This window comes from Hordeum vulgare, chromosome 2H, assembly GCF_904849725.1.
Source record: "Hordeum vulgare subsp. vulgare chromosome 2H, MorexV3_pseudomolecules_assembly, whole genome shotgun sequence".
Lineage (NCBI taxonomy): Eukaryota > Viridiplantae > Streptophyta > Magnoliopsida > Poales > Poaceae > Hordeum > Hordeum vulgare.
The window spans coordinates 514,876,820-514,948,908 of record NC_058519.1 but is presented as its reverse complement, the minus strand read 5'-3'; the positions used below and the strand labels follow the sequence as shown (position 1 = coordinate 514,948,908).

The 72,089-nt window shown below is 43.6% G+C and overlaps 2 protein-coding genes across 4 annotated transcripts; both read left to right on the top strand.

The window, feature by feature from the left end:
- Positions 1-57,271: 57,271 nt before the first annotated feature.
- LOC123426936 (pentatricopeptide repeat-containing protein At4g39952, mitochondrial-like) lies at positions 57,272-60,072 on the top strand. The gene has a single exon (XM_045110856.1). The coding sequence runs from the start codon at positions 57,302-57,304 to the stop codon at positions 59,627-59,629; it is 2,328 nt and encodes a 775-aa protein (XP_044966791.1). The 5' UTR covers positions 57,272-57,301; the 3' UTR covers positions 59,630-60,072.
- On the top strand, positions 59,813-64,454 carry LOC123426937 (F-box protein At5g39250). 3 transcript variants are annotated; one of them, XM_045110859.1, is made up of 3 exons: positions 59,813-59,904; positions 60,181-60,267; positions 63,497-64,454. In XM_045110859.1, exon 3 carries the CDS (start codon positions 63,557-63,559, stop codon positions 64,307-64,309), a length of 753 nt encoding a protein of 250 aa, XP_044966794.1. In that variant the 5' UTR covers positions 59,813-59,904; positions 60,181-60,267; positions 63,497-63,556; the 3' UTR covers positions 64,310-64,454. The 3 variants fall into 3 exon arrangements, with proteins under 3 accessions (XP_044966794.1, XP_044966793.1, XP_044966792.1); XM_045110858.1 differs by lacking the exons at positions 59,813-59,904; positions 60,181-60,267 and adding an exon at positions 61,942-62,194 and having other exon boundaries at positions 63,503-64,454; XM_045110857.1 differs by lacking the exons at positions 59,813-59,904; positions 60,181-60,267 and adding an exon at positions 61,942-62,194.
- Positions 64,455-72,089: the final 7,635 nt, after the last annotated feature.

Genomic DNA, 72,089 nt, shown 5'->3' with positions numbered 1-72,089 from the left:
ATTTTCTGTCTTAGAACTTTGAGATGAAGGACCTTGGGGTGGCTGATGTTATCTTGAACATCAAGCTTTTGAGAGATGATAAGGGTGGGATTACACTTCTGCAATCCCACTATGTTGAGAAGATTTTGAGTCGCTTTGGATATTCAGACTACAAATTTTCTCAAACACAATCTGATCCTAGTGTGTTGATTCGAAAGTTCAGAGGCATAGCTATAGATCAATTGAGATTCTCCCAAATTATTGATTCGCTTCTGTATCTAGCTAGCGCAATGAGGCCTGACATCGCGTTTGATGTGAGCAAACTGAGCCGGTTTGTTGCCACTCCACGCGATATTCATTGGCGTGTTGTTGAAAGAATTATGCGCTACCTGAAAGGTACTATCAACCATGGACTCCACTATACGGGATACCCGTCGGTACTTGAATGGTATAATGATGCGAATTGGATCTTTGATGCTGATGAGATGAATGCCACTACTGGGTATATGTTTTCTCTTGGAGGTGGTGCTATTTCCTGGAAGTCTTGCAAGCAAACAATCTTAATTAGATCGACAATGGAAGCAGAATTAACAACATTAGACACATCTGGTGTTGAAGCATAATTTCTTTGAGACCTTCTGATGGATTTGTGTGTGGTTGAGAAGCCGGTTTCGGCTATCCTTATGAAGTGCAATAATCAGACAGTTCTTGTCAAAGTGAAGAGTTCAAAGGACAACATGAAGTCCAACAAACATATAAGAATGAGATTGAAGTGTGTCAGACATTTGAGAAACTCCGAAGTGATAGCATTGGATTACATCCAAACGGCTAAGAATCTGGCAGATCCCTTTACTAAAGTGCTCTCACATGTTGTGATAGATAGTGCATCGAGGGAGATGGGTATGAGACCCACATGAGTTGCCATGGTAGTAACCCAACCTATATGATCGGAGATCCCGTGAAGTAGGACCTCGAGAAACAAGCCACTGGTGAACTGAGCAGAGTAACTTTTCTAACCCACTCAGTTGGACATGCAATACTCTCGGATACTGTATGGTAGGATGACTATTGTATTAATGTTTTATAAAGCTTATGTGTAAGCAAGATGTTATCCTACGGAGAGATCTTTGGAGGAACGCGTCTATATGAGCCCGCCTACTGGTCACAGTCTATGAGATTGGAGTGATCTCTACTAAACTCATGAATAGTCCAGGAGTGTGACTAATATGCTCCACCCGGGGGGTTAGCCTTCGGCAGCTTAGTACTAGTAAGACTTGTGGTGAAGCTTCTTTACGCCAAACTGACAATTCAAGGCATAGTCCATTGTTCAGTTGTAAAGGAGTGTAGCTGCTTGCTCTAGGTGAAGCTCAACCTTAACAGTTCTTCACTGAAATGTTGGTATATCAAAATAGTGATTGGAACGAAAGAATACAATGTGCCCCTGAGATATGGTGGGGGGTTGTTGAAACCTATGATGGGCCTAAGGCCCATGATACAATTTCAGAAATCTCCAAGGGCCCATGTAGGTGGTGGCATGACAAGGGGTGGTGGGAAGTTTAGTCCAACCTTGCTAGTGGAGAGGGACTTGGACCCCTTTATAAGGGTCTCTCACCTACATGCTATTGGAGCAAGAGAAGAGAAGAGGCCCTCGCGCACTCCTCCGTCGCCACCCGCCTTGCCACGCCACGCCACGCCTTGTCATGACGCACCGCAGGTTGCGGGAATGAGCCGAGCCGAGCTTATTTTTGCCAGTCGGGAACGAAGAATACATAATGGATGCGCCACGATTTGAGACATTGGATCGTGGGCCGTTACTGACTCGGGCGTGGGTTCAACCCACGTCTCTCCACCCGGCTGCCTATATAAGCAGGGCTAACGCCAACCCTAGCCGACACGAAATCAGATCGTTTCTGCCTCACGTGCTCATTCCTCTTGTTGTTGCTGCCACCGGCGACACCGTGTCATTCACCGCGTACACGGTCAACGACAGAGCAGGCCTCTGAAACCCCGCCTCTCCGGATCCTGTAAGGGAAAGGGGCGATTATGTTTTCAGGGAGCGATCACGCGACTGCTCGCCTCCGTTTGTGTGCTTCGTCTACATTCGTGTCACTTTCGTCATCGCCATGGCTTCGCCAACCAAAGCCGACCGCGTGGCCCGTGAGAAGGCCGAAGCCAAGAAGAAGGTGGCAGAGGATGTTGTCGCCGCCACTGTTGTTGCTACGGCCAACTGGCCGATCGGAGGGTATGTTGGGGAGCGTTGCATGGGAAACAAAAAATTTCCGATGCACACATAAGATCTATCAATGGTGATGACCATCTACGAGAGGAGAGATCGTATCCACATACCCTTGTAGATCGCTAAGCGTGAACTGTTAAGAAACGCGGTTGATGTAGTCGAATATCTTCGCAATCCAAATCGCAATCCATCCCACGAACTCCGTCCCGATCTAGCGCCAAACGGATGACACCTCTGCGTTCAGCACATGTACAGCTCGATGACGATCTCCACCTTCTTGATCCAGCAAGAGGGGTGAATAGGTAGATGAATTCTCCAGCAGCATGAGGGCATGACGGTGATGATGGTGGAGCTACTGCAGCTAGGCTTCTTCATACCGTATCGAACTAGCTACGAGGTGTCACGAGGTGGTGGAGGGAGAGAGGGCTGCGTTGTGGCTTGAGGTGCAAAAAGCCTCTCTACCCTCCACTATATATAGGAGGGAGGGGAGGGGTGGCGCCCTAGGGACTTGCCCTAGGGTTCGGCCGACACAAGGAGGAGGGAGGAGTCCTCCTCCAATACGGTTTGGCCCCACCTCTCTTTTTCCTTCTCCACTTTGGCCGAATAGGCCTTCTTGGCTTGGCCAGCAGCCCACCACGGGCTGGTGCGCCACCCTTGGGCCTGTTTGGTCCCCTCTTGGGAGGGTGGCCCCTCCCGATGGAACTCCAGAACCCATTCGTCACTCCCGGTACTTTACCGGTAATGACCGAAATCCTTTCGGAAGCCAAATGGATACTTCCTATATATCAATCTCCATCTCCGGACCATTTTGGAAACCCACATGACGTCCGGGATCTCACCCGGGACTCCGAACACCATTCAGTTACCAACATCAATAATTCAAATATACTGAAACGTCACCGAACCTTAACTGTGCAGATCCTGTGGGTTCGAGAACTATGTAGACATGACCGAGACACTCTCCGGTCAATATCCAATAGCGGTACCAAGATGTCCATAATGGATCCTACATATTCTACGAAGATCTTTAATCGGTTGAACCTCCCGTATAACATTTCATTTGTCCTTGGGTATGTTACTTGCCCGAGATTCGATCGTATGTATCTCTATACCTATTTGAATCTCGTTACTCGCAAGTCTCTTTACTCGTCCGTAATTTAAAATCACCTGGCTAACTCTTTAGTCACAATGCTTGCAAGGCTTGATGTGATGTTGTATTACTGAGTGGGCCCCGAGATACCTCTCTGTCATACAAAGTGACAAATCCCAGTCTTAATCCATGCTAACTCAACGGACACCTTCGGAGATACCTATAGAGAACATTTATAGTCACCCAGTTATGTTGCAACATTTGATATACACAAGGTATTCCTCCGACGTCAGGGAGTTACATGAACTCATGGTCACAGGAATATATACTTGACATGCAGAAAACAGTAACAATAAAATGACACGATCACATGCTATGTTTATAGTTTGGGTCTTGTCCATCACATCATTCTCCTAATGATGTGATCCCGTTATCAAGTTACAACACTTGTCTATGGCCAGGAAACCTTGATCATCTTTGATCAACGAGCTAGTCAACTAGAGGCTTACTAGGGACAGTGTGTTGTCTATGTATCCACACATGTATCTGAGTTTCCATTCAATACAATTCTAGCATCGATAATAAACATTATCTTGAACAAGGAAATATAATAATAACTATTTATTGTTGCCTTTAGGGCATATTTCCAACACGGTGTAACTCGATTATCCCGCTTCTACTTACTAGTGTCTTAGGCGTACTGATGATCTGCATAGATATATCTACTATCTGTCAAGTACGCGATGCCATGATGAAATATCAGTAATGCATGGATCTAGTCAATGCCATGTTAGTGATTATTTAAAGGATTAATTTATTTTGAAAATTTCCTATGTTCTCAACAATCCAAAAATCTAATTTATGTAGGAATTTTTTGAGTAGTGGTTTTGTTGTTGCACAGAAACTGGATAAGTTTATCGGTACTTATTTCAAGCGTTAGCAGACAAGAACCACCTTATGGCTCATGTCTATGAACGTGTTCTGGGTAGCCGGTGTGACTCCTACGGGAACGCTCAATCCTGAACAGGAGAAGACATTCAAGGAGGCCACTGATACGTCTCAAACGTATCTATAATTTTTGATAGTTTCACGCTGTTATCTTGTCATCTTTGGATGTTTTATGTAACTTTTATATCTTTTTGGGGACTAACTTATTAATTCAGTGCCAAGTGCCAGTTCCTGTTTTTTCTATGTTTCTGGCTCTTTTCAGATCTGATTTTGGAACGGAGTCCAAACGGAATAAAATCCCCGAAATGATTTTTTCCCGAACGGAAGAAGATCAGGGGGCCTGTGGGCCAAGCCAGGGGGGCTACAGGGAGCTCACAAGCCCCCACTCTGCCACCAGGCGGAGGCGGCGATGGGCAGGCTTGTGGCCTCCCTGGTGCTCCCCTGACCTAGATCTTGCGCCTATATATTCCCTAAAAATCAGTAAAAAATCAAGGGAGCCTCGAAAATACTTTTCCGTCGCCGCAAGCTTCCGTTTCCGCGAGATCTCATCTGGAGACCCTTCCCGGCGCCCTGCCGGAGGGGACTTTGGAGTTGGAGGGCTTCTTCATCATCATCATCGCCCCTCCAATGACTCATGAGTAATTCACGGGTCCGTAGTTAGTAGCTAGATGTCTTCTTCTCTCTCTTGAATCTTCAATACAAAGTTCTCCATGATCTTCATGGAGATCTATCCGATGTAATCCTATTTGGCGGTGTGTTTGTCGAGATCCGATGAATTGTGGATTTGTGATCAGATTATCTATAATATATATTTGAGTCTTTGATGATTTCTTATATGCAAGATTTGATATCCTTGTAAGTCTCTCCGAGTCTTGGGTTTTGTTTGGCCAACTAGATCTATGATTCTTGCAATGGGAGAAGTGCTTGGTTTTGGGATCTTACCGTGTGATGACCTTTCCCAGTGATAGTAGGGGCACCAAGGCACACATCATGTGGTTGCCATCAAGGGTAACAAGGTGGGCTCTGTCGTAGATATGAGATTGTCCATCTACATCATGTCATCTTTCTTAAGGCGTTACTCTGTTCTTTTGGACTTAATACACTAGATGCATGCTGGATAGCGGTCGACGTGTGGAGTAATAGTAGTAGATGCAGAAAGTATCGGTCTACTTGTTTTGGACGTGATGCCTATAGATATAATCATTGCCATAGATATCATCATGACTTTGCGCGGTTCTATCAATTGCTCGACAGTAATTTGTTCACCCACCGTCTACTTGCTTCCATGAGAGAAGCCACTAGTAAACACTACGGCCCCCGGGTCAATTCACATCTATCGTTTCCACTTTCGTTTTTACTTTGCTTTGTTACTTTGTTGCTTTCATATCTCACTTGGTAAACAATCTATAAGGGATTGACAACCCCTTCATAGCGTTGGGAGCAAGCTTTCTGTGTTTGTGCAAGCTCTTGTGATACTCCTTCACTGGATCGATACCTTGGTTCTCAAACTAAGGGAAATACTTACCACCGCTGTGCTACATCACCCTTTCCGCTTCGAGGGAACACCAACGTAAGGCTCCAAGGCCACGGGGGAAATCCTTTGCATATTTGCCTAGGAAGTCCCTTAAGGCGTAGCCGTAGCAGAAGGATTCCTGGTGTCGTTGCTGAGGAGTATCAAGCAACACTCCTATTTCTGGCGTCGTTGGAAGGTCTTTTGTTGCAGTAGCAGAAGTATTTCTAGCGCCGTTGCTGGGGAAGGAGAGATCTATCCAAGTAGGTCTCACAAACTCATCTCTCGCATTTACTTTTTTGCTAGTTGCCTCTCGTTTTCCTCCCCCCCCCCCCCCACTTCACATTTTCCGTTTTCATTTGCCTTTCTCCTTTGCCTTTTTTCATTTGCCTTTTTCGTTCGCCATTTTCTCTCGTTTGCCTTTCCGTTGCTTGTGTGCTATGTGCCTTCAATATGCTTGCATCTTCGCTTGCTAAAATCTAGTGATATGGATCCTCATCCACTTGCTAATCTCTTTAAGAGACCCACTTATGTGGAACGAATTGCTAGTGAGTTGAGGGCACTTGACTATCTTATGGAGTTTTGCTTGAGATGCGTGAATCTCAAAATTGTGAGGAAGAAATTTATGAAGTGATTCACGAGGTCTCCTTGGATGAAAAGCATGATTGCAATGGTTTCACTATAAATTCTATTAGTGATAATCATGCTAAAATTATGCAAAACCCTAAGCTTGGGGATGCTAGTTTTGCTACTTGTTGCAATAATCGTGATTGGGGTGATGATCTTTCTTATGAAAATTTGTTCAAGCCTCATGATGAATATGATATTTGCAATATTATTGAAAGTGGGTTTGGAGAAGTCATGACTTTAGATCATAATCCCACTATTTTTGAAGAGCGTCAACTTTGCATGCATGTGGATCATGAAAAGAATATCCTATGTGATAGTTACATTGTCGAATTCATTCATGATGCTACTGAAAATTACTATGAGAGAGGATCATATGCTTCTACTTATTGCAATAGTATCAAGCTTCCTCTCCATGTGTTGAAATTTTTGAAGCTATGCTCGTTTTGCCTTCCTATGCTAGTTGATTATTGCTCCAACAAGTTGTTTGTTCACAAAATCCCTATGCATAGGAAGTGGGTTAGACATAAATGTGCTAGCTATATGCTCCATGATGCTCTCGTTGTGTTTCAATCCTTACCTTTTATGTGAGCATCATTGAAATCAATGCCTAGCTAAGGGCGTTCAACAATAGCGCTTGTTGGGAGGCAACCCAAAGAATCAATCATTTTTATTTCTGTTTTGTGTTTTCCACACTTTCATAATTCTGTTATGATTGTGTTTTTTTGTGTGTTTCTTTTTGCATTTGTGCCAGGCAAAACTGTTATGATTAGTTTTGGGGATGATCGTTTGGTCATGCTGGAAAAGACAGAAACTTTCTGCTCACGAAAAGAATTTTCATTTTTTTCTGTAAGAGCTTTTGAGTTCATTCTTTTTATTCTGATTGCTAAGAAAATGCTTCAGACGGTCGTAATTTTTCAGAATTTTTGAAGTACCAGAAGTATGCGAAATATACAGATTGCTACAGACTGGTCTGCTGTTAACAGATTCTGTTTTTGTTGTGTTGGTTGCTTATTTTGATGAAACTATGGATAGTATCGGAGGGTATTAGCCATGCAAGATTGAAAATACAGTAACCCAACATCAGCACAAGTAGAATTTAAGTTAGCTACAGTACCTAAGAAAGTGGTGGTTTTCTTTCTCATACTAATGTTATCACGAGTTTCTGTTTAAGTTTCGTGTTGTGAAGTTTTCAAGTTTTGGGTGAAGTTCTTATGTACAAAGAGATAAAGAGTGGCAAGAGCTCAAGCTTGGGGATGCCCAAGGCACCCCAATAGATTCAAGGATGCCGTAAAATCCTAAGCTTGGGGATGCCCCGGGAAGACATCCCATCTCTCGTCTTCAATCCATCGGTAACGTTACTTGGGGCTATATTTGTATTCACCACATCTTATATGTTTTTGCTTGGAGCGTCTTGTATCGTAGGAGTCTTTTATTTTTGTTGTGTCACAATCATCCTTGATGCACACCTAGAGAGAGAGACATGTACTCACCGTGATTTTGTCGAGCTTCACTTATATCTTTTGGTAGACAATTCAGCTCACATGTGCTTCACTTATATATTTTTAGCTAGATACTTTTGCTCTATGTGTTTCACTTATATCTTTTAGAGCACAGAGGTACATGGCTTGGTAGTTGATCTATGCTTTGAAAGTAGTCTCAAAAGGGGTAGTTATCCAAAGGGATACGAAAACTTCCACCTTCATGTGCATTGAATAGTTAGAGAAGTTTGATTCATCTCAATTAGTTTTGAGTTGTGGTTATGATAATATTGAAGTCATGCTAGTAAGGTGTTGTGGATCTAGAAATACTTGTGTTGAAGTTAGTGATTCTCGTAGCATGCACGTATGGTGAACCTCTATGTGATCAAATCTGAGCATGATTAGTCTATTGATTGTCATCCTTTGCGTGGCGGTCGGGATCGCGCGATGGTTTATACCTACCAACCCTTCCCGTGGGAGTATGCGTTGAATGCTTTGTTCCGATTACTAATAAAACTTTTGCAACAAGTATATTAGTTATTCATGACTAATGTTGAGTCCATGGTTTAGATGCACTTTCACCTTCCACCATCACTATCTTCTTAGTGCCGTGCAACTTTCACCGGTGCACAAAACCCACCATTAGCCTCCCTCAAAACAGCCACCATACCTACCTACTATGGCTTTGTCAAAGTCATTCCGAGATATATTGCCATGCAACTACCACCATGACATGTGCCACCACGTCTACATTGCCATTGCATGATCGTAAGATAGCTAGCATGATGTTTCCATTAATGTCTATGCCATGCTAGATCATTGTCACGGTACACTACCGAAGGCATTCCATATAGAGTCATCGTTGCTCTAAGTTTTGAGTTGAAAGTGTGATGATCATCATTGATGGAGCATTGTCCCATGTGAGGAAATAAAAGAGGCCAAAGATGCCCACCAAAAAAAAAGAGGCCAAAGAGCCCACCAAAACAAATATTAAAAAATGAGAGAAAAAGAGAGAAGGGACAATGCTACCACTTTTTTCCACACTTGTGCATATTAAGCACCATGATCTTCATGATTGAGAGTCTTTCGTTTTGTCACCACCATATAGCTAGCGGGAAATTTTCATTATATAACTTGGCTTGTATATTCCAATGATAGGCTTCCTCAAAATTGCCTTAGGTCTTCGTGAGCAAGCAAGTTGGATGCACACCCACTAGTTTTCTTTAAGAGCTTTCACATACTCTTAGCTCTAGTGCATCATTTGTATGGCAATCCCTACTCATTCACATTGATATCTATTGATGAGCATCTCCACAGCTCATTGATATGCCTAGTTAATGTGACCATCTTCTCCTTGTTTTGTCTTGCAACCTCCCCCACACTCCACACCATCTATAGTGCTATAACCATGGCTCACCCTCATGTATTGCGTGAGAGTTGAAAAGGTTTGAGAAAGTAAAGGTGTGAAACAATTACTTGGCCAATACCGGGGTTGTGCATGATTTAAATTCGTTGTCCAATTATAATAGAGCATAGCCAGACTATATGCTTTTGTAGGGATAACTTTCTTTTGGCCTTGTTATTTTGAAAGTTCATGATTACCTTGCTAGTTTGCTTGAATTATTATTGTTTCCACGTCAATAGCAAACTATTGTTTTGAATCTAATGGATCTGAACATTCACATCACATAAGAGGAATTACAAAGGACGCCTATACTAGGTAGAATTAAAGCATCAAAAATTCATTCTTTATCACTTCCCTACTCGAGGACGAGCAGGAGTTAAGCTTGGGGATGCTTGATACGTCTCAAACGTATCTATAATTTTTGATGGTTTCACGCAGTTATCTTGTCATCTTTGGATGTTTTATGTACCTTTTATATCTTTTATGGGACTAACTTATTAATTCAGTGCCAAGTGCCAGTTCCTGTTTTTTCTGTGTTTTTGGCTCTTTTCAGATCTAATTTTGGAACGGAGTCCAAACGGAATAAAATCCCCGAAATAATTTTTTCCCGAACGAAAGAAGATCAGGGGGCCTGTGGGCCAAGCCACGAGGGCTACAGGGAGCCCACAAGCCCCCACTCCGCCACCAGGCGGAGGCGGCGGTGGGCAGGCTTGTGGCCTCCCTAGCGCCCCCCTGACCTAGATCTTGCGCCTATATATTCCCTAAAAATCAGTAAAAAAATCAAGGGAGCCTCAAAAATACTTTCCGCCGCCGCAAGCTTCCGTTTTCGCGAGATCTCATCTGGAGACCCTTCCCGACGCCCTGCCGGAGGGGACTTTGGAGTTGGAGGGCTTCTTCTTCATCATCATCGCCCCTCCAATGACTCGTGAGTAGTTCACTTCAGACCTACGGGTCCGTAGTTAGTAGCTAGATGGCTTCTTCTCTCTCTTGGATCTTCAATAGAAAGTTCTCCATGATCTTCATGGAGATCTATCCGATGTAATCTTCTTTGGCGGTGTGTTTGTCGAGATCCGATGAATTGTGGATTTGTGATCAGATTATCTGTGATATATATTTGAGTCTTTGATGATTTCTTATATGCATGATTTGATATCATTGTAAGTCTCTCCGAGTCTTTGGTTTTGTTTGGCCAACTAGATCTATGATTCTTACAATGGAAGAAGTGCTTGGTTTTGGGTTCTTACCGTGTGGTGACCTTTCCCAGTGACAGTAGGGGCAGCAAGGCACACATCGTGTGGTTGCCATCAAGGGTAACAAGGTGGGCTATGTCGTAGATATGAGATTGTCCATCTACATCATGTCATCTTGCTTAAGGCGTTACTCTGTTGTTTTGGACTTAATACACTAGATGCATGCTGGATAGCGGTCGACGTGTGGAGTAATAGTAGTAGATGCAGAAAGTATCGGTCTACTTGTTTTGGACGTGATGCCTATAGATATAATCATTGCCACAGATATCGTCACGACTTTGCGTGGTTCTATCAATTGCTCGACGGTAATTTGTTCACCCACTGTCTACTTGCTTTCATGAGAGAAGCCACTAGTAAACACTACGGCCCCCGGGTCTATTCACATCTATCGTTTCCACTTTCGTTTTTTACTTTGCTTTGTTACTTTGTTGCTTTCAGATCTCACTTGGCAAACAATCTATAAGGGATTGTGAAGAGAAGAGTATATGGAATTGGCTTACACTCGCCACAAGCTACATCGGAGTCACATCAGCACAATACATAAATATCACGAAGAAGAGCAGGGTCCGATGATGACCCACAAGTATAGGGGATCCATCGTAGTCCTTTCGATAAGTAAGAGTGTCGAACCCAACGAGGAGGAGAAGGCTCTGATAAACGGTTTTCAGCAAGGTAATAACTGCAAGCACTGAAAGTAGTGGTAACAAGTGATGGTGTAGTGAGGTGAAACGTAGCAAGCGAAAAGTAACAAGTAACAAGTAGTAGAAACAGTGCAGCAAGTGGCCCAATCCCTTTTGTAGCAAGGGACAAGCCTGAACAAAGTCTTATAAGAGGAAAAAAGCTCCCGAGGACACACGGGAATTTCTGTCTTGCTAGTTTCATCATGTTCATATGATTCGCGTTCGTTACTTTGATAGTTTGATATGTGGGTGGACCGGCGCTTGGGTACTGCCCTTACTTGGACAAGCATCCCACTTATGATTAACCCCTCTCGCAAGCATCCGCAACTACGAAAGAAGAATTAAGACAACGTCTAACCATAGCATTAAACTAGTGAATCCAAATCAGCCCCTTACGAAGCAACGCATAGACTATGGTTTAAGCTTCTGTCACTCCAGCAACCCATCATCTACTTACTACTCCCCAACGCCTTCCTCTAGGCCCAGATATGGTGAAGTGTTATGTAGTCGACGTTCACATAACACCACTAGAGGAAAAACAACATACAGCATATCAAAATACCAAACGAATACCAAATGCACATGACTATTATCAGCATGACTTATCTCATGTCCTCAGGAACAAAAGTAACTACTCACAAAGCATAATCATAATCATGATCAGAGGTGTAATGAATAGCTTCAAGGATCTGAACATAAACTCTTCCACCAAGTAATCCAACTAGCATCAACTACAAAGAATAATTAACACTACTAGCAACTTTACAAGTACCAACCGGAGTCGCGAGACGGAGATTGGTTACAAGAGACGAACTAGAGTTTGGAGAGGAGATGGTGCTGATGAAGATGTTGATGGAGATGCCTCCCCTCCGACGAGAGGAGTGTTGGTGATGACGATGGCGACGATTTCCCCCTCCGGGAGGGAAATTTCCCCCACAGGATCGTCATGCCGGAGCTCTAGATTGGATCTGCTCAAGTTCCTCCTCGTGGCGGCGGAGAATCCACGAAAAAGCTCCACCCTGATTTTTTTCTCGATGAAACCCTTCATATAGCAAAAGAGGGGTCCAGTGGGCCGCCAGGGTGCCCACAATCCCTGTTGCCGCGGCCAGGGGGGTAGGCCACGGCAACCAGGCTTGTGGGGCCCTGGTTGCTTTCCTCTCGCACTTCTTTCGCCTAGTATTTTTTATAAAATCCAAAAAAATCCATGTTGATTTTTAGGGCATTTGGAGTTGCGTTGAATAGAGCACTCAAACTTGCTCCTTTTCCAGTCCAGAATTCAAGCTGCCGGTATTCTCCCTCTTCAAATAAACCTTGCAAAATAAGAGAGAAAAGGCATAAGTATGGTTCCAGAAAGTATAATAACAGTCCATAAAGCGATAAATATCAACATGAAAGCATGATGCAAAATGGACGTATCAACTCCCCCAAGCTTAGACCTCGCTTGTCCTCAAACGAAAACCAAGACCCAAAACATGTCCACATGTTTAGGGATGAAGGTGTCGATAAAACAAAATACGGACATGAAGGCATCATGATCACACATAGAACAGCAATACATCATCATATAGATTCTTATGGGAAGGTAACAATTCCTTCACAAAGCAAAGTATGAAACAAAAACCTTACCGAGAAGTGGCCAACAACAGTCCATAGTCATTGAAGCAATTGCAATTTGTCATATTATCAGAAAGAGTCAAATAAGAGCTTGTAAAGCAAATCCACATACTCAATCATCTCTTTTGTTTTCCACAATTGCTACAACTCACGTGGTACTCATGGTACCGAAGTTTCAGTTGGACACACAGAAAGATAGGGGCTTATAGTTTGCCTCCCAACCATTTACCTCAAGGGTAAAGTTAACAATAATAAAGCATAAGTACTCAGCTCCAAGTTGATATATGAATATAGATCTTTCCCAAGCATATGACGTTCACCAAGAAAAAGGCTAAATAAGGAATCGGTGAAGATCACCATGACTCTTACAAGGTCAAAAAGTAAAGGTACAAGATAGGCCCTTCGCAGAGGCAAGCAGAGGTTTTCATTTGCTTTTGAGGTTTGGATGCGCGTCCTCTTAGTGCGGAGGAACGTCACTTTATATTGCCTCCTGTGATAAAGAACTTTATTATGCAGTCTGTCTCTTTTATGTCTTCCTCATCACATGTCCGTACAAAGCTTATTTTCCACACTAATAGATCATACATATTAGAGAGCAATTTTTATTGCTTGCACCGATGACAACTTACTTGAGGGATCTTATTCAATCCATAGGTAGGTATGGTGGACACTCATGGCAAAACTGGGTTTGAAGGTTTATGGATGCACAAGTAGTATCTCTACTTGGTGCGGGGAGTTTTGGCTAATATGAGGTGGAAGCAATCGTCACATGCTAAGGGATCTCTAAACATATAACATTGTTTGGAACCAAGCAAACACAATTCATTATGTTGTCTTCCTTGTACAACATCTACTTCTAGGCATGTAATAGTTTGGTGAGTGCTTACAATTATAAAAAGTGTCTAAGATGATATATTTATATGTGAACCTCTCTTTCCTTATTACTTCTTATTAATTGCAACAATGACTGGGGTCTATGTTGGTCTATTCTCAACAAGTTTCAATCATCATACTTGTTACATGTGAAGCTATCACTTTCCATAAGATCATCTCATGATCTTTCATGCTATCGTTCTTTTCATACTTTTGATCACGGCACAAAGAAAAGCCCTTGACTAAGATACTCTTTATTATATAGCTCGCAAGCTCGAATACATCGGGAGAGACACAAGTCAAAAGACTCAAACTAAAACACTAAAGACTTATTCCACTAAGAGAAGAAATAAAAACTGAAAAGGAAAGAACTAAAACAAAGGTAAAAGCAAAAGATATAAAGGTGATACGATACCAGGGCAACTCCCCCAAGCTTGGCAAAAGCCAAGGGATTGCCCATACCAATGCTTAGTCGTCTTCCTTTGGTGGGGATGGTGGTGGTGTTGTTGAAGTAGTCTTGAGCTTGTCTAATTTCCACTTGAGCAAAAAATTATGCTCCCTCAGATCGTCATTTTCCTCCTCGAGCTTCAACATTATATGGCAAAGTTCCTGCTTACTCTCCTGCAAGAAATGAGAAGGGATAAACAAGGTCTTAGGCTTCTTCCTTTGGTCAGGGAGGCTTGACTTCTTGAACTCCACATGAGTGCGCCCAGGTTGACGTAGAGGAGCCTCCTCTTCATCGGAACTCGTTTGTTCCTTCCCCTTGGGCTCCTAGTCCTCTTCCTCGTCAGTGGTCAGGTAGTCAGCCACATAGCTCTCCCCCTCTGAATCCTGAGAAGACATCTTGACCTAGATCTGCGGCAGAAACGGGCTCGAAACGAAAACAGAGGAAAACTGCGCGATACGGAAATCAAAACCCTCGGGCGAATATATAATGATTTTTTCTGGACCAGAAGGAGTGCTCCGCAAGAAAACGGAGTCCGGGAGGCACACGAGCTGCCCACAAGCCCTGTTGCCGCGGCCAGGGGGAGGCCGCGGCAACCAAGCTTGTGGCTGCCTCGTGCGCTCTCCGGACTGCCTTTTATTTTTCTAATTTTCCATAAATTCCAAAACGGAGAAAATTTCCTATTGGAAAAGTTTCGGAGTCCAATTACTTACCGAAACAGATACCTCTTGGTTTTCAGGGTTTGAATCAGGCTGATAAACATCCCTTATGTACTCCTCTAGAGTTATGATATTGATGATATTGGTCTCAACATTTATGGGAGTACCAGAGATGTAATGCTTGATTCTTTGCCCGTTTACCACTCTAGGAAAATTGCCTTCCGTGTTATTGATTTTGATGGCACCGGAACGATATACTTTCTCGACAACGTAGGGACCTTCCCATTTAGAGAGAAGCTTGCCTGCGAAGAATCTTAAACGAGAATTGTATAGTAGGACATAATCACCTACATTGAACTCTCGCTTTTGTATTCTTTTGTCGTGCCATCTCTTAACCTTATCCTTGAACAACTTGGCATTCTCATATGCATGGGCCCTCCATTCATCTAATGAGCTGATATCAAACAACCGCTTCTCACCGACAAGTTTGAAATCAAAGTTGAGCTCTTTGATTGCCCAATAAGCCTTGTGTTCCAACTCAAGAGGTAAATGGCAGGCCTTACCGTAAACCATTTTCTACGGTGACATGCCCATGGGATTCTTATAAGTAGTCCTATAAGCCCATAGTGCATCGTCAAGTTTGCTAGACCAATTCTTTCGAGATCTATTGACGGTCTTTTCTAAGATCAATTTGATCTCCCTATTACTCAACTCCACTTGACCACTAGACTGAGGATGATAAGGAGATGCAACTCCATGGTTGACATCGTACTTAGCGAGCATCTTGCGGAAAATACCATGAATGAAGTGTGAACCGCCATCAGTCATCAGATATCTAGGGACTCCAAATCTTGGGAAAATGACTTCTTTAAGCATCTTAATAGAGGTGTGGTGATCAGCATTTCTAGTGGGGATAGCCTCTACCCACTTAGTGACATAATCCACAGCAACTAAGATGTGAGTATACCCATTGGAACTCGGGAAAGGTCCCATATAATCAAAGCCCCAGACATCAAATGGTTCAATGACCGGTGAATAGTTCATAGGCATTTCCTGACGTTTGCTAATGTTCCCTATTCTTTGACATTCGTCACAAGACAAGACAAACTTACGGGCATCCTTGAAAAGAGTGGGCCAATAGAAACCTGATTGCAATACCTTATGAGCAGTTCTGTCTCCAACATGGTGTCCTCCATAGGCCTCGAAACGACACTTCTGCAGGATCTGTCCCTATTCATGTTCAGGCACACAGCGTCTAATAAAACCATCTACTCCTTCCTTATAAAGGTGAGGATCATCCCAAAAATAGTGTCTCAAATCAAAGAAGAATTTCTTCTTTTGCTGGTAGGTGAAACTGGGTGGTATGTATTTGGCTACGATATAGTTTGCGTAGTCAGCATACCACGGTGCACTATGTGAAGTGCGGATGACATTCAATTGCTCATCGGGAAAGCTGTCATCAATAGGTCGTGGGTCATCAAGGACATTCTCTAGCCTAGACAAGTTATCTGCTACAGGGTTATCAGCACCCTTTCGGTCAACAACATGCAAATCAAATTCCTGTAGCAGGAGAACCCATCTGATTAGCCTAGGCTTAGCGTCCTTCTTCTCCATGAGGTACTTAATAGCAGCATGATTAGAGTGAATAGTGACTTTGGAGTCAACTATATAAGATCTGAACTTTTCACATGCAAACACGACTGCTAAAAACTCCTTCTCCGTAGTGGCATAGTTTCTTTGGGCACTGTCTAGAATTTTACTAGCGTAGTGAATGACATTCAACTTCTTGTCAACTCTTTGTCCTAGAACAGCACCAACAGCATAATCACTAGCGTCGCACATGATTTCAAAGGGCAAGTTCCAATCAGGTGGTTGAACAATAGGTGCGGTTAGTAAGGCATTTTTAAGTATTTTGAAAGCTTCCTCACAATCCTCATCAAAAACAACAGGAACATCCTTCTGCAGGAGGTTGGTAAGAGGCCTAGAAATCTTAGAGAAGTCTTTAATGAACCTTCTATAGAAACAAGCATGACCTAGGAAACTTCGTGTACCTCTGATATCTGTGGGGCAAGGCATTTTCTCAATTGCATCAACCTTAGCCTTATCAACTTCAATGCCTCTCTCAGAGATTTTGTGTCCTAAGACGATGCCTTCAATAACCATGAAGTGGCACTTCTCCCAACTCAAGACGAGGTTGGTATCTTTGCATCTCTGCGAGACTCGATCAAGGTTGCTGAGGCAATCGTCAAAGGAAGAACCGTAGACGGAGAAATCATCCATGAAAACCTCAAAAATCTTTTCATAAAATTCAGAGAATATAGCCATCATACATCTTTGGAAGGTGGCAGGTGCATTGGACAAGCCAAAAGGCATGCGTCTATAAGCAAATGTACCGAAGGGGCATGTGAAGGTGGTCTTCTCTTGATCAGATTGTGCAACAGGTATTTGCGAGAAACCTGAATAACCGTATAGAAAACAGAAGTGTGTGTGTTTAGATAGCCTTTCTAGCATCTGGTCGATAAACGACAAAGGATAATGGTCCTTCCTGGTTGGCTTGTTCAGTTTCCGGAAGTCTATCACCATCCTATAGCCAGTAATAATCCTGTGCGGGATTAGTTCATCCTTATCATTAGGGACGACGGTGATATCTCCCTTCTTAGGTACGCAATGTACTGGACATACCCAATCACTATGAGCAACAGGATAAATGATTCATGCTTCCAGAAGCTTCAATATTTCTTTTCTCACGACCTCTTTCATCCTCGGATTTAGTCTCCGTTGATGATCAGCAACTGGTTTAGAATCAGGATCGGTTTTAATCTTGTGCTGACATAGAGTGGGGCTAATACCCTTAAGATCATCAAGAGTATATGCAATAGCAGCACGGTGCTTCCTCAAAGTTTTTAATAACTTCTTCTCTTCGTGACTCGAGAGGTGAGAACTAATAATAACAGGATATATGTCCTTCTCATCAAGATAGGCATACTTAAGAGTATCTAGTAGCTGTTTTAGCTCGAACACAGGATCACCCTTTGGTAGTGGAGGATCCCCAAGCAGTTCAACAGGCAGATTATTCTTGAGAATAGGATATTGTTCTAAGAAAATTTTATCTATCTCATCTCTTTCCTCCATATGCATATCATTTTCATGCTCAAGCAGATATTGCTCTAAAGGATCCGTAGGAGGTACGACAATAGAGGCAAGAGCAATGATTTCATCCCTACCAGACGACTCTTTTTCATGGGGTTCTCTTCCAAACTTGGAGAAGTTAAATTCATGAGACACACCCTCGAAACTAACTGTGAGAGTCTGTTTAATGCAATCAATGTGAGCATTGACAGTGTTGAGAAAGGGTCTACCAAATATGATGGGACAAAAGCTATCTTGTGCAGTAGCAAGGACGAGGAAATCAGTAGGATACTTCATCTTACCACACAGGACTTCTACGTCTCTCACAATTCCCAGAGGGCAGATAGCGTCTCTATTAGCTAGCGTAATAGTGACATCAATGGGTTCTAACTCAGCACGTGCAATCTCATCTTTGATTTCATCATATAGGGAATGGGGCATTGCACTAACACTAGCACCCATATCACATAAACCATGGTAACAGTGATCTCCTATCTTGACAGAGACAACGGGCAAGCCAACTACTTGTCCGTATTTGTCTTTCGCGTGAGGTTTAGCTATTCTAGCGGAGTCCTCACAGAATTTGATAACATGCCCATCTATGTCTTCGGCTAAGAGATCTTTGATAATAGCAACACTAGGTTCAACTCTAATTTTCTCAGGGGGTGCAAGTGGTCTAATGTAACCCCTACGTATCACAGTTGGAGCTTTAGAATAATCCTTTTTCCTAGCAGGGTATGGTGGTTTCTCAGCGTAAGCACAAGGAACAATAGGATCACTAAAGGCAATGACTTTCTCCTCAACTAGATTGGGTTTAACTATGTTGATTTCTACAGGAGGATGATACTTAAACCACTTCTCTTTGGGAAGATCAACATGAGCAGCAAAAGATTCACATAGAGAAGCTACTATCTCACAGTCAAGTCCATACTTAGCGCTAAAATCTCTAGAAGTGCTTGTTTCAACAAAAGATTTAACGCAATCAAACTGGAAATTCATACCTAACTCCTTACCTTCTTCCAGCTCCCAATCTTCAGAGTTACGTTTGATTCTTTCCAATAAATTCCACTTGTGATCAATATCCTTCTTCATAAAAGAACCGGTACAAGAAGTATCAAGCATGGTACGATCTTCATGGGAAAGCCGAGCATAAAAGTTTTGAGTGATAATTTCTCTTGAGAGCTCATGATCGGGGCATGAATATGGCATTGATTTAAGCCTCCCCCAAGCTTGAGCTATGCTTTCCCTGTCGCGAGGCCAAAAGTTATAAATATAATTCCGATCACGATGTATTAAATGCATAGGATAAAACTTTTGATGAAATTCTAATTTCAACCGATTATAGTCCCGTGATCCAGTATCATCACATAGCCTATACCATGTCAACGCCTTATCCTTCAAAGATAAAGGAAAGACTTTCTTCTTTACCACATCCTCGGGCAAACCTGCAAGCTTAAATAAACCACAAACTTCATCTATATAGATTAGATGCAAGTCTGGATGTGACGATCCATCTCCTGTAAAAGGATTAGCCACCAGTTTCTCAAGCATACCTGAAGTAATTTCATAAAAGATATTTTCAGTAGGTACCTCAGGTTGAGGAACAACTCCACGTGCTTCCGTTCATGGTGAAGATACCCCGAACAAACTCCTCAAAGGAACAGTTTCCATAGTGACAAGTGACAATAAATTTCAGCACAGTATATAAATGTTTCCTTACCAAATTCCACTTACCAAAGGCGCTTCCTCCCCGGCAACGGCGCCAGAAAAGAGTGTTGATGACCCACAAGTATAGGGGATCAATCGTAGTCCTTTCGATAAGTAAGAGTGTCGAACCCAACGAGGAGGAGAAGGCTCTGATAAACGGTTTTCAGCAAGGTAATAACTGCAAGCACTGAAAGTAGTGGTAACAAGTGATGGTGTAGTGAGGTGAAACATAGCAAGCGAAAAGTAACAAGTAACAAGTAGTAGCAACGATGCAGCAAGTGGCCCAATCCCTTCTGTAGCAAGGGACAAGCCTGAACAAAGTCTTATAAGAGGAAAAACGCTCCCGAGGACACACGGGAATTTCTGTCATGCTAGTTTCATCATGTTCATATGATTCGCGTTCGTTACTTTGATAGTTTGATATGTGGGTGGACCGGCACTTGGGTACTGCCCTTACTTGGACAAGCATCCCACTTATGGTTAACCCCTCTCGCAAGCATCCGCAACTACGAAAGAAGAATTAATACAACGTCTAACCATAGCATTAAACTAGTGGATCCAAATCAACCCCTTACTAAGCAACGCATAGACTGGGGTTTAAGCTTCTGTCACTCCAGCAACCCATCATCTAATTACTACTCCCCATTGTCTTCCTCTAGGCCCAAATATGGTGAAGTGTTATGTAGTCGACATTCACAGAACACCACTAGAGGAAAAACAACATACAACATATCAAAATACCGAACGAACACCAAATTCACATGACTATTATCAGCATGACTTATCCCAGGTCCTCAGGAACAAAAGTAACTACTCACAAATCATAATCATAATCATGATCAGAGGTGTAATGAATAGCATCAAGGATATGAACATAAACTCTTCCACCAAGTAATCCAACTAGCATCAACTACAAAGAGTAATCAACACTACTAGCAACCTTACAAGTACCAATCGGAGTCGCGAGACGGAGATTGGTTACAAGAGATGAACTAGGGTTTGGAGAGGACAGGGTGCTGATGAAGATGTTGATGGAGATGCCTCCTCTCCGACGAGAGGAGTATTGGTGATGACGATGGCGATGATTTACCCCTCCTGGAGGGAAGTTTCCCTCGGAGGATCGTCCTGCTGGAGCTCTAGATTGGATCTGCTCAAGTTCCGCCTCGTGGCGGCGGAGAATCCACAAAAATCTCCACCCTGATTTTTTTTGGACGAAACCCTTCATATAGAAAAAGAGGCGGGCCAGTGGGCCTCCAGGGTGCCCACAAGCCCTGTTGCCGCGGCCAGGGGGGTAGGCCACGGCAACCAGGCTTGTGGGCCCCTGGTTGCTCCCCTCTGGCACTTCTTTCGCCCAGTATTTTTTATAAAATCCAAAAACAATCCACGTTAATTTTCGGGGCATTTGGAGTTGCGCAGAATAGAGCACTTAGACTTACTCCTTTTCCAGTCCAGAATTCCAGCTACCGGTATTCTCCCTCTTCAAATAAACCTTGCAAAATAAGAGAGAAAAGGCATAAGTATGGTTCCACAAAGTATAAGTAGAGTCCATAGAGCGATAAATATCAACATGAAAGCATGATGCAAAATGGACGTATCATCCGACTACGGACGAAAACAAACGAGAAAAGAACGACAGCCATCCTTGCTATCCCAGGCTGCCGGCCTGGAACCCATACTAGATCGATGATATAGAAGAAGAAACTCCAAATGAACAATCAACGCGCTCGGTCAAGTAACCCTTTACATGTAGATGCAAGTGGTGTTGTAGTAATCTGTGAGCCATAGGGGACTCAGCAATCCCATTTCCAAAGGTATCAAGACTAGCAAAGCTTAATAGGTGAGGTATAGTTAAGTGGTGAGGCTGCAACAAGCAACTAAGCATTTATTTGAGGTGGTTAACTTACGAGTACAAGAATAAGTGAAGGGGATGATCTACGCCTAGCGGACGTGAACTACTGATGATCAAATGAATGATCCTGAACATCTACTTACGTCAAACATAACCCCACCGTGTCCTCGACCGGAGAAGGAGCTCACGAAAGAGACAGACATGGTTACGCACTCAGTTGGCATATTTTAATTAAGCTTACTTCAAGTTATCTAGAACCGGATGTTAAACAAAGTTTCCACGTTGCCACATAACCGCGGGCACGGCTTTCCCAAAGATTTAACCCTGGAGGGGTGCTCCAACTAGTCCATCACAAATTACCACAAGCCGCATAGAAATCCTCGATCATGAAACTTGCGATCTCATCGGACTCCTTAGTGGAAAACCTCAACTCTGAGATTACCCAAAGCATCACCGGAATCCCAATGCACAAGGCATTCGTCAAAGGTAAAACTAATCCAGCAAGGGCGCCCGATGTGTCGACGATCCCGATAGGAGCCGCGTATCTCGTTCTCAGGACATGGTGGATGGGCAGGATGTCGGGTTGGCTAAACCCTGGGTGACCAGGGGGCGCCGGACATCGCCCGATTTGGACCAACGCTCATGCAGAGCACTCGCCCGGGGGTTGATTAATTACTCGGCGGGTGCAGGCGGGTCCCTATGCATTTTTATTAGGTTATTAGGCAAATGTAGTACCAAAGTTGGACCTTGCCAGACCAGTTTTAATCTAAGACGAATTATCAAGGGGGTCCCCATAACAACCCCGATCATGTTAGGAGCGCTCAGTTATGGAACATAACACCGGTAGCCGAAACTAAGGGGGCAAAGGTGGAACAAAACATCGGGCTAGAAAGCCAAGCCTTCGACCTTTTACCAAGTATATAGGTGCATTAAATTAATTAGCAATTAATAAAGTGATATGACAAGGAACCCATGTTATCACATGGAAGCAACTGCACGTACAACTAGCAACGCTCACCATGGTTAAGCAAGCGGTAACATAGCCAATCAGTGGTTTGCTAGGTTGAGAACAGGTTGAAGGCTTTCATGGCAATGTTGAGAGGCTTATATTTAACAGGTGGTAGGCAGCGAGACATGGCGATAGAAACGATACAACTAGCATGGCAATGATAGTGATGGTATCTAGGGAAATGGTCATCTTGCCTGAGATCCCGCTGAGAAGAAGAACGACCCCGTGAAGCAGACGAACCGATGTAGTCGAACGGGTCCTTACTCTTCGACACGCTTGCGGAACTCTATCGGCATGAAGCAAACAGGAAACAAGAATCAACACACGATATTCACCGCATGATGCACAACACATATGATGCATGAGCGGTTTCATTTATGCACGATATGACATGGCAATTCACACAATCAAACACTACACATTAAGTGAAGTTCAATATGCAACGAGTTGCATATTGACGAAACTCAACATACGAATTATTTAGTTCTATCCCGATTAGGTACACCGCAGTATTAAATGTGGTTAATAATGACAAGAGGTGAAGCGTAATTAAGCTACCTATCTAGGTATTTTAAATGAGGTCGAAAATGACATATAGCATCTCCGGACTAACCTCATACATTAATTTATAATTCTGTCCAGATCTGAACTAACACGTTTTAATATTTGTTAAACAACAAAATAAATAGGTTCACGTGAAACTACACGTCGTTATAGTCCATTTACATATATGGAACATCTCCAACGGAGCTACGGTTCAAAAGATATGATCACCGCAAGATATGATGCCATGAATGCAATATGTATGCAATGACAATTACAAGCATCCCAAACCAAGAAGGCAGCAACAATATATGAAACTACATAAGATTCTAAGCAAGTTTCATATAGGACACGATCAAAACGGAGCAACGGTTCAACAAATACAAGCTACACAAGAAATAGACATAATCTGCCAAAAACAGCAACATGGCATTTTCTACACCCTAAAACAACAAGCTACATAAATCTAAAATGCTCAAACAAGACATGAGGCAATAGTAGTCAAGATGCACTACAACATCCTACTAATAACATCTAGCATGGCAGCATGGATCACTAGAAAAAAGAACTCACAAAATGGCATCTCACACACAATTTCAGACTTAGAGAGAATAACAGTTTTGACAGTGCAGTTTTCGATCCGAAGGCATATTGACAGTATCAAAACTATATGCTACAGGGCACCAAATGACTTGAAAACTCATATCATGCTAGAGAATCTGAAGGACTACAACTAACTCCATTGCACCAACCCGAAAGGAGTTGTACATCACTAGCAAAACTCATGGCAAGACATCAACAAAATATAACAGATTGCAGACTTAGAAATATTTCAGCATCTCCAAATCAACACTATTTTATAGCATGTTGACAACAAGCAAACAACACCTAAACATGGATTTCTATAGCAACCAAAATTACCAGGGGCTAGCATACATATCCAAGGGCATATCTCTAGTTGACAACTCATTCATATCATGCACGGAATAATTCACACAAAATAAACAAAAGGGCAACATGGCAAAATATCACACGCCCTAACTTACTCGAAAGACAAAACTAAATGCACAGTTAAATTCTATGGATTTTCTACCCCAAAAACATATATAATATGTGGGGTTCGAAAAATAAAACTAGTGCCACACATATATGCGAGATTATGTCCTAAACACGTCATAGCAAACAAGCAACGGAACCTACATGCAAAAATGCAAACAACTACTCTAAAATACATCGCAAAGGGTGCCGAACAACATGAACATTTTATCTATGGGATTTTAACTATCCAGACACGCACAAAAATATTTACGGAATATCTAACATATTAGGACAGCATGCAAAACTAAGTACACGGCGGGTCAAACCACTCCAAACATGCATGCAAATTGTAAAATATTGTTCTACGCGAAAAACTACACGAGTTACATATATAATACATCGCGATCCAACACACGGTTTGAAATCTACGGGCATTTGAAAATATAGCATTTTTGTGAAATATAATAAATCTGAAAATCCTAGAAAATACTACCGGCCCTAAACTGGTAGCTGGGCCAAAACAGGGCAACTTCACAAGATTCTAAAACGCCACGGGCGCTAGGCAGAGCGGGGCGGGGCTTCACCTTGGTGGGCTTCGGCCCATGGAGCACAGGAGGAAACAGGGTGGGGAGGCAGTCGGCCTGGGCGGTGTGGTCGTGCTGGCGGCGGCCCACCCAAGCACTGGCGATGCAGGAGCTGCAGGGCCTCCCTGCTCGATCCCAAGAGGGAGGAAGGAGCGGCACGGGCAGGTCACGGCGAGCTCCGGCCGGCTCTCGGCGGATCCGTCACGGACGGGGCAATGGCGAGGCAGATCCGACCATGGCGGATCCGTTCCAGATGGAGCTGGCTCGAGGCGACACTGACGCAAGGAGATCAAGCGACGGCGGGGCATGGTGACCTGCAGCCACAGGAGAGAAGGCAAGGGCATGGGGGAGGAAGAAGAACAGCGAGGGGAAGAGAGGAGCGGCACGGGGCTGTTGGAATTTTGACCTAGAGGCAATGATAAATAAGTTATTATTATAATTCATGTATCAAGATAATCGTTTATTATCCATGCTATAATTGTATTGAATGAAGACTTAGATACATGTCTGGATACATAGACAAAACAATGTCCCTAGCAAGCCTCTAGTTGCCTAGCCAGTTGATCAAGGATAGTCAGGGTCTTCTGACTATGTACAAGGTGTTGTTGCTTGATAACTGGATCACATCATTGGGAGAATCATGTGATGGACTAGACCCAAACTAATAGACGTAGCATGTTAATCGTGTCATTTTGTTGCTACTGTTTTCTGCGTGTCAAGTATTTATTCCTATGACCATGAGATCATATAACTCACTGACACCGGAGGAATACTTTGTGTGTATCAAACGTCACAACGTAACTGGGTGGCTATAAAGATGCTCTACAGGTATCTCCGAAGGTGTCCGTTGAGTTAGTATGGATCAAGACTGGGATTTGTCACTCCGTGTCACGGAGAGGTATCTCGGGGCCCACTCGGTAATACAATATCACACACAAGCCTTGCAAGAAATGTGACTTAGTGTAAGTTGCGGGATCTTGTATTACGGAACGAGTAAAGAGACTTGCCGCTAAACGAGATTGAAATAGGTATGCGGATACTGACGGTCGAATCTCGGGCAAGTAACATACCGAAGGACAAAGGGAATGACATACGGGATTATATGAACCATTGACACTGAGGTTCAAACGATAAGATCTTCGTAGAATATGTAGGATCCAATATGGGCATCCAGGTCCCGCTATTGGATATTGACCGAGGAGTCCCTCGGGTCATGTCTACATAGTTCTCAAACCCGCAGGGTGTGCACACTTAAGGTTCGACGTTGTTTTATGCGTATTTGAGTTATATGGTTGGTTACCGAATGTTGTTCAGAGTCCCGGATGAGATCACGGACGTCACGAGGTTTTCCGGAATGGTCCGGAGACGAAGATTGATATATAGGATGACCTCATTTGATTACTGGAAGGTTTTCAGAATTACCGGGAATGACGAATGGGTTCTGGATGTTCACCGGGGGGGCAGCCCACCCCGGGGAAGCCCATAGGCCTTAGGGGTGCCACACCATCCCTTAGTGGGCTGGTGGGAAAGCCCAAAGAGGCCCCTGCGGAGGAGATAAGAAAATCAAAGAGAAAAAAAAGGGGAAGTGGGAAGGAAGGGAAGGACTCCACCTTCCAATCCTAGTTGGACTAGGATTGGAGGAGGAATCCTCCTCCCCCCCTTCGGCCGAACCCCTTGGGGCTCCTTGAGCCCCAAGGCAAGGCCCCTCCCCTCCCACCTATATATACAGAGGTTTTAGGGCTGATTTGAGACAACTTTTCCACGGCAGCCCGACCACATTCCTCCACGGTTTTTCCTCTAGATCGCGTTTCTGCGGAGCTCGGGCGGAGCCCTGCTGAGATTAGATCACCACCAACCTCCGGAGTGCCGTCATGCTGTCGGAGAACTCATCTACCTCTTCGTCTCTCTTGCTGGATCAAGAAGGCCAAGATCATCGTCGAGATGTACGTGTGCTGAACGCGAAGGTGCCGTCCGTTCGGCACTAGATCGGAGCGGATCGTGGGACGGATCGCGGGACGGTTCGTGGGACGGTTCGCGGGGCGGATCGAGGGACGTGAGGACGTTCCACTACATCAACCGCATTTATTAACACTTCTGGTGTGCGATCTACAAGGGTACGTAGATCATAAATCCCCCTCGTAGATGGACATCGCCATGATAGGTCTTCGTGCGCGTAGGAAATTTTTTGTTTCCCATGCGACGTTTCCCAACAGTGGCATAATGAGCTAGGTTCATGCGTAGATGTCATCTCGAGTAGAACACAAAAGTTTTTGTGGGCGGTGATGTGCGATTTCCTGCCCTCCTTAGTCTTTTCTTGATTCCGTGGTATTGTTGGACCGAAGCGGCTCGGACCGACATTACTCGTACACTTACGAGAGACTGGTTTCATCGCTACGAGCAACTCCGTTGCTCAAAGATGACTGGTGAGTGTCGGTTTATCCAACTTTAGTTGAATCGGATTTGACCGAGGAGGTCCTTGGATGAGGTTAAATAGCAATTCATATATCTCCGTTGTGGTGTTTGCGTAAGTAAGATGCGATCCTACTAGATACCCATGGTCACCACGTAAAACATGCAACAACAATTAGAGGACGTCTAACTTGTTTTTGCAGGGTATGCTTGTGATGTGATATGGCCAACTTGATGTGATATATTGGATATATGAGATGATCGTGTTGTAATAGTTAATATCGACTTGCACGTCGATGGTACGGCAACCGGCAGGAGCCATAGGGTTGTCTTTAAACTAACGTTTGTGCTTGCAGATGCGTTTACTATATTGCTAGGATGTAGCTTTAGTAGTAATAGCATGAGTAGCACGAAAACCTCGATGACGACACGTTGATGGATATCATGGTGTGGCGCAGGTGACAGAAGATCGTGCCACTGCTTCGGTGATGGAGATCAAGAAGCACGTGATGATGGCCATATCATGTCACTTATGAATTGCATGTGATGTTAATCCTTTTATGCACCTTATTTTGCTTAGAACGACGGTAGCATTATGAGGTGATCTCTCACTAAAATTTCAAGACGAAATTGTGTTCTCCCTGACTGTGCACCATTGCTACAGTTCGTCATTTCGAGACACCACGGGAACATCGGGTGTGATAGACTCAACATTCACATACAACGGGTACAAAACGGTTGCACACGCGGAACACTAGGGTTAAGCTTGACGAGCCTAGCATGTGCAGACATGGCCTCGGAACACATGAGACCGAAAGGTTGATCATGAATCATATAGATGATATGATTAGCATAGGGATGCTTACCACTGAAACTATACTCAACTCCCGTGATGATCGGACTTGAGCTAGTGTAAGTGGGTCATGAACCACTCAAATGCCTAGAGAGATGTACTTTTTGAGTGGGAGTTTAGCAAGTAATTTGATTAAGTTAAACTCTAATTATCTTGAACATAGCCTAAGTCCACTTTGAATATATTTGTGTTGTAGATCATGGCTCACGCGATAGTCACCCTGAATTCTAATACGTTCCTAGAGAAAGCTAAGTTGAAAGATGATGGAAGCAACTTTGTAGACTGGGCTCATAATCTTAAGTTGCTCCTGCAAGCTGGGAAGAAGGATTATTTCCTTAATGCTGCGCTAGGAGATGAACCACCCGCTACGGCTGACCAAGATGTTAAGAACGCTTGGTTAACACGTAAGGAGGACTACTCAGTAGTTCAATATGCAGTCTTGTATGGCTTAGAGCCGGGACTTCAACGTCGCTTTGAGCGTCATGGAGCATATGAGATGTTCCAGGAGTTGAAGTTTATCTTTCAGAAGAACGCACGGGTCGAGAGGTATGAGACCTCCGATAAATTCTATGCTTGCAAGATGGAGGAGAATTTGTCTGTTAGTGAACATGTGCTCAAAATGTCTGGGTACTCAAACCGTCTAGCTGAGCTGGGGATAGAACTCCCGCAAGAGGCTATCACTGACATAATTCTTCAATCACTGTCGCCAAGCTATAAGGGCTTTGTGTTGAACTACAACATGCAAAGGATGAACAAGTCACCCAGCGAGTTGTTCGCGATGTTGAAAGTCGCAGAGTCAGAACTCCGTAGAGAGCATCAAGTGTTGATGGTGAATAAGACCACTAGTTTCAAGAGAAACAGCAAAGGAAAGAAGGGTAATTCAAAGAAGAGCGGCAAGCCTGTTGCCAATCCGACGAAGAAACCCAAAGTTGGACCTAAGCCTGAAACGGAGTGCTATTATTGCAAGGGTATGGGTCACTCAAAGCGCAACTGCCCCAAGTATCTTGCTGATAAGAAGGCGGCCAAAGAAAAATCAAGTATATTTGATATACATGTTATTGACGTGTACTTAACCAGCTCTCGTGTGAGTGCCTGGGCATTCGATACCGGTTGTGTTGCTCATATTTGCAACTCGAAACAGGAACTGCGGAATAAGTGAAGGCTGGCAAAGGATGAAGTGACGATGGGCGTGGGAAATGGTTCCAAGGTTGATGCAATCGCCATCGGCATAATTTCACTTCAGTTACCATCAGGATTAGTTATGAACTTAAACAATTGTTATTTAGTGCATGCGTTAAGCATGAACATTATATCTGGATCTTGTTTATTGCGAGACGGTTACTCGTTTAAGTCACTGAATAATGGTTGTTCTATTTTATGAGTAATATCTTTTATGGTCATGCACCCAATGTGAGAGGATTGTTCATATTGAATCTTGATAGTGATAATACACATATACATAACATTGAGACCAAAAGAGTTAGAGTTAACAATGATAGCGCCATGTTTTTGTGGCACTGCCGCTTAGGTCATATTGGTGTAAAGCGCATGAAGAAACTCCATACCGATGGATTTTTGGAGTCACTTGACTTTGATTCACTTGACACGTGCGAACCATGCCTCATGGGCAATATGACTAAAACTCCGTTCTCCGGAACAATGGAGTGTGCAAGTGACTTGTTGGAAATCATACATACCGATCTGTGTGGTCCGATGAGTGTGGAGGCACGCGGCAGATATCGTTATTTTCTCACCTTCACTAACAATTTGAGTAGATATGGTTGTGTCTACTTGATGAAGCACAAGTCTGAAACATTTGAAAAGTTCAAGCAATTTCAGAGTGAAGTTGAAAATCATCGTAACAAGAAGATCAAGTTCCTACGGTCTGATCGTGGGGGTGAATATCTGAGTTTCGAGTTTGGTGCTCACTCAAGACAATGTGGAATTGTTTCGCAGTTGACACCGCTTGGAACACCACAGCGTAATGGTGTGTCCGAATGTCGTAATCATACTTTATTAGAGATGGTACGATCTATGATGTCCCTTACCGATTTGCCCTTCTCGTTTTGGGGTTATGCATTAGAAACAACTACATTCACTTTAAATAGCGCACCATCAAAATCCGTTGAGACGACACCATACGAACTGTGGTATGGCAAAAGACCAAAGTTGTCGTTTCTTAAAGTTTGGGGATGTGATGCGTATGTCAAAAAGCTTCAGCCTGAAAAGCTGGAACCCAAAGCGGAAAAGTGAATCTTCATAGGTTACCCAAAAGAGACAGTTGGGTACACCTTCTATCTCAAATCCGAGGGCAAAGTGTTTGTTGCTAAGAATGGAGCTTTTCTCGAGAAGGAGTTTCTCTCGAGAGAATTGAGTGGGAGGAAGATAGAACTTGATGAGGTTGTCGAACCTCTCATCCCTCTGGATGGTGGCGCAGGGCAAGGGGAAACCATTGTCGTTGCGACGCCGGTTGAGGAGGAAGTTAATGATGATGATCATGAAACTCCAGATCAAGTTCCTATTGAACCTCGCAGGTCAACGAGACCGCGTACTACTCCAGAGTGGTACGGTAATCCCGTCTTATCAATTATGTTGTTAGACAACAATGAGCCTGCGAATTATGAAGAAGCAATGGTGGGCCTGGATTCCAACAAATGGCTGCAGGCCATGAAGTCCGAGATAGGATCCATGTATGAAAACAAAGTGTGGACTTTGGAAGTACTACCTCAGGGCTGCAAGGCTATTCAGAACAAATGGATCTTTAAGAAGAAGATGGACGCTGACGGTATGTGACCATTTATAAAGCTCGACTTGTGGCAAAGGGTATTTCACAAGTTTAAGGAGTTGACTACGATGAGACGTTCTCACCCGTAGCGATGCTTCATGTTAGCAATAGCTCCATTTTTCGATTATGAAATTTGGCAGATGGATGTCAAAACGGCGTTCCTTAACGGTTTCCTTAAGGAAGAGTTGTATATGATGCAACCCGAAGGTTTTGTCGATCCTAAGAATGCTAACAAGGTGTGCAAGCTCCAGTGATCCATTTATGGACTGCTGCAAGCATCTCGGAGTTGGAACAAACGCTTTGATGAGGTGATCAAAGCATTTGGGTTTATACAAGTGGTTGGAGAATCTTGTATTTACAAGAAAGTGAGTGGGAGCTCTGTGGCGTTTCTAATATTATATGTGGATGACATATTGCTGATTGGAAACAACGTAGAGTTTTTGGAGAGCATAAAGGATTACTTGAATAAAAGTTTCTCTATGAAGGACCTAGGAGAAGCTGCTTACATTCTAGGCATTAAGATCTATAGGGATAGATCAAAACGCCTGATAGGACTTTCACAAAGCACATACCTTGATAAAGTTTTGAAGAGGTTCAAAATGGAACAGTCCAAGAAGGGGTTCTTGCCAGTTTTACAAGGTACGAGATTGAGTAAGACTCAGTGCCCAGCAACTGATGAGGATAGAGAACATATGCGCTTCGTCCCCTATGCTTCAGCCATAGGCTCTATCATGTATGCAATGCTGTGCACTAGACCGGACGTTAGCGTGCCATAAGTATGGCAGGCAGGTTCTAGAGTAATCCAGGAGTGGATCACTGGACGGCGGTCAAGAATATCCTGAAGTACCTGAAAAGGACTAAGGAGATGTTTCTCGTGTATGGAGGTGACAAAGAGCTCGCCGTAAAAGGTTACGTCGATGCAAGCTTTGACACTGATCCGGACGACTCTAAGTCGCAGACTGGATACGTATTTATTCTTAATGGGGGTGCGGTAAGCTGGTGCAGTTCCAAGCAAACCGTCGTAGCTGATTCTACATGTGAAGCGGAGTACATGGCTGCCTCGGAGGCGGCTAAGGAGGGTGTCTCGATGAAGCAGTTCATGACGGATCTTGGAGTGGTGCCAAGCGCACTGAATCCAATAACCTTGTTCTGTGACAACACGGGTGCCATTGCCTTAGCAAAGGAACCACGGTTTCACAAGAAGACCAGACACATCAAACAACGCTTCAACCTCATCCGCGACTACGTCGAAGGGGAGGACGTAAATATATGCAAAGTGCACACGGATCTGAATGTAGTAGACCCGCTGACTAAACCTCTTCCACGGGCAAAGCATGATCAACACCAGAACTCTATGGGTGTTATATTTATTACAATGTAATTCACATGATGATGTGAGGGCTAGATTATTGGCTCGAGTGCAAGTGGGAGACTGTTGGAATTATGCCCTAGAGGCAATAATAAATATAGTTATTATTATAATTCCTGTATCAAGATAATCGTTTATTATCCATGCTATAATTGTATTGAATGAAGACTTAGATACATATGTGGATACATAGACAAAACACTGTCCCTAGCAAGCCTCTAGTTGGCTAGCCAGTTGATCAAGGATAGTCAGGGTCTTCTCACTATGTACAAGGTGTTGTTGCTTGATAACTGGATCACATCATTGGGAGAATCATGCGATGGACTAGACCCAAACTAATAGACATAACATGTTGATCGTGTCATTTTGTTGCTACTGTTTTCTGCGTGTCAAGTATTTATTCCTATGACCATGAGATCATATAACTCACTAACACTGGAGGAATACTTTGTGTGTATCAAATGTCACTATGTAACTGGGTGGCTACAAAGATGCTCTACAGGTATCTCCGAAGGTGTCCGTTGAGTTAGTATGGATCAAGACTGGGATTTGTCAGTCCTTGTGACGGAGAGGTATCTCGGGGCCCACTCGGTAATACAACATCACACACAAGCCTTGCAAGCAATGTGACTTAGTGTAAGTTGCGGGATCTTGTATTACGGAACGAGTAAAGAGACTTGCCGGTAAACGAGATTGAAATAGGTATGCGGATACTGACGACCGAATCTCGCGCAAGTAACATACCGAAGGACAAAGGGAATGACATACGGGATTATATGAATACTTGACACTGAGGTTCAAACAATAAGATCTTCGTAGAATATGTAGGATCCAATATGGGCATCCAGGTCCCGCTATTGGATATTGACCGAGGAGTCCCTCTGGTCATGTCTACATAGTTCACGAACCCGCAGGGTCTGCACACTTAAGGTTCGATGTTTTTTTATGCGTATTTGAGTTATATGTTTGGTTACCGAATGTTGTTCGGAGTCCCAGATGAGATCACGGATGTCACGAGGGTTTCCGGAATGGTTCGTAGACGAAGATTGATATATAGGATGACCTCATTTGATTACCGGAAGGTTTTTGGAATTACCGGGAATGTACCGGGAATGACGAATGGGTTCTGGATGTTCACCGGGGGGGCAGCCCACCCCGGGGAAGCCCATAGGCCTTAGGGGTGCCGCACCATCCCTTAGTGGGATGGTGGGCAAGCCCAAAGAGGCCCCTGCGCAGGAGATAAGAAAATCAAAGAGAAAAGAAAAAAAGGGAAGTGAGAAGGAAGGGAAGGACTCCACCTTCCAATCCTAGTTGGACTAGGATTGGAGGAGGAATCCTCCTCCCCCCCTTCGGCTGAACCCCTTGGGGCTCCTTGAGCCCCGAGGCAATGCCCCTCCCCTCCCACCTATATATACGGAGGTTTTAGGGCTGATTTGAGACAACTTTTCCAAGGCAGCCCGACCACATACCTCCACGGTTTTTCCTCTAGATCGCGTTTCTGCGGAGCTCGGGCGGAGCCCTGCTAAGATTAGATCACCACCAACCTCCGGAGCATCGTCATGCTGCCAGAGAACTCATCTACCTCTCCGTCTCTCGTGCTGGATCAAGAAGGCCGAGATCATCATCGAGTTGTGCGTGTGTTGAACGCGGAGGTTCCGTCCGTTCGGCACTAGATCGGAGCGGACCGTGGGACGGATCGCGGGACGGTTCGTGGGACGGTTCGCGGGGCGGATCGAGGGACGTGAGTACGTTCCACTACATCAACCATGTTTATTAACGCTTCAGCTCTGCGATCTACAGGGGTACGTAGATCTGAAATCCCCCTCGTAGATGGACATCACCATGATAGGTCTTCGTGCGCGTAGGAAAATTTTTGTTTCCCATGCGACGTTTTCCAACAGGGGCTCGCCTAGTTCTCCAGAGGGTGGCGCTCCGGCACCCAGGTGCACGGCGGCAAGGGGCTCCTGCGGGGAGAGGGTGGCTGCAACCAGGAGCGGGAGGAGATCGGGAGGAGCCGGGGCTCGGGGTAGAACGGGGCGGCGGCGATGCGATCCGGGCCGAGATAGGCTAAGGCGGGCCCAACACGGGCTCCGTGGGACGACAGCTGAAGGGGAGAGGAAGGAGGCTGGTTGTGGCGCAGATTCCGAGGCAGGGGCTAGGGTTTCCCTTAGGGGAAGGTTAGGGGTGCTTAAATAGGCAAGGGGGCAAGGTTAGAGGGCTTTTAGCTCTGGTTTCGACCACGCAATCAGAATCGGACGGTCTTGAACGCAGGGCGGGCTAAGTGGCTGTGTAGAGTAGGCTAGCCGGAGATGAGAGGGAAAACGGGCACCCGGCGACATATTTTAAAACACCAAAAAACGTCCGACGATAACCGAATACGATGCCGCTACACACGACCGTTCGGGTACCAGACGGACTCCGATTGCGACGAAAATTGGCAGGTGGCCTACCTATATTAAAATAAGACCGCACGCCAAGTTCAACTCAATCCGGTATTTTTATACGCACTTATAAAAACAATTATTTTAATGATGCCACGGGCACGTGCGTGTGTGGTTGGTCTCAAAACGGTCAACGATGAACACAAAGAGAACCAGCAACTAATAATGGATGCAAGTTTTGAAAACGGGAAGCAACGGAGTGCCGACGCAATGCTGATAATGCGAATTATGCGATGATGAGTGCGTCAAACAAACGAACCACACGACGAGAACCGAATAAAAGGGGAATCTTCTGGAGCGTCGGTCTTGGGCTGTCACAATGGCGTGAGTGCTTCTGTTCTTGGTGTTGGCACAGTCGATCTGAAGTTTACTTCGGGAAGGTGATGACGAGTTGATGGATATACTTCTCGCCCCTCGTTGGTTACCGCAAGTGGAAGGTGTAGATGTAGTCAGCAGCAGATTTCCCTTACACAAAGACTATAAGTTTTATCGAACCAGGAGGACTCCTAGGCTCAACAAGTAGGTGTCTTCCACCCTGGCGCTAGCAGAAGACGTGGACCTGCACACACAACAAATAACTTTGCTCCCAACGAGTACAAAGAGGTTGTCAATCTCTCTGGCCTTGTAGTTTGCAAAGGATCAAAACACAAGCGGGAACGTAATGGAGATTGCAGCGGAAAAGTAAATGAAAGCGGTAAATGATGGATGTGTAAACAATGGTGGTGATATGGACTGGAGTCACATGATGTTCACTAGTGATGTCTCTCTCCCAAAAGACGATAAACAACTATGCTTGGGTAAACAAATCACTGTTGGGCAATTGACAGAATTATGATCGCACCGCAATGCTAATTATGTTACTTGATAGTTAGAGGTTCAATAGTAATGGGCAGTACGCCAAAACAAGTAGATCGTTTATTCATCAGCATCTACTTACTAATCATCCACCTTGAGATATCTATCCCGAGCATCTCTTTGGTATTAAGTTGCGAGCCCCACCCAAAGTGTAAACTCAAAGCAACGGACAACTGCATTAACGAACTATGAGTAAGGTAAACAATCCTTGCAACCGTGGTCACAAGCACCGTTGTTTTCTCCCTGGTGGCAACAAGCACATCCCCTAGTCTCAGGTTTCTGTCACCCAAGCTAGACATTGAGGGGCATGAACCCATAATCATGCATAACGCTCCCTCTTGGAGTTACAATCTACTACTCGGCCAAAGCAATAAATAGCAACGGAGAACATGCACGAATCACTAAGGAACATAATATAAAAGGATAACCAAATATATAACTCATAACAATCTGAACATAATCTCATAATCCATCGGATCCCAACAAACCGAGCATAGCAATAGCAAGAGAATTACATAGATGCCTTGATCATGTAGGGCAGCTCATAAGGACTAACCATTGAAGCACAAGATTGGAGAGAAGACATCACATAGCTACTGGTCATGGACTCATGGTCCAAGGAGGACTACTCACGGCACGTCCGGGAAGCATCCATGGTGGTGGAGAAGCTCCCAGAGGTCAATCCTCCCTCCCGCAGGGTGCCGGGAAGAGGTCTCCTGAAACTCCCGATCTCGGAAGCGCTACAGCGGAGGAACGATGGAGAAATTCACGATTCCATAAGTTCTCTAAGGGTTTCCTCTCGGGACTCTGAATATAGGCCAAAGGAGGGTACTGGAGGAGGTGGGACCCACCCAGGCGGCCTCCTGGCGCGGCCTAGGGACTGGCCGTGCCAGCAGGTCGCCTGGGAGGCCCCTCGCCCCCCTCTGGCCCATCTACGGTGATCCGGAAGCTTCTATTTTGCTGATTTTTTATATATTTTTTCTGGAATTTTTCGGGCTTTGGAAAATTGGTAAAAGCCCCTGCAAAATAGACATCAGCAGACAGAAACTGGCACTGGGTGCACTGAGATAGTAGGTTAGTCCAAATATGTGTAAAATGATATAAAAGTGTAGCAAAACATATAATAATGTCACCCAAAAGATCATGGAACAAGCAGAAATTATAGATACATTTGGGACATATCAGAAGGATCGTGCAGCTAAAGAACGTGCAACATGTCCCCGCCATCAAGAAGAACCTCGTTAGTGGCTCCATTCCGTGTACGGAAGGGTTTAAGTTGGTCTTCGAGTCTAATAAAGTGTGAAAAATATTCATTCGAGTGTTAATATGAATGCGGAGGTCTGGTCCGCCTTTCCCTTGCAGATTAATAAAGTGTGAACAATATTCATTCGAGTGTTAATGAATCTGAAGTTTGGCATTCACATCTTTGTCACATAAGTTTCGTTGTTTTGTCGCGGCTAGCAGAACTGAATTTAATCTCGAGTTTCACTTTAGCCAAAGTTTCTAAGTGACATTCGTGTGTGCAAGCAAAGCAACTTCGCAAGCCTAACAAGGCTGCAGAGGAGAGACACTTGACGTCGTTAGAACTCATACATTGTGATCTTTGTGAGATGAATGGTGTGTTTACTAAAGGTGGAAAGAAATATTTCATGACATTGATAGATCATTCCACTAGATATTGCGATGTATATCTGTTAAATACTGAAGATGAGGCTCTACACTATTTTAAAATCTATAAGGTAGAAGTTGAGAATCAACTTGAAAAGAAAATTAAACGAGTCTGGTCTGATTGTGGTGGAGAGTACTTCTCAAACGAGTTTGATTCTTTTTGCGTGAAACATGACATTATTCACGAGAGGTCGCCTCCCTATTCCCCCGAGTCAAACAGGGTTGCCGAGCGGAAAAACCGTACTCTGACTGATTTGGTTAACTCCATATTAGATACATCGGGTTTATCCAAGGCATGGTGGGGGAGGCTATATTGAATGTGTGTCATGTCCTGAATAAGGTTCCTACAAAAGATAATGAGGTCACTCCCTATGAGGAGTGGTCAAAGAGAAGGACGACGCTCTCATAATTACGTACTTGGGGCTGCTTGGCAAAAGTCAATGTGTTGATCCCCAAGAAGCGTAAGCTTGGACCAAAGACCATGGACTGCGGCTATAGATTTCTATTAGTGAAATCTGAGGTACCTGACATGAAGGTCGGTACAATTATGGAGTCGAGGGATGCTACATTCTTTGAGGATATTTTTCCCATGAGAGATATGCAAAACACTTGTACACACGAATCTGAGGAAATTCACGAGCCTGCCATTCCTATGGAATATTATGAACAAACACATGATGAAAATCCTGAGGATGATGATGAGGAAAACCTTGGTAGTGGCAAGAGACATAGGACTGCAAAAATCTTTGATGATGATTTCTTCGTATACCTCGTGGATGATAATCCCACTTCTATTTGAGAAGTGTATGCATCTCCAGATGCTGATTACTGGAAAGCTCTGGTCCGTAGCAAGATGGATTCCATCATAGCTAATGGGACATGGGAAATTATTGATCGTCTCTATAGTTGAAAACCATTGGGATGCAATTGGGTGTTCAAAAGGAATCTTAGGCCTGATGATACAATTGAAAAGTACAAGGCTAGGCTTGTGGCCAAGGGCTATGCCGAGAAAGAAGAACAATATTTCTTTGACACTTATTCGCCTGTGGCCAGACTGACCACCATTCGAGTACTACTCTTGTTGGCGGCCTCACATGGTCTTCTCGTTCATCAAATGGACGTTAACACGGTTTCCTGAATGGAGAGCTAAACGAGGAAATCTATATGCAACAGTCAGATGGCTTTGTGATAGATGGTGAGGAAGGAAAGGTGTGCAAGTTGTTGAAATCTTTCTATTGTCTAAGACAAGCACCTAAGCAATGGCATGAGAAGTTTAATACAACTCTGACATCTGTTGGTGTCATTGTTAATGAAGCTGACAAATGTGTATACTATCACCATAGTGGGGGCGAAGGAGTTATATTGTGCTTGTATGTTAATGACATGGTGATATTTGGAACCAACCTCAAAGTGATTGAGGAGGTTAAGTATTTTCTGTCTCAGAACTTTGAGATGAAGGGCCTTGGGGTGGATGATATTATCTTGAACATCAAGCTTTTGAGAGATGACGAGGGTGGGATTACACTTCTGCAATCCCACTATGTTAAGAAGATTTTGAGTTGCTTTGGATATTCAGACTGCAAAATTTCTCAAACACTATATAATCCAAGCGTGCTGATTCGAAAGTTCAGAGGCAAAACTATAGATCAATTGAGATTCTCTCAAATTATTGGTTCGCTTATGTATCTAGCTAGCGCAATGAGGCCTGACATCGCATTTGCTCTGAGCAAACTGAGCCAGTTTGTTGCCAATCCGGGTCATGTTCATTGGTGTGCTGTTGAAAGAATTATACGCTACCTCAAAGGTACTATCAACCACAAACTTCACTATACGGCATACCCGTCGGTACTTGAAGGGTATAGTGATGCGAATTAGATCTTTGATGCTCATGAGATGAAGGTCACTACTGGGTATATGTTTACTCTCGGAGGTGGTGCTGTTTCCTGGAAGTCTTGCAAGCAAACGATCTTAACGAGATTGACAATGGAAGCAGAACTAACAGCATTAGACACATATGGTGTCGAAGCAGAATTTCTTTGAGACATTTTGATGGATTTGCGCATGGTTGAGAAGCCGGTTCCAGCTATCCTAATGAACTGTGATAATGAGGCAGTTCTTGTCAAAGTGAAGAGTTCAAAGGACAACATGAAGTCCAATAAACATATAAGAATGAAATTGAAATCTGTCAGATGTTTGAGAAACTCCGGAGTGATAGCGTTGGATTACATCCAAACAGCTAAGAATCTGGCAGATCCCTTTACTAAAGGGCTATCACGTGTTGTGATAGATAGTGCGTGCGTCGAGGGAGATGGGCATGAGACCCACATGAGTTGCCATGGCAATAACCCAATCTATATGATCGGAGATCCAGTGAAGTAGGACCTCGGAAAACAAGCCAGTGGTGAACTGAGGAGAGTAACTTTTCTAACCCACTCCGTTGGAGATGCAATACTCTCGGATACTGTATGGTAGGATGACTACTGTCTTAATGTGTTCTAAAGCTTATGTGTAAGCAAGAAGTTGTCCAATAGAGCGATCTTTGGAGGAACACACCTATATGAGCCCGACTACTAGTTATAGTTGTTGGAATTATGCCCTAGAGGCAATAATAAATATAGTTATTATTATAATTCCTGTATCAAGATAATCGTTTATTATCCATGCTATAATTGTATTGAATGAAGACTTATATACATGTGTGGATACATGGACAAAAACACTGTCCCCAGCAAGCCTCTAGTTGGCTAGCCAGTTGATCAAAGATAGTCAGGGTCTTCGGATTATGTACAAGGTGTTGTTGCTTGATAACTGGATCAAGTCATTTGGAGAATCACGTGATGGACTAGACCCAAACTAATAGACGTAGCATGTTGATCGTGTCATTTTGTTGCTACTGTTTTCTGCGTGTCAAGTATTTGTTCCTATGACCATGAGATCATATAACTCACTGACACCGGAGGAATGCTTTGTGTGTATCAAACGTCGCAACGTAACTGGGTGACTATAAAGATGCTCTACAGGTATATCCGAAGGTGTTCGTCGAGTTAGTATGGATCAAGACTGGGATTTGTCACTCCGTGTGACGGAGAGGTATCTCGGGGCCCACTCGGTAATACAACATCACACACAAGCCTTGCAAGCAAAGTGACTTAGTGTAAGTTGCGGGATCTTGTGTTACGGAACGAGTAAAGAGACTTGCCGGTAAACGAGATTGAAATAGGTATGCAGATACTGACGATCGAATCTCGGGCAAGTAACATACCGAAGGACAAAGGGAATGACATAAGGGATTATATGAATCCTTGGCACTGAGGTTCAAACGATAAAGATCTTCGTAGAATATGTGGGATCCAATATGGGCATCCAGGTCCCGCTATTGGATATTGACCGAGGAGTCACTCGGGTCATGTCTGCATAGTTCTTGAACCCGCAGGGTCTGCACACTTAAGGTTCGACATTGTTTTATGCGTATTTGAGTTATATGGTTGGTTACCGAATGTTGTTCGGAGTCTCGGATGAGATCACGGAAGTCACGAGGGTTTCCGGAATGGTCCGGAAACGAAGATTGATATATAGGATGACCTCATTTGATTACCGGAAGGTTTTCGGAATTACAGGGAATGTACCGGGAATGACGAATGGGTTCCGGGTGTTCACCGGGGGGGGCAACCCACCCCGGGGAAGCCCATAGCCTTGGGGGTGGTGCACCAGCCCTTAGTGGGGTGGTGGGACAGCCCAAGAAGGCCCTATGCGCCAAAGGATAAGAAATCAAAGAGAAAGAAAAAAAGAAGATGTGGGAAAGGAGAGAAGGACTCCACCTTCCAAACCTAGTTGGATTCGGTTTGGAAGGGGAGGGCTTCCCCCCTTGGCTCGGCCGACCCCCTTGGGGCTCCTTGAGCCTCAAGGCAAGGCCCCCCTCTCCCACCTATATATACGGAGGTTTTAAGGCTGATTTGAGACGACTTTTCCACGGCAGCCCGACCACATACCTCCACGGTTTTTCCTCTAGATCGCGTTTCTGCGGAGCTCGGGCGGAGCCCTGCCGAGATCATATCACCACCAACCTCCGGAGCGCCGTCACGCTGCCGGAGAACTCATCTACCTCTCTGTCTCTCTTGCTGGATCAAGAAGGCCGAGATCATCGTCGAGCTGTACGTGTGCTGAACGCGGAGGTGTCGTCCGTTCGGCACTAGATCGTGGGATGGATCGCGGGACGGTTCGTGGGACGGTTCGCGGGGCGGATCGAGGGACGTGAGGGCGTTCCACTACATCAACCGCGTTCACTAACGCTTCTGCTGTGCGATCTACAAGGGTACGTAGATCGGAAATCCCCTCTCGTAGATGAACATCACCATGATAGGTCTTCGAGCGTGTAGGAAATTTTTTGTTTCCCATGCGACGTTCCCCAACAATAGTCTATGAGATTAGGGTGATCTCTAGTAAGCTCATGAATAGACAAGGAGTGTGACTAATATGCTCCACCCGACGGGTCAGCCTTCAGTAGCCTAGTACTAGTAAGACTTGCGGTGAAGCTTCTTTATGCCAAACTGACAATTCAACGCATAGTCCATTGTTTAGTTGTAAAGGAGTGTAGCTGCTTGCTTTAGGTGAAGCTCAACCTTAACAGCTCTTCACTGAAATGTTGGTATATCAAAACAGTGAGTGGAACGAAAGAATACAATGTGCCCTTGAGACCTGGTGGGGGTTGTTGAAATCTATGATGGATGATCTGCAATCTCTGACGTTAGCTAGACGAATGCTTATGACAACAAACCTTCTCCTGCAACGACACCAGAAGAATGTTGATAGCACTCCCGAGTAATGAAACTAGAAGAATGTTGTTGACGGCCCACCAGCGTGTGGGTTCGCAGCAGTTTTCAAGGGTAGAGTATTCGACCCAATTTGTTGATAAGCCAGTCAGGAGGTGAGAGAATACTCTCGAGTATTAGCAACTGAATTTGTCAGATTCAACCACACCTGAAAGATTAGTATCTGCAAGCACAGTAGTAACAGCAAAGTAATATGATAACAACGGTGTCAGAAACGATCTGTTGACGGCAGACTATTCCTAACGATTGTATCAATGGCGCCTCCGTTGTCGCGTTGATGGAAGTTGCCAGTTCCCGTCAACGGCCGGTAAACCAACAGTGTAGCAGGTAGCAGCAGTGTAACGAGCAATAGTAGTGGCAAGGAACAGCAGTAGTGACAGCAGTAACAAGTAGCAACAGTAGCAAGCGACAGTAGTAGCAACAGTAGTAGCAACAGTAGCAGCAGAGCAAGAGAAGTAACAGCAGTAGCAATAGTAGTAGCAGCAGCAGAGCAAGACAAGTAATAGCAGCAGTAGCAACAGTAGTAACAGCGGTAGGACAAACTCGTAGGCAATGGGTCGGTGATTTGTTTGGATGATATTCATCATGCAACAGCTATAACACGGAGAGATATGTGGCTAGCTCCCGTTCATCAATGTGATGCAGGCATGCATTCCGTGTGTCGTCATACGTGCTTAGGGAAAAGAGCTTGCATGAAATCTATTGTCCATCCCTCCCGTGGCAGCGGGATCCAAAAGGAAACTATGGGATATTAAGGTTCTCCTTTTAATAAAGAACCGGACCAACGCATTTGCACTTGGTGAACACATGAACTCCTCAAACTATGGTCATCACCGGGAGTGGTTCCGGTTATTGTCACTCCGGGGTTGCCGGATCATAACACATAGTAGGTAACTACAACTTGCAAGATCGGATCTAAAACACACATATATTGGTGACAACATAATAATTTCAGATCTGAAATCATGGCACTCGGGCCCTAGTGACAGGCATTAAGCATGGCAAAGTAGTAGCAACATCAATCTCAGAACATAGTGGATACTAGGGATCAATCCCCATCAAAACTAACTCGATTACATGATAGATCTCATCCTACTCATCACCGCCCAGCGAGCCTACGAACAGATTACTCACGAACGACAAAGAGCTTCATGGAATTGGAGAGGGAAGAAGGTTGATGATGACGATGGCGACGATTTCCCCTCTCCGGAGCCCAAGACGGACTCTAGATCTGCCCTCCAGATGAAGAACAGGAGGTGGCGGCGCCTCTGTATCGAAAACGCGACGAAAACTTCTCTTTTTTAATTTTTTTCTGGGACGAAAGGCAACTTATAGAGCTGGAGTTGGGGGAGGCAGGTGCCTGTGGGCCCCCACAAGCCTGCCCACCACCACCAGGGGGTTGGTGGCGGAGCAGGGGCTTGTGGCCCACTGGCCCACCCCTTGAGGTGGAACTTGGCACAGATATTTTTGATATTTTCCAAAACTGCTCCCCGTAAATTTTCAGGACGTTTGGAGAACTTTGATTTCTGCACAAAAATAACACCAAGGCAATTCTGCTGAAAACAATTTCAGTCCAGGTTAGTTCCATTCAAATCATGCAAATTAGAGTCCAAAACAAGGGCAAAAGAGTTTGGAAAAGTAGATACGATGGAGATGTATCAACTCCCCACGCTTAAAACCTTGCTTGTCCTCAAGCAACTCAGTTGAAAAACTGAGAGAGAAAGAAAAACGTTGACAAACTCTGTTTGATCTTGTTGTTGCAACTATGTCTAACTCATAACCAGAATTTCAACACGATCACAAGTTAACCACATAAGCAAATGACACAAAGGTCTCACGGTAAACTAATATCAATGGCATAATCAGCTAACGAGCAAGTAATAATGAGTTTCAAATACCAACACTTCAATCAAAACAAGCATGAAGCAATATGAATGGGTGGTATCTCGCTAGCTCTTTCTGAGACCGCAAAACATAAATGCAGAGCACTTTCAAAGATCAAGGGCTGACTAAACATTGTAATTCATAGCAACGAAGATCCAGTCATAGTCATACTCAATATCAATCAAAAGCAAAGCATAAAAATGACAGAGGTGCTCTCTAATTGGTGCTTATATAAGAAAGGATGACTCGACGGGAAAATAAATAGACAGGCCCTTCGTAGAGGGAAGCATTGATTTGCAGAGGTGCCAGAGCTCAAGCTTTGAAAACAGAGATAATAATTTTTGGGTGGCATGCTTTCATTGTCAACGCAATGACCAAGAGTTTTCAATATCTTCCATGCTACTCATGCTATAGGCGGTTCCCAAACATAAAAGTAAAGTTTTAACTCCCCCACCACCAATCAATCACACTCCACGGCTAGCCGAATCCTCGGGTACCGTCCATACTAACATCAATCCGGGGGAGTCTTGTTTTACAGTTATGTTTTCGATTTAAGCGTGGAACTGGGCATCCCAAATACCGGCCCCTTTCTCGTGAATGACTGTGAATAAACACATGTCGAGGATAACACTCCTAGCATGGAAGTTACCAATAGCCCCCTGTCACCACATGAGCGGTTCGGGCATACAAAACAAATTATTTCTTGAAGGTTTAGAGAATGGCACATGCAAATTTACTTGGAACGGCAGGTAGATACCGCAAATAGGTAGGTATGGTGGACTATCATGGAAAAAAATTTGGGTTTATGGAAGTGGATGCACAAGCAGTATTCCGCTTAGTACAAGTGAAGGCTAGCAAAAGACTGGGAAGCGACCAACTAGAGAGCGACAACAGCCATCAAGATGCAATGAGTGTGACTAACATTAAATCAAGCATGAACATGATATAAATCACCATGAACACGAACATCATAGAGGCTATGTTGATTTTGTTTCAACTACATGCATGAACACACGCCAAGTCAAGCCACTTGAATCATTCAAAGGAGAATATCATCCTATCATACTACATCATAGTCATCTCAAAATCTATGTTGGCAATCAAGACAAACCATTATAAGCTCTCAGCTAAATAAACATGGCATCAGAAACTATGATCTCTAAGTTGTCATTGCAAACATGGTTCTCTCACAACAGAGTTAAATCTGGGTCGACAAGTTAGTCATATTTAAAAAACAAAATGGATAGAGTTCATACCAGCTTTTCAGTCTCAGTCACTTCATCATATATCATCATTGTTGCCTTTCATTTGCATGATCGAAGGATGTGAACAATACTAAGCGCATTGGACTAAGCTGAATCTGCAGGCAAACACAAAGGAGAAGACAAAGTAATATGGCTCTTTGAAAGGTAAACAGGTAAGCATGCAAGAACCAATAAGCATCGTAACCAATATCTTCTACCTTGACACAAAGAAAAAGAAAGCTATTTACACGGGAAAGCTCCCAACAAGCAAAAGAAGAAAGAAAAATCTTTCTGGGTTTTCTCAAAAGGACACAAAACAAGAAAACAAGAAAACGAAAAGAAACTAGCATGGATAATACAGTGGCAAAGTGTAAATACCGGCTAACAAAGTGAAAGCATAAGCATGAATGTAAAGTCGGTGAGAACACGTACTCCCCCAAGCTTAGGCTTTTGGCCTAGCTTGGTCTACTCCCAAGGTGGGAAATAACCAGCTCCAGGATACTCCGGAGCAGATTGTGGATGCCACTGTTGTGTGAGCTCCTCTGGCTCCCACTGATAAACTGGCGTCTGGTACTCGACTGGCGGCTCGGGCACGGGCGCCTGTGGTTGGGCCAAGCCCCAATATGCGTAGATGTCCGCGGGCGTAATAGTGTACCTGCCTGCATGAAGATCAAACAAAGAAGGAGCAGGAAAAGTAATAGTCCCTCGAGTACCCTGACTAAACACCAGGTTATAAATCATCCGTCTACTAGCATCTCTATCCAGAAAATCATGGCAAACCATGTTGTCATAATCCAGATATCTCTCAGGGAGAAGCATCTCTCCTTCCTCTCCCAGTCTAACGGATATCTCAAAGTGTGTGGCAAGATGGGTAGCGTAGATACCTCCATAGACGACACCCTTGGAACGGTTCAGGTTCAACCGTTGAGCTACTATAGCACCCAAGCTATAAGTCTTATCGTTATAAAGGCCTTCGCGCAAAACCACAAGGTCTGGAGAACTAAGTGACCCAGCCTCCCCATGGCCAATCAAACATTTTCCCACAAATAGTGAGAAGTACCGAATCACAGGAAAATGTATGCTAGCAATTCTAGCGCGAGACACTCCTCTCTCCTCTCCAATAGCAATAGAACCAATGAAATCCTCCAAGTCCCGTGGACGAGGGTCACAGATATCCCCAACATAAGGTAATTTGCATACATTGCAAAAATCCTCTAGTGTCATGCACTGGGGAACATCGTATATCATGAACTCAACCATGGGAGGATTCTTCCTCGGATAAAAGTTGAAGCTTTGAACGAAAATATTGGTGAGGCGGAGATATTGTGGGCACTTATCTTCCACGAACGCAGTAAGACCTGCGTTCTCCACCAAGTAATAAAAGTCTTCATAAAGTCCAGCGGTGCACAAAAAATCATCACTTGGCCACTCGCACGCTCGAACTTTTGTGACTCGAGGGACTGCGTACTTGGGGTGGTTCTTCTCATCCTCCTTGGGGTTACGGCTTGCAGAGCCTCTCAAGAACCTCCTCGTCTTTTCCTTTTTCTAGCTCTGAAAAATTCTGAAATTTTAGAGACTTCGAAAGAAAAGTAAATAAGGATTAACCCAACTTGTAGCAACTACTCCTACTAGTGCCTAGAGACCGTATCACGCGCTAAAACTACTTGGGACCAGCTAAAATCAACTTTTCTAGCTCAAGAACAGGGTCACCAAGGTAGCAAGAATACGCAAAGGATAAAGCACTAGAGCAAAAACTAATTGGACCAATGGAAGAGTCACTTACCAAGGAGTAATTTCCCCAAAACGGTTCGGAGAATGGTGCTTTGAGCAACGAGATCGAAAATCACAGCCAAATGAGCAAGAACACGGGTTTGAGCAGCGAAACAATTTTTTCTGGAGGTGGAAGAAGAGGCTGGGAGCTGGAATGAGTGGAGGGGGTGCCTGTGGGCCCCACAAGCTTGCACCCCGCCACTAGGGGGGTAGGTGGCGGTGGGGGGGGGGGCTTGTGGCCCACTGGTCAGGCCCCTGGCCAGCTCTCAGGCCCAGAAATTTTCAAAAATTCCAGAAAAAATCATACTAAATTTTCAGGACCATCGAAGAACTTTTATTTTCGAGATATTTTTCTCCGGGATGCTAAAACAGAAAACAGGAAAAGCTAAACTAATTCTATCATTTTTCTTCTAAGCAACAGAAAAGGAAAACTCAAAAAGAGGTATGTGACTCTTTGATTCATCCGTTTCATGGTCATCGAAAGAAATTCGTCAATGGGATTGATCAAGTCCTTATGACAAAACCTTCTCAAATCGCAAGAGAGAACGGAGAATTTTCGAATAGCCACTAAGTCACCTCAATGGGGATATGAATCTCCCCAACAAGCAAATCATACTTCATCTTGACACGAGGAATAGAGCATTCAAAGCTCACAATGAGAATCGATGAAGTCTTTTCGATAGCATTGATGCAATGTACTGGATATCGTTTCTTCAGAAAGTGCACCGTGTGCTCATTACCGTTGACATGGAAAGTGACATTGCCTTTGTTGCAATCTATAACAGCCCCTGCAGTGTTTAAAAAGGGTCTTCCGAGGATGATAGCCATGGCATCGTCCTCGGGAATATCCAAGATAACAAAGTTTGTTAAGATAGTGGTATTAGCAACCACAACAGGCACATCCTCACAAACGCCGATAGGGAAAGCAGTTGATTTGTCGGCCATTTGCAGAGAAATTTTAGTGGGTGTCAACTTATCCAATTCAAGTCTACGATAAAGAGAAAGCGGCATAACACTAACACTGGCTCCAAGGTCACATAAGGCAGTTCTTATGTAGTTTCCTTTAATGGAGCAAGGTATAGTGGGCACTCCGAGATCACCAAGTTTCTTAGGAGTTCCACCTTTAAAAGTGTAGTTGGCAAGCATAGTGGAGATCTCAAGATCTGGTATCTTCCGTTTATTAGTCACGATATCTTTCATGTACTTGGCATACGGAGACATCTTGAGCATATCAGTAAACCGCATGTGCAGAAAGACGGGTCTTATCATCTCAACGAAGCGCTCAAAATCCTCATCATCCTTTTTCTTGGATGGCTTAGGAGGAAAGGGCATAGGTCTCTGAACCCATGGCTCTCTTTCTTTACCATGCTTCCTAGTAGTGAAGTCATTCTTATCGTATTTCTTAGGTTGTGGATTATCAAGATTAACCGTAGGTTCAATCTCCACATCCTCATCATTGCTAGGTTGAGCATTATTATGAACATCACTGTCCATATTGTCACCAGGTTCATGTTCATCACCAGATTGTGTTTCTGCATCAGACGCAAAAATATCATTAGGTTCTTCAGGTGTGATAGTATTTGGTGAACTGGCGTGCAGGTTTCTATCATCCTTCTTCTTCTCCTTAGGATGACTAGGTGTATCAGCATTGATTCCTTGAGAATCTTGATCAATTCTCTTAGGATGACCTTCAGGATACAAAGGTTCCTGAGTCATTTTGCCTCCTCTAGTAATGACTCTGACAGAGTTGTCATTTAATTCATTGATCAAGTCATTCTGAGCTTTAAGTACTGTTCTACCTGAGTAGTAATCATAGAGGCATGTTTACTCAGAAGCTTCAGAGCATTGACATTTCTGTCTACACAAGCACTTAAATGGCTAAGCATACGAGTACTTTGTTCCAAATGTCTGCTAACATAATCATTGAAACTCTGTTGTTTGGCAACAAAGTTGTCAAATTCATCAAAGCATAGGCTAGCAGGTCTATCAAAAGGAATATCACTCTCATCAAACCTACGCAGAGAATTCACTTCCACTACTTGTATCGGATTATCGAGACCATGGATCTCTTTGATAGGTTGTAGATTTTTGACATCTTCAGATCTAATGCCTTTCTCTTGCATAGATTTCTTGGCTTCTTGCATATCTTCGGGACTGAGGAATAGAATACCCCTTTTTATTAGGAGTTGGCTTAGGAGGTGGTTCGGGAATAGTCCAAGCATTACCGTTGATCAAGAGGTTATTCGGTAGGGTCTCAGCTTGTTCTACAGTTCGTTCCCTAAAAACACAACCGGCACAACTATCTAGGTAGTCTCTAGAGGCATCGGTAAGTCTGTTATATAAGATATCAAGTATCTCGTTCTTCTTAAGAGGGTGATCAGGCAAAGAATTTTGTAGCTGGACGAGCCTCCCCCAAGCTTGTGGAAGACTCTCTTCTTGGAGTTGAGCAAAGTTGTATATTTCCTGCAAGGCAGCTTGCTTCTTATGGGCAGGGAAATATTTCTCACAGAAGTAATAGACCATCTCCTGGGGACTACGCACACATCCAGGAGCAAGAGAGGTGAATCAAACTTTAGCATCATCCTTTAGAGAGAAAGGAAATAGCTTAAGGATATAGTAGTGGCGGATCTTCTCCTCATTAGTGAAGCGGTTGGCTATTTTGGATAGTTTGGCAAGATGGGCTATGACCGTCTCAGACTCATAACCGTGAAAAGGATCAGATTCGACTAGAGAGATTATCTCAGGGTCGACAGAGAATTCATAATCCTTATCGGTGACAAAGATAGGTGAAGTGGCAAACTTCGGGTCATTTTTCATCCTAGCTTCCCGAGATTTTTCCTTCCACTTGAGAAGTAATTTCTCAGCGTCATAGGCATCCTTACACACAAGAAAATCCTCAGCTATCTCTCCCTCCATAACGTAACCCTTAGGTATATCAGGCAATTCATATCTAGGAGAGCTAGATCTAACAGGAGCAAAAGCAGGTTCTATCTCAATAGTATCGGTAGTTTCAGAAGCATCACGAGCATTGGCAGTAACTCTAGCAATATGAGCATCAAGGAACACTCCTAGTGGAACATCAGGGAAAGGAGTATCTCTAGCAGTATCAAGCATAGCATCATCAGGCAAAATAGCATCTCTAGCATCATCAGGCAAAGCAGTATCAAGCATAGCATCTCTAGCAGTATCAAGCATAGTATCATGAAGCGTAGCATCAGGCATAGTATCAAGCATAGCATCTCTAGCAGTATCAGGCATAGTATCAAGCATAGTATCATCAGGCATAGTATCAAGCATAGCATCTCTAGCAGTAGTCTCACAAGCATCATCAAGCACAGGCAACATATCAAGATTTCTAGCAGGAGGTGATGTCGCAAACTTACTCATAACTGAAGGTGAATCAAGTGCAGAGCTAGATGGCAATTCCTTACCTCCCCTCGTAGTTGAGGGCAAGACTTTGGTCTTTGGATCCTTCAGATTCTTCATAGTGATCAGCAGATATAAATCCCAAGTGACTCAGAGAATATAGCAATACCTCCCCGGCAACGACGCCAGAAAAATGCTGATCTGCAATCTCTGGCGTTAGCTAGACGAATGCTTATGACAACAAACCTTCTCCTGCAACGGCACCAGAAGAATGCTGATAGCACTCCCCAGTAATGAAACTAGAAGAATGTTGTTGACAGCCCACCAGCGCGTGGGTTCACAACAGTTTTCGAGGGTAGAGTATTCGACCCAATTTGTTGATAAGCCAGTGAGGAGGTGAGAGAATACTCTCGAGTATTAGCAGCTGAATTTGTCGGATTCAACCACACCTGAAAGTTTAGTATCTGCGAGCACAGTAGTAACAGCAAAGTAATATGATAACAACGCTGTCAGAAATGATCTGTTGACGGCAGACTATTCCTAACGATTGTATCAATGGCGCCCCCGTTGCCGCGTTGACGGAAGTTGTCAGTTCCCGTCAACGGCCGGTGAACCAACAGTGTAGCAGGTAGCAGCAGTGTAACGAGAAATAATAGTGGCAAGGAACATCAGTAGTGACAGCAGTAGCAAGTAGCAACAGTAGCAAGCGACAATAGTAGCAACAGTAGCAGCAGAGCAAGACAAGTAACATCAGTAGCAACAGTAGTAGCAGCAGCAGCAGAGCAAGACAAGTAACAGCAGCAGTAGCAACAGTAGTAGCAGTGGTAGGACAAACTCGTAGGCAATGGGTCGGTGATTTGTTTGTATGATATTCATCATGCAACAGCTATAACACGGAGAGATATGTGGCTAGATCCCATTTGTCAATGTGATGTAGGCATGCATTCCGTGTGTCGTCATACGTGCTTAGGGAAAAGAACTTGCATGACATCTATTGTCCATCCCTCCCGTGGCAGCGGGGTCCAAAAGGAAACTACGGGATATTAAGGTTCTCCTTTTAATAAAGAACCGGACCAACGCATTAGCACTTGGTGAACACATGAACTCCTCAAACTATGGTCATCACCAGGAGTGGTTCCGGTTATTGTCACTCCGGGGTTGCCGGATCATAACACATAGTAGGTAACTACAACTTGCAAGATCAGATCTAAAACACACATATATTGGTGACAACATAATAATTTCAGATCTGAAATCATGGCACTCGGTCCCTAGTGACAAGCATTAAGCATGGCAAAGTAGTAGCAACATCAATCTCAGAACATAGTGGATACTAGGGATCAATCCCCATCAAAACTAACTCGATTACATGATAGATCTCATCCTACTCATCACCGCCCAGCAAGCCTATGAACAGATTACTCAGGAACGACGAAGAGCTTCATGGAATTGGAGAGGGAAGAAGGTTGATGATGACGATGGCAACGATTTCCCCTCTCCGGAGCCCAAGACGGACTCCAGATCTGCCCTCCAGATGAAGAACAGGAGGTGGCGGCGCCTCCGTATCGGAAACGCGACGAAAACTTCTCTTTTTTATTTTTTTTCTGGGACGAAAGGCAACTTATAGAGCTGGAGTTGGGGTCGGCAGGTGCCTGTGGGCCCCACAAGCCTGCCCACCGCCACCAGGGGGTGGTGGCGGAGCAGGGGCTTGTGGCCCACTGGCCCACCCCGTGAGGTGGAACTTGGCGCAGATATTTTTGATATTTTCCAAAACCGCTCCCCGTAAATTTTCAAGACGTTTGGAGAACTTTGATTTCTGCACAAAAATAACACCAAGGCAATTCTGCTGAAAACAGCGTCAGTCCAGGTTAGTTCCATTCAAATCATGCAAATTAGAGTCCAAAACAAGGGCAAAAGAGTTTGGAAAAGTAGATACGATGGAGACGTATCAATGGGCCTAAGGCCCATGAGACAATTTCAGAAATCTCCAAGGGCCCATGTAGGTGGTGGAATGACAAGGGGTGGTGGGAAGTTTAGTCCCACCTTGCTAGTGGAGAGGGAGTTGGATCCCTTTATAAGGGTCTCTCTTCTACATGCTATTGGAGCATGAGAAGAGAAGATGCCCTCGCGCATTCCTCCGCCGCCCGCCTCACCACGCCTCGTCACGACGTGTCGTGGTTTGCGGGAATGAGCCGAGCCAAGCTCATACCTACGCGCTTATTTTTGCCAGTCACGAACGGAGAATACATAACGGATGCGTCACGATCTGAGACGTCGGATCGTGGGCTGTTACCGACTCGGACGTGGGTTCAGCCCACGTCTCTCCACTCGGCCGCCTATATAAGCAGGGCTAACACCAACCCTAGCCGACACAAGATCAGAACGCTTGTGCCTCACGCGCTCGTTCCTTTTGCTGCTGCTGCCGCCGGCGACTCTGTCCCATTCACCGTGTACACGGTCGACGGGAGAGCAGGCCTCCGAAACCCCGCTTCTCCAGATCCTATACTGGAGAGGGGCGATTAGGTTTTGGAGAGCCATCACGCGACTGCTCGCCTCCATCCGTCTACTTCATTTACGTCCGCGTCGCTTTCGTCATCACCATGGCTTCACCAACCAAAGCCGACTTTCTCGCCCGCGAGAAGGCCGAAGCCGAGAAGAAGGCGGCACAGGATGCCGCCGCCGCCATTGTTGTTTCTACAACCAAGTGGTCGATGGGAGGGTATAACTCGATTATCCCGCTTCTACTTACTAGTGTCTTAGGCGTACTGATGATCTGTGCAGATATATCTACTATTTGTCTAGTACGCGATGCCATGATCGAATATCAGTACGTCATGAATCTAGTCAATGCCATGTTAGTGATTATTTCATGGATTAATTTATTCGAAAAATTGCCTATGTCCTCAACAAAAATCTGAGGGACTTCCTGGAGCTAAAGCGGGAAAGAGACTTGCGGTACGACCTTAGGCAGCGACAACTGAACAAGCAGCGGAGTTGCGGTCCCAATACAAACAACATGCAGTTAGAGAATTTGATGGACCAGAGAGAGTAAATTGCTCAAAACCACCACAATTATGGCAAGGGTACTCCAAAACCACCATTTTTGTCAAAAATCACAAAAGACCACCACTTATGCGTCAAGTGGATAACAAATAGCACTGATTCTTGTGTTAGCTCGTTCTAACAGTGAAATTGACAAGCTGGACCCACATGTCAGGTTGATGTGGTGTGCTTGCATGGACAACATGCTGAGTTGGATAATGGACCCACCTCTCAATGACTCAGCTATTCTATCCTTTTTTATTTCTTCATCTTCTCCGACAAGTAAATTTCTCTACCCGCACCCGGCCTTCCACCGGTGCCGGCTCCGGCCAACTCACCTGACATGATGACGATGTCCTACGAGCTCCCAGTGCACGAGACATCAGAGCCATCCATCGACCATCAGATCCACCTCATAAGGCACCTAGTGCGCTTCCTCCTTCCATACAACATCGAACTCGACGACGCAGCATCGATCGATGCTAAGCTACAGCACCACTGCAGTGACTGACCACACAGCACCTGTTAGGGCGGGCAGGCAAGTTGTGCCTCGAGCTTGATGGAGCGGGCGCGCGGGGGCTCGGCCTCGCCGGATCTGGCAGCGATGCGTGTGGGCAGGGGCTCGATCTCGCCGGAGCTGGCAGGGGTGCGGGTGTTGGAAATATGCCCTAAAGGCAATGATAAATAGTTATTATTATATTTCCTTTTACAAGATAATCGTTTATTATCCATGCTATAATTGTATTGAATGAAAACATAGATACATGTGTGGATACATAGACAAAAAAATGTCCCTAGCAAGCCTCTAGTTGGCTAGCCAGTTGATCAAGGATAGTCAAGGTTTTCTGGCTATGTGCAAGTGTTGTCACTTGATAACTGGATCACATCATTAGGATAATCATATGATGGACTAGACCCAAACTATGAACGTAGCATATTGATCGTGTCATTTTATTGCTATTGTTTTCTGCGTGTCAAGTGTTTATTCCTATGACCATGAGATCATATAACTCACTGGCACCGGAGGAATACCTTGTGTGTATCAAACTTCGCAACGTAACTGGGTGACTATAAAGGTGCTCTACAGGTATCTCTGAATGTGTCCGTTGAGTTAGTATGGATCAAGACTGGGATTTTTCACTCCGTGTAACGGAGAGGTATCTCGAGGCCCACTTGGTAATACAACATCACACACAAGCCTTGCAAGCAATATGACTAAGTGTAAATCACGGGATCTTGTATTACGGAACGAGTAAAGAGACTTGCCGATAACGAGATTGAAATAGGTATGTAGATACCGACGATCGAATCTCGGGCAAGTAACATACCGAAGGACAAAGGGAATGACATACGGGATTATATGAATCCTTGGCACTGAGGTTCAAACGATAAGATCTTTGAAGAATATGTCGGATACAATATGGGCATCCAGGTCCCGCTATTGGATATTGACCGAGGAGTGTCTCGGGTCATGTCTACAAAGTTCTCGAACCCGCAGGGTGTGCACACTTAAGGTTCGATGATGTTTTAGTATAGTTGAGTTATATGTGTGGTTACCGAATGTTGTTCGGAGTCCCGGATGAGATCACGGACGTCACGAGGGTTTCCGGAATGGTCCGGAGACGGAGATTGATACGGAGGATGGTTTCATTCGGTCACCGGAAAGTTTCAGGCATTACCGGCAGTGTACCGGGAGTGATGAATGGGTTCCGCGTATTTACCGAGAGGGGCCCACCCAGCCGGGAGTGATCCCAAGGCCCTAGGGTGGCGCACCAAGTATTTAGTGGGCTGGTGGAGTCAGCCCAAGATGGCTATGGCGCCACATGTAAAAATACCAAAGGAAAGGAAGAAAAAAAGGAAAGACGGAGGTGGGAAGGAAGAGGAGGACTCCTCCTTCCCAAACCGAATTGGAGGAGGAGTCCCCCTCCTCCCTGGCGGCTGGCGCACCCTTGGGGACCTTGTGCCCCAAGGCTAGCCCCTCCCCTCCTCCTATATATATTGGTGGTTTAGGGCTTTTTGAGACACAACTTTACCACGTGCAACTCTAGCCTATTCCACATAGTTTTACCTCTAGATCGGATTTCTGCGGAGCTCGGGAGGAGCCCTGCAGGAGTAGATCATCACCACCACCGGAGCGCCATCACGCTGCCGGAGAACTCATCTACTTCTCTGTCTTGCTTGCTGGATCAAGAAGGCTGAGATCGTCATCGAGCTGTACGTGTGCTGAACGCGGAGGTGCCGTCCGTTCGGCGCTAGATCGGGACGGATTGTGGGACGGATCGCGAGACAGTTCGTTGGACGGATCGTGGGATGGTTCGAGGGACGGATCGTGAAGACGTACCACTACATCAACCGCGTTTCTTAACGCTTCCCGCTGAGCGATCTACAAGGGTACGTAGATCTAATCTCCTCTCGTAGATGGACATCACCATGATAGGTCTTCGTGTGCATAGGAATTTTTTTGTTTCCCATGCAACGTTCCCCTACAGCGGGCGGGTGGGGGCTCGACTTCGTCGGAGCTGCCAGAGGCGCGGGAACGCGAGGCATGTGCCTCGCCGGAGTTAGCAAGGGTGCAAACACGCGGGGATTCCACCTCATCGGAGCGGGCAGGGGCGCCGACACTCAGGGGTTCAGATTGTCTGTAGCGGGCGGGGTTTGTACTCGTCCGAGAAGGCAGGGCTCGACCTCGCCGGAGCTGGCAGCGGCGCAAGCTCGCAGCGGTTTGGCCTCGCTGGAGCGGGTAGGGTCAGCCGCCGCTGTTGTTCTTTCACGGATAGCGCTCCTATGGAAAGGAAGAAGGAGATGAGAGAGAAGACAAGAGGTGTGGCTGACAGGTGGGACCCCCATCCACCTCACCAAGTCAAACATTTACTATGATAAGTCTTTGCCACATCAGCCTGAGCAGACGGGTCCCACTAGTCAGTTTTGCTGTTAGACGCGCTCAATCTATAATCAGTGCAATTTGTTATCCACTTGACGCAGAAGTGATGGTCTTTTATGATTTTTGGCAAAAGTGATGATTTTGGAGTACCCTTGCCACAGTTGTGTTGGGTTTGAGTAATTTACTCGACGAGGGAGCTAAAGCTAGTATAGAGAAAGGGAGAGAAGAAGGGGTCATTATGTAAGGAAACTGAGACCGGGCTATAATGAGCATCACTGTACAAGGAGCCCTGGCCAAAATATGACAGGGACAGGAAAAGGCGTCCAAAGCAACATTGGGTGGTGAAGGGAGATCCAGACATGCAAGTTGGAAGTGATACGTTTATTCGCGATACCACACAAAAAAACGTCTATAGTGTTTGGCCATATCTCAAATCGATATGATATATCGGCCGACCCAGCTAGCCAGGGCTGCCGAAAGCAATGAATATTCTAGCCTGAAACTGTCGAGGGTTGGGGTTGGATTCGAGAGTGGATGAAAGTGAGACAAAAAAGAAGTCGAGGGCTATGGAGAGACTCAAGTGGAGCTTGGGCTTTAGGAGTGGAGTGGCAGTGGAGCTGCAGGAATCAACGTTCAGAAGTTACACGTGGAGACAGATAACTAGGTGGTTGCGACTGTTTGCAAGCATGTTTGGAGACGCGGACAAAAACCCGTCGGCATCAGGGACATGTGTGGAGGAGATTAAGGAAATGATGCGAGCATTTAGTGATGTCAAAGTGTCATGGTATGTTTGAATTGCAAATTAGGCCGCTCATAGGTTAGTTATAAAAGTCTGATCTCCCGCTTGGAAACTCGTTTTGTTTTTACAGGTGTAGCAGTTCACGGACCGTCCACAAGTATAAAACCGGCGGATGAGAATACACCTCTTGCTTGGTCTGTAAAAACTTCTGGCTGTAACGCCACTAAAACAACCGAAGCAAGCGCGATTTTAGGATCCAGCCGGATATTTCTACAGCTCCAACTAATACACTTGTTTTGGGCTGGAAAACGCCGAACCAATCGGGGTCTGATGGTATCATCAGCCACAGTTTACAAAGTTCTTCTTCTATACCTACCTTAGATGTGGTCTCGGATGAGATCCCAGACATTTGAGTTCAAGTAAAGCAGCTTGATTGGTCCTCAATTTTTTTCCTGGCAACTGCCCATACTTCAGCTGATCAACGTGTTTGAACAAGCAAACGGCAAACCGATGCCGCCTTCTCGTCCTCCTCTGACCCTGAAGAACCTGGGCCTCCTCTACCGCTTCCTAGCCTCGCCGTCGTCGGCGCCTCCGCCGCTGCCCGTGCTCCTCCGCCTGCACGCTCTCGCTGCCACCTCGGGCCTCTGTTTCCGCCCCGACTTCGCCGCCAAGCTCGTCTCCGCCTACTCCTCCTCCGGCCACCCCGGCCTCGCCGCCCTCGCCTTCTCCGCCTCCCCCTGTCCCGACACCTTCCTCTGGAACTCCCTCCTCCGCTCCCACCATTGCGCCTCCGAATTCGCCTCCGCGCTCTCCGCCCACCGCCGCATGTGCGCCTCTGGCGCGCGGCCTTCCCGGTTCACCGCCCCCATCGCCGCCTCTGCGGCCGCAGAGCTCGCGGTCCTCCCGGTCGGCTCCTCCGTGCACGCCTACTCCGTCAAGCTCGGCCTCCTGGTAGGCGACGGTTCCATCGCCGTCTCGTCGTCGCTGGTGTACATGTATGCCAGGTGTGTCCGCATTGACGACGCTACGAAGCTGTTCGACGAAATGGCTGAGAGGGACGTTATCACGTGGACTGCGGTGGTCTCTGGGTGCGTTCGGAATGGCGAGTGTGAGAAGGGGATGAGATACTTGTTGCAGATGGTTAAGCTAGCGGGTGATGGCGGCGCGAGGCCAAATTCACGGACAATGGAGAGTGGGTTGGAAGCTTGCGGAGTGCTTGGTGAGCTGTCTGCTGGGAGATGCTTGCACGGGTACACGGTGAAGGAAGGGATTGCAGATTATGCGTTGGTGGTTTCCACGCTTTTCTCAATGTACTCAAAGTGCGATAGGACTGAGGATGCACGTGTTTTATTCCCGGAGTTGCCAGAAAAAGATGTGGTTACCTGGACTAGCTTGATTGGAGCCTATTGTAGGAGAGGACTTGATAGGGAGGCCGTGGAGTTGTTCCAGGAGATGGAGGAGTCTGGTCTGCAGCCAGATGAAGTTCTTGTTAGCTGTGTACTTTCAGGGTTAGGGAACAGTGGAAATGTGCATAGAGGGAAGGCATTTCATGCAGCTATAATTAAGAGAAATTTTGGTGACAGTTTGTTGGTTGCCAATGCTTTGATTTCAATGTACGGTAAACTTGAATTGGTGGATGATGCAGGCAAAGTTTTTGGAGTTTTGCATCAACGAGATGCAGAATCATGGAATTTGATGGTTGTACTATACTGCAAAGCTGGACTTGATGTCAAATGCTTGGAATTGTGCCGAGAAATGCATTGCAGAGATCGTGATGAATTTTCGTGTGACATCAACAGCTTGGTCTCCACAATCACTTCTTGTTCACGGCTAGGAAAACTGCGGTTAGGTCAATCAGCTCATTGTTTTTCAACAAAGTGCTTGCTTGATGAAAATTCAGTTGCCAATGCATTAATTGGCATGTATGGAAGATGTGGCAAATTTGACCTTGCTTACAAAATATTTGGTGTGGCCAAAGTGAGGAGGGATGTTGTCACCTGGAATGCACTCCTATCCAGCTATTCTCATCTAGGACATTCAAATGATGCCTTGTCACTATATGATCAGATGCTCACTGAAGGTGTCCAACCGAACTCATCAACCTTGATTACTGTCATTTCAGCTTGTGCAAATTTGGCTGCACTGGAACATGGAGAACTGATACATTCTCATGTGAAAGATATGGGGTTGGAATCTGATGTATCTATTAGTACATCACTTGTTGACATGTATAGTAAATGTGGGCAACTTGGAATTGCAAGAGGAATTTTTGATTCTATGCTCGTACGGGATGTTGTTACATGGAATGTGATGATGGCAGGCTATGGGATGCATGGTGATGTGAAACAAGCACTGCAATTATTTAATGAGATGGAGGGAGGAAGTATTAAGCCTAACAGTGTCACTTTTCTTGCCATTCTGTCTGCTTGCTGCCATGCAGGGTATGTTGATGAGGGCAGGAAGCTGTTCATCAGAATGGGGGAATATTGCCTTGAACCTAACCTGAAACATTACGCATGTATGGTGGATCTCCTAGGGAAATCTGGGCATCTTCAAGAAGCAGAAGATATGATTTTGGCTATGCCAATACAACCTGATGGTGGGGTATGGGGAACTTTGCTTAGTGCCTGCAAAATGCATGACAATTTCAAGATGGGGTTAAGAGTTGCAAAGAAAGCTTTTGCTTCTGACCCAGGAAATGATGGGTACTATATATTAATGTCGAATTCATATGGTAGTGCTGAAAAATGGGATGAGATAGAGAAACTGAGAGACACGATGAAGAATCATGGAGTGGAAAAAGGTGTGGGCTGGAGTGCGGTTGATGTTTGGGGGTGAGTTACCAGCTATGGCATAACTACAGCCGCGACTGCAGAAGGGTAAATAACCAATTGACCGCATTAGTTCATTTCATTAACTCTGGAATCAGCTTTAGAGATATAATGACCAGCTGACTGCTACCAGCGCAAATGGTTAAGGTCTGTTGCAAGAGCCAAGAAGTCGGTGAAGTATGCATCCATTGTGCATTTATGTTCTTCAATATTCTGTTTCATTAGAGATTGGGGGCAGAAGTCCTCTTATTATCCAAGATGATGTTGCTGATATCGGCAAAGGTATCTTCCTCCCTTGGATGGCGCATTATTCCTAAGCCATTTAGTTCTACTTAAACTTATAGTCCATAATTCTCTGGGTTATTGGAAAACAATGTCGATTATACATTTATGTATAATTAGTGTTAGCTAATTGCGTATTGCTGTGATAAATTCCTGCTGGATTTAAAACAGATGTTGAATTGGCCTTGTTTGTCTGTTTTTTGAATGCCATTCAAGTTCGCACTGCAACTTCTCATTCACTTAAAGTACATGACATGATGATTTACACTTCTGCAGAAGAAAATTCTAAAGAATTTTATATAGGCCACTTCGATGAGCAAAAGGTGTATGAAAATGTTCAGATCCACTGGAAGAAGATAGCAGGTAACTCAACTGGAACCTATTCCACTTTTGGAGTTTGCTTGCAAATATGTACATCTTGGAACTATTTTTGTGCATATGACATTACTCCCCGCCTCCTCAAGCCGCTCGTCTTTGAGCTGAAAATCCTTGATCTTTTCTTCCCATTGTACCAAAAAAAATCTGAACACCACTTGCTACCATGCCCCAAGACTTCATTTGCCTCAGGATTATCTGAACGTGATAAACCAACGTTAATGCTGGTGGCACATCTGATGGATCAACATGGAAGCACTTCAAAAGACTCACATGAAAAGGATTGCAAATATGAGCCCGTGCTGGAACACTCAGTTTATATGCTATTGTCCCCACATGGCCTATAAATACAACATTTTTTTTTGCGGTGGATAAATACAAAAAAATGACTGGAGTTAACCTGCGTCTAATGAGACAGCATTGGTTTTGTAAAACAAAGTGTATAGTGGTCTAGCTGGATCAAAACTCTGCTCCTTAGTGACATCAATTGCTCATTTACATAGAGCCTGTTCAACTTTGGGAATGACGTATCATCTATGCAAGTTTTGTCACATTGTAATGGTTTCAATCCTAAAGGTTACGCTCGTAAAGGAAATAGCATTGCTTGGGGGAAATGCCCCTCATTGGTTTATTGTCTCATCTATATGTAATATAAGAGGTAATTCTTCATGGTTCAGCCAAGGTGGATGGCATGCTTACTGAATACTGATACATTTGCATCTTTTGCCATGATCACAAGAACTGTTATGATGCTCCAACTGTTAATGTCAAAAGCACCATACAAAGGTGAAGATGTATGCCCCAGTGCCCCACAACTCACTATTCCACATTATCGGGCATGTTTACTTAACTAATTGTTCTTTCACGCGCTTCATCATCTTTACAAGTGTGTTCTTGTTAATATTATCAAAAGCAAACGACTCATTCTTTCTAGTCGGATCATATGAATCTTAGTGAAGGATAAAATTATGAATAACTTGAATATTTATGATTATCATATGATTATCAAAATTACACACCTAATGTTTCTCATATTTGAAACTATTGATAACTTGTACCTATATACTCCCTCCGTCCCAAAATAAATGACGCAACTTTGTACTATCTTTGTGCCATCATCTCTTGCACGTGAGCTGGCGGATCTGGACTTCTTTTTTTTTGTTTCTCGGGTCTTTCTTCTCTTCTACTGATTTTTGGAGATTTTTTTTCGTTTGTCAGTTTTCTTGTTTTTTCTTGTTCTTTTACCTTTTCTTAAAATTCGTGTTTATTTCTAAATTTGTGAACATTTTTTTAAAAATTCTGAACATTTTAAAAGGTCCTGTATTTTTTAAAATTCCTGAACATTTTTTAGATTTCATGAACTTTTTAAACCTCAAGAGCATTTTTTGAATCTATGGAGCTTATTATCAATAATAATATAGTTTTAAAATATGTTACTTATCTTCAATAATATATTTTTAATCTGTTGAGGAGAAAAAATAGAGGAGAAAATCAGGAGTAGACAGCAGCCGAAAGCAAAGGAATGACACTGCCATTCTTGTGAGTCGACTCGATTTTTGGGCTTCAGACACGTCTGGGCGGCGGGTACATACACAAATCTGACCCATCGGCGCATACGGCCCAACGCACATGTGACAGCCTGACTTTGGGATACCCTGGCTTCTCTGACCGACACTGAGAACCTCCCGGTCCCCGTTCCTCTCCCATTCCCGGAAACCGATCCTGCTCCTCCTCGTTTGTCTATGGGCGAATCTCTCCGGCAACGGCGACCTCTCTTCCCCTGCGCCCCCCTCCTCCCCCGACGTTGCCACCCCGTTTTCCATCGCTACCAGATCGACGCCCATCCTTTCATCCTCTCGAGCCTCTGCAGATCTACTCCGGGGGGCCGCCTTACCGACGGTTCTTCCTCGCCACGGTGGGTTCCTTTACTTCCCGTCCTCTACACCCCCTTCTTTTTGTTCACAGAATTGTTCCCGAATTCGGGCAACCGCTGACCCCGTGGCTAGGCAAAAGTCAAGTAAAATATGTTCAACGTTTGATTTTTTTATCTTGTATATTGAGGAAGTTGGTAGTATGTTTTAGAGCTTGTTTCTTCTTCAGCACACTAGTTGTTTGATTACCTCACTGATTGTTGCCGGCAATCGTACATAAGTTTGATAAACTTGTACAGGTAGAATTATCGTGCTCATGTGGTATATACTCCCTCCATTCCTAAATATAAGTCTTTCTAGAGATTTTAATGCAAACTACATACGGATGCATTTAGACATATTTTAGAGTGTAGTTTCAATCATTTTGCTCCGTATGTAGTCCATATTGGAATCTCTAAAAGGGCTTATATTTATGAACGGAGGGAGTACTAGTTGCGGAATTCCATTGGCTTACTCATAGTCATAGATTGGAGTGGTTGATGATAATTGAATCTGTTGGAAGATTAACATGTACATGATGCATTATCAATAAAGAGTTGGGGTGTCTTGGTTTGGTTTGTGCTTTTGAGGAACCATGCTCTTATGCCAGACTGCAGACCAAAACTGAAAATGAGATATATTTTAAATTTTGTTCTATGCCTAAAATGGGAACATTTTGTTTTGTGAGGATGTGCTTTCCTCAACTCCAGAGTTTTGGTGTTCCTCAATAAGTACTCCCTCTGTAAAGAAATATAAGAGTGTTTAGATAACTAGTTTAGTGATCTAAACGCTCTTATATTTCTTTACGGACGGGGTATATTGATCAACAACACAAATAGGACCATGTTTTGCTGTGAAGTTGAACATCTACCCTTCAAGGCACCATAGTGAATGCTCAATGTGGTATATTGTGTCAAATCAGATTGATCATAGCAACTATTTGTGGTAATCGGTTGGATCATTTGGTTGTAACTCAGAAACAAATGTATTTTTCATTAGTGCCGGTATTATTTGAAAGCCTACATGTTAATCAAATTGATCATTTATTTCTTCTGTATTTCTTGTGTGGTTTAGCCCCCAACTCCAACAGACATCACATTTCCAAATCATTATTGATCTTGAACATGGAAGCTATTTATATGGACTATGTTCTAGCAATAGCCATTAGTCCATGTTCTGCTTAGTCTAGGTATACTCTTCTACGATTATCATTGTTGCAGATTCAGATTATAGTGAATTAAAAGATAACAGTAGTCATGCTACTTTAATTTTTGACTGGGCATGAATTAATCGGTATTTGTTTGTAGCTGAAGCCTGTCTACATCCTAGAGGGTACAGGCATTCCTGGTGAAGTTCAGTGATTGAGAATGGAAAATGGATTTCCTGGTGAGGTTCTCAAGGCTGTTTTCCCTCTACTGGATGGTAAAGACTTGGTCTTTTGCATGCTTGTATGCCGCCAATGGTGTGAAATTGCAAAGGATGATTACTTCTGGAAATGCATCTGCTCACGGAAATGGCCTTCCATCTGCAAGCAGCCTCCTTCTGACACAAACTTCCAAAAGCTCTATTTAACATTCTCCAAGCCACGGAAGACAGTGCATCTTCCTGTACCTAAGCTCACTTTCAAGGATCTGGTGTTTTACATTGACATGTGGCTTGAGGGATCATTGATCTTCTCTCAAGCAGTTTCAGGCTGCATTCTTAGAGCAGGTCTACAGAACACACCCAGCGGAATACCAGATGTACTTGTTGCACACCTGAATGCCGCAGACTGCATTTTGATGATGGAAGTCGAACCCAAGCTGACAGTCCCTATGGGGCCATCCATCACCGTGTCTGTTCTTGCTCACCGTAAGGACACCAACAAGATGAGTTGCATAATTAATACGTCAAGTTTTGATTACATTGACAGCAATGCAGCACGAGCATTGGCATATGAATATCTCAGGTTTTCGCCCAGACACCCTTTCATATCAGACATCCGGGCGTGGATGTCCTTGCTTTTCCTGTATAAAGGAACAAACACTATAGAGGTATTTGGTATTGAACTAGATTTTTGTGATGCGGCAAGGTCCGAGCCTGAGATCTTGTGGCTCTTAGACATGCTTGATTGGAAATAAAAGCTACCTTTTAGTTGTGATTTGAGCCTTTGAGGCATGTAAAGAATGTTCATGATATGTTGATCATCTCCTGTTGTAGTACTGAAATATATATGCTTTAAGATGTTGGAATAAAATGGCGATGTGCGCCCATTGGTTTTTCATATACCGTTCATTATTTGGTATTGACTGATTTAGCCAGCATGGCTTGAAGACTGTCTTTTGGCCCCATAGTAGATTTGGCTTCTATGGATAATTGTTTGTACTAAATCAGCGACAATTATACTGTAGTATATTTGCCGGCTATTGCATGACCATCATTTGTTCGTTGGTGCATTGACATTTTATTTGAGTTTTTGTACCTGCCATTTGATTTATTTTTTAACTTTTGTTAGGATTTTCTAGCTTACTATATTTGCTTTTTCTCATGAAATTTGGTGGAGAGAGTAGTAGTGCTAGGAGTGTTGTTCCCTTTCTAGGGAGCTTATATAAACTCTAGCACAGTCGCCCGTATGTGCACTCTTCAAAACACATATGAAGTGTGCTCCATCAAATTTTGAAGTTTGCCGAGACGATGTACAAAATCATAGTCAATGTTGCGGCCTTCAAGATTTTTTTTTTCGTTCACATGTTTGAATTAAACGTTCCATGTCATTCCAAAAGGATCGTGCACACATTTTCCAAACAAATTGCATGAATAAAATAAAAGATAAAGCATCATGTGCATTCAACTGACATGTACAAATCACATGTCGCTGATGACCCCTCTATTATGTGCATTGTCCCCTCCCCTTGTGTGCTCAGCGCTCCATGCCATCCTAGGACGATGATCGCTGCCCGCGTGAACTCCCAAAAATGATATTGACATTGGATCCATGTTACTGGAATCCTACATCATCAATAGTTTTCCTCGGCTATCTTTTCTTGCATCAACCGGTCCTCATCAAGTTTAAGAATATGCGCCTCCATCTCTTCCTCGCGCTTTGTACTTGTTTGTATAGCATTCCGCCTCACTGTGACATCGTTGGATTAAGCTACAATAATCATTGTAATTAGGCTACGGTGATGGTGAAGATTAAGCTAGATGCTTTTGCTAAAACAGTGCATGATCAACCTTTGAATCATATCTCATTATAAATTCTCTTTAAAATTCAAAATCAAAATAATAAGTGGAATAAATATTTTTGCAAACATGAAATCCAAAATCATAGTTAGATTCCAAATATTCATATGGTAATTATAAAATATAAAACCCTATTTTATCAAGTCATCTCGTGCCTTAAAATAATTATAAACACATGCCAACTCAATTATTAAATGCCTTTTGATTTAAATCAATTCCAAATAAATTTTCATGCGTCCCTAATCTTGATCGTACGCATTTGCTTCTATAATTAACGTACGATTAAGCTCGGAGGTCACAAGTTGGTATCAGAGCCGACTGCCTGTAGGTAACTCTCCTTCCAATTCTTTGACCGAAGTTGAGTCTAGTACTTGAAAAACTTTAGTAACATTGTTGTGTGGCTTACGGCCCTGATACTCATGATCTGCATTGGGTTTTTCCGTGATGATGAACGGGTGATCGCAGCACAAAGAGGGTAAGCATTTCCCTCAGTTATGAAACTAAGATTTATTGAACCAATAGGAATATCAATCCACAACCGTCTTCACCGATTGCACACAAAAGAACAAACAGTTTGCATCCAACGCGGGCAAGAGGGCTGACAATCCCCTTGGTCTCGTTATTTGCAAGCGAATTAGGTGTGTAGATAATTATGAATTGCAAAATAAAATAAAAGTAAATAAATGTCACCATTGTATTGGAGGTTTTAGTAATATGTTGTGAGTAGACCCGGGGGCATAGCTTTCCCTAATGGCATCTCTCATAAAAAATAGCATGTGGTGGGTGAACAAATTACTATTGGGAAATTTATAGAAGAGCGGATAGTTATGCAATTTTCACGGCAATGATCATGTAAATATAGGCATCACGTCCATAAACAAATAGGTCAACTCCTGCTTGCACCTATTTCTATTACTTCACTTCAAGAGCGCTTCTATGCTTGCCTCTCTATGTATTAAGTTCATGACGAACAAAGTAATGCTTGAAGTAAGATGACATGATGTAGACAAAGTAAACTCAAATAATATGAATAAACCTCATCGTTTTACTCTTAGTGGCAGCAACACAAAGATGCAACTTGTCCCCTTCTGTCACTGGGATATAGAAACTCGCTAGCTTAAACCTACTACAACATACCTCTATCACCGAAGAAATATCAATCTAGTTGGCCAAACTATTTCAATAGACCGGAGAGAATTACGAAGCTATCATAATCATGCACATAAGAATAATATTATATATCAGTGGAGACTCAAATATTTCTCATGAATAATCTAAACATAAACCCACAATTCATCGGATCCCAACAAACGCACCGTACAAAAGAGTTACATCATATGGATCAAAGCAACGATGTGATAATCATTATATTGAAGATCAAAGAGAGATATATGCCATCTAGGTACTGCTATGGACCCGTAGGTCTGTGGTGAACTACAAACACATCATCATGAGAGTAGCAAGGTTGATGAAGAAGTCCTCCGTGATCGATCCCCCTCCAAAAGAGTGCGAGAACGGAGGTCTAGATGGCCTCCCGTTGGAACAGAGACTTGTGGGGGTGTAAAAAGAGTTTTGGGACCTCCTCTGGAGTTTTTAAGGTAAATAGGACTTTATAAGCTAGAGAATGGGGTCTGGGGAGCCACAAGGGGGCCACAAGCCATCAGGCCGCGCCCCCTAGGCCGTGCCTTGGTGGCTTGTGAGGGCCTTGTGTGCCTCTCGGCCTTCTTTCGATGCTCCATGGTCTTGTTTTGGTCCAGAAAAAATTCACAAAAAGTTTTAGGACAATTGGGATTCGTTTGGTATTAGAACCTGAAAAGTGGAAAAACATGTAGAAAACAACAAGTGGCACTAGGCACTGGGTCAATAGGTTAATGCTTAGAAATAATATAAATTGGTAGATAAGTTCATAAAAAGTGTTCTAGAATGATAACATGATAGCATGGAACAATAAAAAATTATAGATACGTTGGAGACATATCAAGCATCCCCAAGCTTAATTCCTGCTCGTCCTCGAGTAGGTAAATGATAAAAACTGAATTTTTGATGTAACATGATATCCATGATGTATTATTATGCATGTATGCTCACTGAGAATCGATGAATTAACAAGTATTAACACAACAATATTTATAAGTACAAGCAGCAAAACAATTAATTTTTCAAAGTGTACGATCCTCAAAGATTGTTTCAACCCTTTTCGTCTTTATTATATTAGCAAGGCATGGCTCCATCTTCATCACAAAACTACAAATGTCAAGGACCACGGTGTCCAAATGAGGCAATTGGATCATACTTTTTCAATATGCATCAACTTTTTATTCTTCACGCAATAAATGAGCGTGAACCATTGGACATAGCATATAGGTGGAATAGAGTAACGTGGTAGGTTTCAAAGGGGTTGAAAAGTGAACAAGATAGTCTCGTATCAACTAGGCATACCAACGGGTTATGGAGATACCCATCGATTTATATTGACACAAGGAGTCGGGATTGCCATGCAAACGATGCACTAGAGCTATAAGTGTATGAAAGCTCCACTGAAGCTAGGTGGGGTGTGCATCCAACTTGCTTGCTCATGAAGACCTCAGGCATTTGAGGAAGCCCGTTATTGGAATATACAAGCCAAGTTTATAATTTTTTTATTCCCACTAGCATATGAATGATGCAACATGAGACCCTCTACATAATGGACATGGTGCCACTTTGAGGCACAAGTGTGGTAAAGGATAGTAGCAAAGTCCCTTCTCTCTTTTTCTCTCATTTTTTTAATGGTGGGCTCATTTGTCCTCCCCCATCTTTATTTCCTCACTCGAACAATGCTCTAAAAATGATGACCGTCACCCTTTTATTTACTTACAACTCACGGATAACTCGATATGATGAATGAAGCAACATAACTCCAATATGAATGCCTTTAGAAGTGTACCATGATGTGCAATGATTTAGCATGACATGTATTTAGCATATGATTTTTGGTGGCTTTGCCACAAATTCTATTATGAATGGTGGCTTTGCCACAAATACCATGTCGGCTCTATATGATCGTGCAAAGCAATATGATGATGAACGAAGTAGTCATGTGAAGTGACGATGGAATTTGCATGGCAATATATCTCAGAATGGCTATGGAAATTCCATAATAGGTAGGTATGGTAGATGTTTTGAGGGGGATATAATAAGGCTTATGTGGAACAGAGTGTATCATGTCACGGGGTTTGTATGCACCGACGAAAGTTGCACGAGTCCTCGAGGTGAGAATGGGCTATGCGTGGGACTAGAGAGGCTAGCAAATATGAGGAGGTGAGATTGCGTATGTCCATGGTGTCACATTAGTCATAAAGAACTCATATACTTATTGCAAAGTTTTATTAGTCTTATCACAAATCAAAGTACTACTCGCATTCCCCGAGGGAGAAGGTTGGTAGGAATTAACCATCACGCGACTCTGACTCGAAACAACACTAGGTTTTCAACGAGGGATAGGAATGCTGCCACATCATCACCATGCCCTATTAATTTTTCAGATGTTCAAAAAGTTTTAACATCTCTTAATATCAACACCTCTCTGAATTAATATTATGCACTCCCACCTTTTCATATCACCACATCAATATCATTAACCACAATTTCTATATATGTGCTACATGATTCTTTTAATTATCACTTAGTGAACACATTATTTTTTATCTAGTCTTATGACCCATGCAAATTACCATCACTATTTACTAAATCTCAAACAAATATAAGTGAAGAACGAGATCATATTATTTCTATAAAATCTACACGCCACCGTGCTCAAAAATATATAAGTGGAGTACTAGAGCAACCGCTAAGCTCAAAAGATATAAGTGAAGCACATAGAGTATTCTAACAAATCATGATGGTGGTTTCTCTCTCTGGGATAGGTGTGTCCAGCAAACAATGATTGTGGCAAATTGAAAGTAAAAGTAAACAAAAGCAAATGACGCTCCAAGCATAAACTCGGATCATGTGATGAATAAAAATGTAGCCCCAAGTAACATACCGATGGATTCAGACGAAAGAGGGGATGCCTTCCCACGGCATCCCCAAGATTAGACGCTTGAGTATTCCTATAATATTACCTTGGGGTGCCTTGGGCATCCCCAAGCTCAGGCTCTTTCCACTTCTCTTTCCTTTGTCCATCGAGATAATACCCAAAACTTGAAAATTTCAATCACACAAAACTCAACAAAACTTCGTGAGATCCGTTAGTATAGGCAACATAATAAACACTTTTAGGTACTGTTATAAGTTGATTCTTCTTTTATTTTTAGCATAAGGTACTATATTCTAACTTCTCCATGGCTTATACCCCTCGATATAATCCATAGCATAATCAAAACAAGCAAACTATGCATCCAAAAAACAGAACAGTCTGTAGTAATATATTTAATTGCCATAGTTTTGTAACTCCAAAAATTCTGAAACATTTGGAAGACCTAGGGAATTTGTATATAAGTATTGTGTTAAAAATTCTTCTTAAAAAGACGTTCCAGTAAAATTAGAGAAATTCTGCACTCCGCGTCAAAGTTTATGTTTTTCCACCGTATCAATTCTACTCATCATGCAAATCATCCCAAAGGCTTTACTTGGCACAAACACTAATTGAAACATAAAAACACAATCATTACAAAGGAAATAATCATGTTATCACACACTAACACAAAGTAAAGTAAAAAAAATAAAGATAACTATTGGTTTGCCTCCCAACAAGCGCTATTGTTTTACGCCCCTAGCTGGGCATATTGCATAGTTTCAAGTGTTGTCATCTTTGACATTTAATCCATAAGTGGACCTCATCATAGACTCATAAGGTGGTTTTATTATCTTTCTCGGGAAGTGTTATATTCCTTTATTTAATGGGAATTGGAACCTTATGTTGCCCTCTTTCATATCAATGATTGCACCTATAGTTCGTAGGAAAGGTCTTCGGAGTATAATAGGACAAGTAGGATTGCAATCAATATTTAGACTATAAAATATGCATGTACATAATCTTTGTTTTCAATAATAATCACATCATTAATTCTACCTAAGGGTTTCTTAATGGCAGAATCCGCAAGATGCAAGTTAAGGGAACACTCTTCAATATTAGTGAGACCAAGCACATCACACAAAGCTCACCGTATAGTTGAAGCACTAGCACTAATGTCACACAAATAATTGCATTCATATTTATTTATATTAATTTTAATAGTAGGTTACCACTCATCATGCAACTTTCTAGGAATAGAAACTTCAAGCTCAAGTTTCTCATCATAAGCTTTTACCATAGCTTCTACTATATGTTGAGTAAAAGCTTTATTATGTTCATAAGCATTAGGTGAGATAATAATGGATTGCAGAAAGGAAATACATTATACTAAAGAACACTTATAATAATTAAAGTACTTGTAATCCAATATAGTGGGCACGTCACTATTTAAAGTTTTGACCTCTCTAAACCCACTTTTTCAATTTTATTATTAAGATCATCACCCTCCAAGAAAACGGGACGCTCCTTAACTAGAGTTGAATCATCTCTAGTCCCTTTATAATTAGTATTCAGATAATTAAACAAAGATTCAATAGGAGAAGTACCAATCATTTTAAGGTCTTCACCATGATTATGGTAAAAACCGAGTGGAAGAGCCTTTTCTAGGAATTCTCACTTAGCTTTCAGTTTAGCGCTCCTCTCCTTACTCTCGTTGATTGAAACTTGGATAGATTTAATAGTATCATTAAAATTATGATTGGGAGGAAAAGTTTTACATTTAAGAGTTTCTACATCAAGAGCAATTCTATCCACATTTTAGCCAAAGTATTGATAATATGCAATTTTTCTTCTACCATGGTATTGAAAACCTTTTGAGAATTAATGAATTCCTCAATTATGTTCTCAATATCAGAGGGTATCATACTAGAATTTGTAGAATAATTCCCATAGGAGTCAACGTAAGAATTTTTATAGTTGTTGGAAGAATTACTAGGATACAGCCTAGGATTGAAATTACCTCTATAAGCATTGTTGTTAAAATTATTTTGAGAGACAAAGTTAACATCAATAGCATAATTATTTTGTTCAATCAAGGTAGACAAAGGTATATAATTGGGATCAACATGAGCATTTTTATTGGCAACCAAGTTCATAAGAGCATCCACTTTTTCATTCAAACTAGTGATTTCTTCAACAGAATTTACCTTCTTACCTATCGGAGCTCGTTCGGTCTACCATGGAGAATAGTTGACCATGATGTTGTCCATAAGTTTAGTGGACTCTCCTAGGGTCACCTCCATGAAGGTACTACGTAAGGTAGAATCTAGAAGATTTCTGGATGAAAATTTTAGTCCGGCGTAGAAATTTTGAATAATCATCCACAAGTTTAAACCGTGAGTTGGACAATTTCTTATCATCAACTTAATTCTATCCCAAGCTTGCGCAACATGTTCATGTTCTTCCTGTTTAAAATTCATTATTTGATTCCTTGGGGATATGATCTTAGCAGGAGGAAAATACTTGGCAATGAAAGCACCTTTACACTTATCCCATGTTCCAATACTATTATGTGGCAAATATGAAAACCAAGATTTTGTTTTATCTCTAAGTGAAAAAGGAAATAATTTTAATTTAACAATATAATTTTCCAGGTCCTTTTTCTTTTGCATATCACAAAGTTC

Excerpts from the sequence above, each read along its gene's own strand:
- LOC123426936 (XM_045110856.1), top strand. The coding sequence starts at position 57,302 with ATGCCGCCTTCTCGTCCTCCTCTGACCCTGAAGAACCTGGGCCTCCTC.
- LOC123426937 (XM_045110859.1), top strand. The coding sequence starts at position 63,557 with ATGGAAAATGGATTTCCTGGTGAGGTTCTCAAGGCTGTTTTCCCTCTA.